The sequence below is a fragment of the Punica granatum genome, chromosome 1 (assembly GCF_007655135.1).
Source record: "Punica granatum isolate Tunisia-2019 chromosome 1, ASM765513v2, whole genome shotgun sequence".
Lineage (NCBI taxonomy): Eukaryota > Viridiplantae > Streptophyta > Magnoliopsida > Myrtales > Lythraceae > Punica > Punica granatum.
In genome coordinates this window covers 2,456,669-2,509,179 of record NC_045127.1, presented here as the reverse complement: position 1 = coordinate 2,509,179, position 52,511 = coordinate 2,456,669, and the positions used below count along the sequence as shown (strand labels likewise).

General features: G+C 39.1%; 7 protein-coding genes across 15 annotated transcripts; 6 read left to right on the top strand and 1 right to left on the bottom strand.

The window, feature by feature from the left end:
• Positions 1 to 2,329: 2,329 nt before the first annotated feature.
• On the top strand, positions 2,330 to 7,243 carry LOC116198490 (protein FAR-RED ELONGATED HYPOCOTYL 3). 5 transcript variants are annotated; one of them, XM_031528676.1, is made up of 9 exons: positions 2,330 to 2,499; positions 3,361 to 5,589; positions 5,676 to 5,732; positions 5,953 to 6,021; positions 6,100 to 6,168; positions 6,251 to 6,319; positions 6,423 to 6,473; positions 6,557 to 6,636; positions 6,724 to 7,030. In XM_031528676.1, the coding sequence occupies exons 2-8, from the start codon at positions 3,385 to 3,387 to the stop codon at positions 6,614 to 6,616; spliced, it is 2,580 nt and encodes an 859-aa protein (XP_031384536.1). In that variant the 5' UTR covers positions 2,330 to 2,499; positions 3,361 to 3,384; the 3' UTR covers positions 6,617 to 6,636; positions 6,724 to 7,030. The 5 variants fall into 5 exon arrangements, with proteins under 5 accessions (XP_031384536.1, XP_031384528.1, XP_031384544.1 ...); XM_031528684.1 differs by lacking the exon at positions 2,330 to 2,499 and adding an exon at positions 2,513 to 3,287; XM_031528668.1 differs by lacking the exon at positions 2,330 to 2,499 and having other exon boundaries at positions 2,512 to 5,589; positions 6,106 to 6,168.
• Positions 7,244 to 7,853: 610 nt separating this feature from the next.
• On the top strand, positions 7,854 to 9,394 carry LOC116198522 (H/ACA ribonucleoprotein complex subunit 3-like protein). 2 transcript variants are annotated; one of them, XM_031528691.1, is made up of 4 exons: positions 7,854 to 8,013; positions 8,297 to 8,371; positions 8,802 to 8,844; positions 9,078 to 9,394. In XM_031528691.1, exons 2-4 carry the CDS (start codon positions 8,318 to 8,320, stop codon positions 9,173 to 9,175), a joined length of 195 nt encoding a protein of 64 aa, XP_031384551.1. In that variant the 5' UTR covers positions 7,854 to 8,013; positions 8,297 to 8,317; the 3' UTR covers positions 9,176 to 9,394. The 2 variants fall into 2 exon arrangements, with proteins under 2 accessions (XP_031384551.1, XP_031384556.1); XM_031528696.1 differs by having other exon boundaries at positions 7,865 to 8,013; positions 8,294 to 8,371.
• Positions 9,395 to 10,054: 660 nt separating this feature from the next.
• Positions 10,055 to 14,039, top strand: LOC116192940 (protein FAR-RED IMPAIRED RESPONSE 1). Of its 2 annotated transcripts, none has more exons than XM_031521650.1 (8): positions 10,055 to 10,241; positions 10,364 to 12,557; positions 12,637 to 12,687; positions 12,779 to 12,847; positions 12,956 to 13,024; positions 13,109 to 13,177; positions 13,261 to 13,308; positions 13,410 to 14,039. In XM_031521650.1, exons 2-8 carry the CDS (start codon positions 10,446 to 10,448, stop codon positions 13,428 to 13,430), a joined length of 2,439 nt encoding a protein of 812 aa, XP_031377510.1. In that variant the 5' UTR covers positions 10,055 to 10,241; positions 10,364 to 10,445; the 3' UTR covers positions 13,431 to 14,039. The 2 variants fall into 2 exon arrangements, with proteins under 2 accessions (XP_031377510.1, XP_031377508.1); XM_031521648.1 differs by having other exon boundaries at positions 10,059 to 10,241; positions 12,631 to 12,687.
• A 252-nt stretch (positions 14,040 to 14,291) lies between these two features.
• Positions 14,292 to 25,775, top strand: LOC116192939 (protein FAR1-RELATED SEQUENCE 2-like). 3 transcript variants are annotated; one of them, XM_031521646.1, is made up of 9 exons: positions 14,292 to 17,063; positions 17,160 to 17,201; positions 17,333 to 17,437; positions 17,548 to 17,613; positions 17,702 to 17,764; positions 17,848 to 17,912; positions 18,212 to 18,286; positions 19,095 to 19,125; positions 25,653 to 25,775. In XM_031521646.1, the coding sequence occupies exons 1-9, from the start codon at positions 14,940 to 14,942 to the stop codon at positions 25,758 to 25,760; spliced, it is 2,679 nt and encodes an 892-aa protein (XP_031377506.1). In that variant the 5' UTR covers positions 14,292 to 14,939; the 3' UTR covers positions 25,761 to 25,775. The 3 variants fall into 3 exon arrangements, with proteins under 3 accessions (XP_031377506.1, XP_031377507.1, XP_031377505.1); XM_031521647.1 differs by lacking the exon at positions 25,653 to 25,775 and adding an exon at positions 18,887 to 18,959 and having other exon boundaries at positions 19,095 to 19,235; XM_031521645.1 differs by lacking the exon at positions 25,653 to 25,775 and having other exon boundaries at positions 14,295 to 17,063; positions 19,095 to 20,135.
• A 4,214-nt stretch (positions 25,776 to 29,989) lies between these two features.
• On the bottom strand, positions 29,990 to 34,747 carry LOC116192538 (cytochrome P450 97B2, chloroplastic). Its single transcript, XM_031521111.1, has 14 exons — positions 34,253 to 34,747; positions 33,747 to 33,927; positions 33,375 to 33,482; positions 33,038 to 33,122; positions 32,614 to 32,852; positions 32,291 to 32,464; positions 31,892 to 31,939; positions 31,757 to 31,816; positions 31,601 to 31,687; positions 31,370 to 31,458; positions 30,977 to 31,068; positions 30,717 to 30,778; positions 30,489 to 30,638; positions 29,990 to 30,340 (listed from the first exon to the last, which is right to left on the bottom strand). The coding sequence occupies exons 1-14, from the start codon at positions 34,423 to 34,425 to the stop codon at positions 30,113 to 30,115; spliced, it is 1,776 nt and encodes a 591-aa protein (XP_031376971.1). The 5' UTR covers positions 34,426 to 34,747; the 3' UTR covers positions 29,990 to 30,112.
• Positions 34,748 to 40,529: 5,782 nt separating this feature from the next.
• On the top strand, positions 40,530 to 41,770 carry LOC116193083 (VQ motif-containing protein 22-like). The gene has a single exon (XM_031521835.1). The coding sequence runs from the start codon at positions 40,556 to 40,558 to the stop codon at positions 41,168 to 41,170; it is 615 nt and encodes a 204-aa protein (XP_031377695.1). The 5' UTR covers positions 40,530 to 40,555; the 3' UTR covers positions 41,171 to 41,770.
• A 4,000-nt stretch (positions 41,771 to 45,770) lies between these two features.
• On the top strand, positions 45,771 to 50,156 carry LOC116192543 (N-acetyl-D-glucosamine kinase). Its single transcript, XM_031521116.1, has 7 exons — positions 45,771 to 46,214; positions 46,999 to 47,146; positions 47,654 to 47,845; positions 48,375 to 48,503; positions 48,974 to 49,143; positions 49,270 to 49,400; positions 49,718 to 50,156. Exons 1-7 carry the CDS (start codon positions 45,998 to 46,000, stop codon positions 49,787 to 49,789), a joined length of 1,059 nt encoding a protein of 352 aa, XP_031376976.1. The 5' UTR covers positions 45,771 to 45,997; the 3' UTR covers positions 49,790 to 50,156.
• Positions 50,157 to 52,511: the final 2,355 nt, after the last annotated feature.

The following is a 52,511-nucleotide window of genomic DNA, read 5'->3' as shown; positions in this document are numbered from 1 at the left end:
CTCGAGTTTGAATCCCCCGAAAACATATGCTAGGTGGGCTCTTTGGCTTGGGCTTGAGGTCATCTCCAGTTTCTGTGAACTATATTAAACCCCTGGTGATACTACGCTGACAAGATTAGTGCTTGCGCTGGTTATTCAATTCATCTGATATGTTCACGATTAAACACGAGAGATCGAATATTACGTAGAGAAAGACAGTAATGTTATCATTACTGCTGCCCATTATTTTATTCAGGAAAAAAAAACTAATCCCATAAATGAAAGAATAGGGTCCAAGTTAAAACTATATAAACTACATGCCTTGAGGTGGCCTAGTTTAAAACTATAGGAGCGCAAAAGCAAAAGCAAAGGCAAAATTAGGCGGGTAAATAGTAAAGTAAATGAGTAAATAGGCAATTTCGTCCATTACTTTCGCAAATTGCATCAATTTTGTTCATGACTTATTTTTTGCATCAATTTCGTCTCGACTTTGCACTTTTGCATCAATTTCATCCATGACTTTGCACGATTAAATCAATTTAGTCCATAACTTTTCTGTTACATCAAAGTGGTCCTCGACTTTGCACGGTTACATCAATTTAGTCCCTGACTTTTCGCAGTTACATCAGTTAGTGATACAGTTGCATCAATTTGGTCCTTCTGTGGGGTGGTTGCATCGATCAGGTCCCAATGCGACATCAGTTTGGTCCCCTGTCACATCAATTTGGTCTCCGCCATTAAGTATTAATGTTGACGGTGTTAAATGGTGCAAATTGTTACATCAATTTGGTCCTCGTGCTATATCAAATTAGTTCCTGACTTTTTTTTTTTAACCCATTTGTCTCTATTTACTCTTCTTCTTCCTTCGCTCATTCTCATTCTTCTTCGGCACAAATCTTACCTGTTGCAGCCCGGCCATTCCCGAGGCTGAGGGCGACTGCCTTCAATCTAATTGATTCTGGGGCGATGGGCGACGCGGTAACCCTCGACTTTGGAAGCTGAAGTGTAGCTCATTAGGTTCTAGAGAAAGAAAGCTTGAAAGCTCGTTAATGGCATATCATCGTAGCTAAGTTATTTGACCAAAATTGTTGTATAATTTCATTGTTTAGATCAGTAGGATGCTATAAGATCTTATAGAACCAAATTTGGTTGAGTCGTTTGAAAAATATCGCATTCTAAAGTCGGCTGCGGACATGATGAACATAGGATTCGAGCTTTTTTTTTTTTCGACCCGTTTTCTCCATATTTTTCACTTTCGTTTGATTCTAAACTGTAGCTTGTTGTTTGAGGTTTCCACAGATACCTAGAATACAGAAATCCGAGTCCTGTAAATATACAAACGCTCTCCCGAAGTTGGCCCGATAGTCTGTCTAGTGCTGTTCGTGCTTGTGACACCCAACAACTTCGGGAGACTCGATTGACACGCTCTGATCTTTGTCGATGTCTTCCGTTGCGATTTCGACCTTCAATCCATCCAATTCCGATTGCTCCGTCCTCTAATTCTTTGATTTCTAGTAAAAATCCATGAATTCCCGTTCTGGGTCCTCTCAACATCCCCCCGAACACCCCTGAGAAGTCCATCTACTGGGAGGCCTCCTTCTATGGCATCCTTGTCGGGGATGAGGGCGGCCTTGGTGGGGGTTAACGGTGGTCGAAGGAGAGGGCGAGGTCGGGGCAGATATCGTCGAGTCTAAGGAGAGGACGGGTATGGGGACGAGGAACAGTGGAGAAAGAGGAAGAAGACGATGAATAGTGAACATGGAGGAAAGAGAGGGACTGAATTGATGTAACGAACATCATTTAATTTTGGAGTTACATCAATTTGCCCAGTCGTTACATCAATTCAGTTCCTGAACAAATTAACGGAGCAGTAATGTCGTTTGTCCCTTAATCACTGGGATTATATTGATGTAACCGATGATCGATCTAATGTAACGCTAAGACTCAGGGATTAGTGTTGCGAAAGTCATGGACTAAATTGATGTAATTGTACAAAGTCAAGGACTAAATTGATGTAACCGTACAAAGTCGATAACGAAATTGATGCAAAAAATAAATCAGGGACGAAATTGATGCAAAAGTGTAAATTCGGGAACGAAACTAATGTAAAAAATAAGTCGGAGATAAAATTAATACAATTTGCGAAAGTAGGGGACGAAATTGTCTATTTACTTTAAAGTAAATATAATCTTTGCACGCCGATACCGTCCCCCAGGCCCAGGTGGCAGCACGCGCCGTGGTCGGGAAGGAAGGCGGACGACAGAAGGGATCGGGTGACGGCACGCGCGCCGCGTGCGAAATCATTAGGGAGAGGGGGCGAGTGGGGAAGAAGGCGGAGGCTGGCAAGATCAAAATAGGAAGCCCTAAGCTCTGGGACGTCGGGTTGTGCTGTTGTCCACTCGCCCCAGCTTCGTCGCGTGAGACCCCGCCCAGTCTCCTCAGCTCCACGCTCCTCCTCTGAGATTGAAGGAAACCCTCACCTCTCCCTCCTCCTCCCCCTTCTCCCCTTCAATTCATATAGTAAGACTGCTTCTTCTTCACTCACTCTCTCTCTCTCTCCCCCCTCTCTCCCTCTCTCTCTCTCTCCCTCTCTCTCTCTATCAGATGTCTGCAATTACTGTTCGTCCGTTCATTGATTAATCGTTCTGCCATTTGCATCGGCGATGGGGATCGTGCTTGAAATCTCCTTGTTGCGTTGCTTGCTCGGGGTTCGAGCCGGGGGAGCTCGTTCAGCTCCCCCAATTTGGCTCGGGCAGCTTAAACATCCGGTCGAAAATGCGACAGTGTTTGGTTTTGATTTGGACTGAATCGGAAAATCGATATCTAGTCAGAGTGTTTGGTCGATCGGGCTTGTATTATGAATCTGCAAGCTCATTGAGCTTCCTCATTTGACTCCTGAAGCTTGAATTCGCGCGATTGTGTCGTATTGGGTGTCTTCGATCTGTGGATGATGGGCGTGTGACTGCTGATAATTTGGTCCGGCAATGATTAAGAGCTAAGAGCTGATAATCGTCTGCTGAATTCTTAAACTTTGGTTCTCTTAATCTTTCTGGAAAATGATTGTTTCAGATTTACTTACAGAAGGAATGCCTGCGATAATCTATGTCATATAATCCTGGGATAGTTAACCTAACCATGAGGTTATGGAGGGAAACATTAGTTCATTGCTAATTCATGATTCTATGTATGAACACACATCGACATACGAACCCACAAAATTTTGTTGTGTAATCGACTTTCTCGCATATGAGGGATGAAAAGATGTCTACTTGTATGATCACGATAAAGAAGGACCCTTGATCATCAGTGTAAGTTGGCGGACGGTTACTTGTTCTGTTGATCGAGTGATCTTATTTTCCAATGGTCTCTGTTACCTTTCAGGTACCCTTTCGGTTCTTTTTCTCCATGGACATAGATCTGAGGTTGCCTTCAGGTGAACACGACAAGGAAGAAGGGCCACAATGTACTGATAACTTGTCGGATGCCGAGGAAAAACTGCAAAATGGAGATCTTGGAAGTGCAAGCATGGTCGACATCGGAGATGTAGCCCACGGTGTGGGTGCTGGAGTCATGAATTCCTCTGGTGTGGATGCAATGGAGGTTAAAGAATACGTGAATCTTGAACCTCTTTCTGGCATGGAATTTGAATCTCATGGAGAAGCATACTCTTTTTATCAAGAGTATGCTCGGTCCATGGGATTCACCACGGCAATCCAAAATAGTCGCCGTTCAAAAACAACTAGGGAATTTATTGATGCAAAGTTTGCCTGTTCTAGATATGGGACGAAACGAGAGTATGAAAAGGCCTTCAATAACAGGCCGAGGGCAAGGCAAAGTAAGCAAGATCCCGATAATGGGGCTGGAAGACGAGCTTGTGCAAAGACGGATTGCAAAGCAAGCATGCATGTGAAGAGACGACCTGATGGTAAATGGGTTATACATAGTTTTGTGAAGGAGCATAACCATGATCTTTTACCAGCTCAAGCTATCAGTGAACAAACAAGAAAGATGTATGCTGATATGGCTAGAAAGTTTGCAGAATATACAAATGTGATAGGCTTGAAGACTGAAACCAGGAATCTGTTTGATAAGAGTTGGAATATGACATTAGAATCTGGAGAAACTAGGATTTTGCTTGACTTTTTCTCTCAGATGCAATGTTCAAATCCCAATTTCTTTTATGCTGTGGACTTGGGTGAAGACCAGCGCCTTAAGAATCTGCTGTGGATTGATGCCAAAAGTAGGCATGACTATGGGAGTTTTTGTGATGTTGTCTCTTTTGACACAACCTACGTGAGAAACAAACACAAGATGCCTCTTGCCTTGTTTATTGGAGTGAATCAGCACTATCAGTTCATGCTCTTGGGATGTGCTGTAATTTCGGATGAGACTGCTGCTACATATGCTTGGATTATGCAGGCTTGGTTGAGAGCAGTGGGCGGGCAACCTCCCAAAGTTATCATTACCGAACAAGATAAGACTATCAAATCAGTTATCTCGGAAGTTTTTCCTTTCTCACGTCATTGCTTTTGCTTGTGGCATATATTGGGGAGGGTTTCTGACAGCCTCTGTCACGTAATAAAAAGGCATGAATATTTTATGGCGAAATTCGAAAAGTGCGTCAACAGGTCGTGGACGGAAGAAGAGTTCGAGAAAAGGTGGTGGAAACTTGTAGATAGATGTGACCTCAAAGATGATGAATGGGTACGGTCATTGTACGAAGATCGTAAACTGTGGGTCCCAACTTTCATCAAGGATGTGTGTCTAGCTGGGATGTGTACAGTTCAGCGCGCTGAAAGTGTGAACTCATTCTTTGATAAGTACGTGCACAAGAAGACCTCCGCACAGGAGTTTGTGAAACAGTATGAAGTATTTCTACAGGACAGGTATGAGGAGGAAAGCAAAGCAGAATCCGATACATGGAATAAACAATCCATGTTAAAATCTCCATCTCCTTTTGAGAAGTGTGTCTCCGGAGTGTACACGCATGCAGTGTTCAAGAAATTTCAAGTAGAGGTCCTCGGTGCAGTTGCTTGTCATCCCAAGGAGGACAGGCAGGATGAGAGCGGCGTCACTTTTCGGGTTCACGATGTAGAGAAAAATCAAGAATTTACTGTTACTTGGAATGAGATGAAATCTGAAGTTTCTTGCATGTGCCGATTGTTTGAGTACAAAGGTTATCTTTGTAGGCATGCACTGGTAGTTCTTCAAATGTGCGGCCTCTCCTCAATCCCGTCGCCTTATATTCTGAAGAGGTGGACAAAAGATGCAAAGAGCAGACACTCGGTGGTGGAGGAACCGGAGCAGCTGCAGTCCAGGGTTCAACGGTATAACGATCTCTGCCAGCGGGCAATGAAGTTGAGTGAAGAGGCATCGATGTCTCAGGACAGTTACAACCTGGCAGCCCGCTCACTTGAAGAAACTTTTGGGAATTGTATGAGTATGAATAACTCTAAGGGTCTTGCAGAAGCTGGCACTTCGGGCACTCATGGTCTGCTGTGTGTGGAAGATGATTCTCAGAGCAGGAGCATGGGCATGAGCATGAGCATGAGCATGAGCATGAGCATGCCCAAGTCAAGTAAAAGAAAGAATCCAACCAAGAAAAGAAAGGTACTAACTATTGGATTCGCTGCTAACCTCGTGTAGTTTGGATTGTTCATATGTGCGTAACAAGTAAAATTCTTTTTTCCTTGCAGATGAACTCTGAACAGGACATGATCAGTATTGGGCCGCAAGAGAGCTTGCAACAAATGGTTTGTCTTGTTTACCTTTGTCGATGTACAGAAAATGGTTTATCCATTCAAATAAACTAAGATTAACAAAATTGATATAGAGGATGGTTCATCTTATACTAGAAACTCTTCCACCATCTGAAAAACTATTGCATCATTAGGTTTATTGTATGGCACTGGCCCTAATATATGTGCAGGGAATAATGGCAGTTTTTCCTTCTTCATAATTCTTCTTACCTAGGAAAAGTTAACATCGAGAACAGTGACTCTTGATGGCTATTATGGAACACCGCAGAGTGTTCAGGGAATGGTATGTCACTCGTCACATGTACTGTATATAAATGCTATGAGATTGGTATAGCAATAAGGACATGTTGATTTTTTGCAGGTGCAGCTAAACTTAATGGCACCCACACGGGATAATTACTATGGAAATCAACAGGCCATTCAGGGACTGGTACGTTTTCAGACAACAGTTTCATATGGTTGTGCAATAATGCAAGGGACTGAGTTTCACTCTCTATTCATTCATCTTTTAGGGGCAACTGAACTCAATAGCACCGGGCCATGATGGTTACTACACTCCCCAGCCAAGTATTCATGGGCTGGTATGACACTTGATAGGATCAATTGTTTCCTTTTTTCTTTTTCTAGTTCCTCGAGTTAAGTCCGAAACCTTGGAATGTGATTGATCCAGTTTCTTGCTTGCAGGGGCAGATGGATTTCTTCAGATCTGCAAACAGCTATGCATTTGGCATTCGGGTCAGTTTTCAGCCTCTTTATTTCAGTGGGTCTTTGTATCCGTTATTACTCATTGGAACTTAACATCGCATTGTTCTTTGTAGCAGGATGATCCCAATGTAAGAGCAGCTCAGCTGCACGAGGAAGCATCTAGACATGCGTAATTACCCGTTCAGCAATAAAGGTAGCTTGCTCGTGCAGTTTCCTTCTGTTATTTTTCTTCAGGAGACTTTGGACTTGAGTAAAAGTATGCATTGAACTGCACCTGTAGATGAGAAGTACGTATCTTGGAGCCATGTTGCCTTGAGGTTGGGGGATCACACAGGAATTTATCGGCGGATTTCACTGGTAGGCTGCTGATTCCCAGTCCAGCAACAGCTGTTATTCACTCATGCAGCTGAGTCGTTCCTGGTAAGAGAACATAGAAGAAAGATTGGAAGTAGATTATGCTGTACAGGCTGAGGCTGTTTGTATTAGTGTTACCTAATAGTTGCAGCCGTTGTAAACTAGAATGAATTGAGATTAGAAACTCTATGTCCATGGGTGAAGTTTATATTCGAGTTCAGTTCATGCAGCCATATCATGCTAGGCGATGTGCAGCCCCATCGAAGTTTGCAAAGATGGGTCGGCTATAAGAAACTGGCCTTCACGACGGAAAAGCGCGAATGGCAAACCTGTTTCTGGCAAAAGGTTATTTCCTGGAATCTGAGAAGTAAATCCCATGAGTTAACAGATGCCTAGGTTTGTATAATCTATGGGCATTACTTATCAACACATAGTAGGTTATAATCTATGGGTCCTCTCCCACTCGCAATACCCATATCTGATCAAATGATTCAAATGATTCACGAATGCGGAGAGTGAAAGTCGAGTCGAATTTCTCCAATCATGGAGTGACCAGTGATCATTCGAAGGCTCGAAGCCCTTGCATTCATCGAGCAATTTGTGTGGACCATTTCCCTTCTGTGAAGAAAAAATTTCTTAATCAATCTTAATTGTTGTCGTGTCTAATGATCATCAGATTATCATCTAATCATACCATACCATGAGTTTTGTTTTGTTCTGTAATCGTTCCATTTCTCTAAATATATAAGTATAATTGAGATTTATTGAAATAACTTGTTTATTGAATTGTAATTTATTTATTTATTACCGTTAATGAAGGATCCAAATGCTGTCATAGACCGTGGGAGGGAATTTTGAGTCTTTGGGACTAATTGCAATTCACAATTATAATGTTCTTTTTAAGAGCTTAAACTTTTAATTTTTTTTATGGGAAAAACAATAAAGAAATTAAGAGAAAGCCCATATCAATTAATTCATGGGCCTGGCTCAGTTCTTTCTCCTCATCATCCTTCTAACATTCGAAGGCCCATGGCCCATTTTCGTATGCCTCTCAAGCCCTCAAATTCTTGTCATCTTCTTCGTTCGTTGCAAAGCGTTAAACCCTAATAAAACCTTTCCCTCCGCAGTCGCTCTTCGCGCCGGCCCTTTGATTATCTGCATCTTCCACGGCAGGTTCTCCCGCTTCCACTTTTATTGCCCCGCTGAAGCGAAACAGGTGACGGTTTTGATTTTGCGGTATCCGGCCCTGTTAATCATTGGATGGGTCCATTGATTTGATGTTTCTTCCCTGATTGTGATGCCATGCAGAAAGAAATTTTCAATCTTTCAAGTTCGAAATATGGGTGAAACCGCTACTGTGTATTAATTGTTATAGAGTGCATAGATGGATATGGAATTATCTGGCTTGTTTACTGTCTCGCTGTGTTTTGAATCATTTGATTATTATGATGATTTGCCAATTTGTTGAATCGTACTGCTTACTGTTCGTTTTTCAGCAGGTTTTGTATTGAGCTGCAGCCATGTATCTTCAGTTCTACATAAACGAGAACGGTGATAAAGTCTACACCACTAAGGTAATAGCTCCTCAGTACCTTTGCGTAGTGTTGTTGTGCATGAAATTCGCCTGAAAGTGGGAAGATATATCGATTTCAATCTTGCTTGACACTGCCAAATGAGAAAAAAGAACACAAAAAAAGTAAAAGGAAATCTTGAGGGCTTCTGTTGTCACATATAGATTCGAAGTCTGTCAGCTCAACTGGTCTTCATATGGTTTTGCTTGATATGTTGTACTCGCATCAATGGTTCAACTTGCATTTGAATCGTCCGGGAGATTATGGTAGGATAGGACAGTAGAGACTCGTTTGGTTTTTTCAAATGGGCGAATGAATTGCAATTTTTTTCCTGAAGAATCCTGTAAACTTGCAAATATCAATTTTTGGGTTCTTTGTTCCTGTATCTGTAGAACTTCTCAATGATTCTTTGGTTGTTTTTCTGGGTTGGCAGAAAGAATCGCCGAACGGGCTTGCAACGCAATCTGCACACCCAGGTACTTGCATCGGACGATGCTTCTATTGTTTCTCATGTTTGCTTAGAATCTATATGGTTTTGTCGCTGGCTGGTACTTTGAGAATCCAGTTCCTCTTCACATATTTCTTCTGGTTGATAGATTCCGAATCTGCTTTTATTTATTTCTCACTCTCTGGTGACTATTGTCTATTATCACCATGCTGGACATAGGCTGCCGCGACTTGTTGATAATCAGTAGTTTTTATACTGCAGCACGCTTCTCCCCAGATGACAAATACTCGAGGCAGAGAGTTCTTCTGAAGAAACGATTTGGGTTGCTTCCAACTCAACAGTCACCTCTGAAGTACTAAAAACGGATGTCACCCTTAGCTTTTATGTTGTGTCCCATGGTTGATGAGTTGAAACTGTGCTGCTGAATCAGTAGTTGTATAAGTTGCTCTACTATGGTTACGATATTTCCCAGTGTTAAGCATTGGCCAATGGCATATTAGTGGATGTAATGGTCTCGACTATGTTATCGAAGAATCTCTCTCTGTTGAATGAGACATAGCCTTGGCTTTTTTAATGTTGGGATTGGGTGTCTTGGCTGAACCCAACGTTATCAGTTTTGATTCCAGGGGCACTTTCCACGAACAACATGGGCTAAATTGAAATTAACCGACTCCCATGCAGAGAATAATGCTGCAGGGGATCAGTGTTGAATACACACAATATCTTGATTATGGGTAAGGAACAAAAGAGTAATCCGCGATTGGGAGAATGGGATTTGGTTTGAATTTGGATAGGGAGAATGTTAATTTGGTTTGAATTTGAATTAGTTGAGATTAATTAGGTTTTCATATACTAAATGGTGCCCACTGAGAGGAAAATAAAATATCAATACTTATGGAGCACCTCAAAAGAAAATGTTGTATGTTTGAGAATTTTTTTTTTATAAGGAATGTTGATGGACTAATATAAGAATATAAAATAAAACGAAATAAATGGTATGTAATTTTCAGTAATGAGAGTCAAAATTAAGACCTCTTGATTTTGAATTGATGACTTGTATGTGAGGATTATATTAGACGAAGAATTAACCCAAAATAATTAAACGAAAATTCTTAAAAATTCGCATAAGCCCCCCAACTTTGTGAGCTGTCAGTTGTCACCCCTAAACCGTAAATTAAAAATGGTACTCCATCGATCGTTGATTCCACCGTCAGAAATTGAATGACTAAAGTGAAATGACCATATTAACCTTCCTGCCATTTCCACGGGGTCTCTCTCTCTCTCTCTGTGCGCTCCATTCGGTCTCTGAAGCTCGCCGTGTCCCTTCCCTTCTCGTCCGTTCTCCCTCGGGCTCGTCGCACCTCACTCTCCGGAAGCTCAGGCGGGACAGCCCGTCTACTCAACTTTTCTACTTTTCATGGCGAGGTTTGATTTCCTTTTCCTTCCGCCCGATGAATTTTGGGCATCAAAATTGGGGCTTTTCGAAGATATTCAGCGCTATTTGTAGTTCTGAGCTCAGAATAATTTGATGTTTTTGCATGAAGCAGAACATTGTGAAGTCATGCTGCAGTGAAGCTTCATGTTGTCAGTTTACCATCTGATGGGCAATGAATCGTTGTGACTGATGCTATGATGGAAGGTGGAGATACCCTGCAAATTGGACCGAGTGACAGTCTTATCGATCCCGCAAATGAAGCTCATAACCGAGGTGGGCCCGCTAGTTCTCCCAAAACTCCCAGTGTGGTGTTCGAAGAGGGTGTCGAGATCGAGCCCCGGAATGGAATCGAATTCGAGTCTCATGAGGCGGCTTACTCGTTCTATCAGGAATATGCCAAGTCTATGGGATTCACCACGTCGATAAAGAACAGTCGGCGCTCGAAGAAATCAAAGGAATTCATTGATGCCAAGTTTGCTTGTTCTCGTTATGGGGTCACCCCTGAATCAGAAAGTGGGAGCAGTAGGCGTCCCAGTGTGAAGAAGACTGATTGTAAAGCGAGCATGCATGTGAAAAGGAGGCAGGATGGAAAGTGGATTATACACGAATTCATTAAGGACCATAATCATGAACTCTTGCCTGCCCTAGCATACCATTTCCGAATCCATCGGAATGTGAAATTAGCTGAGAAGAATAACATTGATATTCTGCATGCAGTCAGTGAACGGACGAGAAAGATGTATGTGGAGATGTCTAGACAATCGGGCGGATACCAACATGTTGGGATGGTTCAAGATGGCCTAAATTATCAGTTCGAGAAAGGTAGGCACTTGAATTTGGATGAGGGAGATGCACAGGTGATTCTTGAATACTTTAAACGTATCAAGAAGGAGAATCCGAGCTTTTTCTATGCAATAGACTTGAATGAAGAGCAGCGACTCAGGAACTTGTTCTGGGTCGACGGTAAGAGCCGGAGTGATTATATGAGCTTCAGTGATGTGGTATCTCTTGATACTTCTTATATCAAGGGCAACGAGAAGTTGCCTCTTGTGCTATTTGTTGGGGTTAACCATCACTCTCAGTCTATGTTGCTGGGGTGTGCATTGGTGGCAGATGAGAGTAGAGCAACTTTTGTTTGGTTATTGAAGACATGGCTTATGGCAATGGGTGGAAAATCGCCCAAAGTTATACTCACCGATCAAGAAAGAGCTCTCAAGGCAGCTGTGGAAGAAGCCCTTCCCAGTGCTCATCATTGTTACCCTCTTTGGGATATATTGGAAAAGGTCCCTGAGAATCTCGCTGAGGTAATCAAAAGCCACGAGAATTTCTTGCCCAAATTCAACAAGTGCATTTTTAAGTCATGGACAGATGAAAAGTTTGATATGAGGTGGTGGAGAATGGTCACAGTGTTTGAACTTCACAATAATGGTTGGATTCAGATGTTATATGAAGACAGGAAAAAATGGGTACCCACCTTTCTCGGAGATACTTTTCTAGCAGGAATGTCCATGCCTCAGCGTTCTGATAGCATCAATTCTTTCTTTGACAAGTATGTTCACAAGAAAATTACAGTAAAGGAGTTCGTGAAACAGTTTGGGTTGATTCTTCAGAACCGATATGAGGAGGAAGCTGTAGCAGATTTCGATACTTTGCACAAGCAACCTGCCTTGAAATCACCCTCCCCATGGGAGAAACAAATGTCGACTGTTTACACTCATGCGATTTTCAAGAAATTCCAAGTAGAAGTTTTGGGTGTTGTGGGTTGTCACCCTAAACGGGAAAGGCAAGATGGGCCAATCATAACATTTAGGGTTGACGACTGTGAGAAGGATGAGAACTTCATGGTCACCTGGAATGAAGTGATCTCACAGGTCTCTTGCTCCTGTCATTTGTTCGAGTTCAAAGGCTTCCTTTGTCGACATGCAATGATTGTTCTCCAAATTTGTGGTTTGTCAAGCATCCCGCCTCACTACATTTTAAAAAGGTGGACGAAAGACGCGAAGACTGGCCAACCTGCAGAGGGCGAAGAGACAAAAAGGATAAAGACTGGGGTCCAGAGGTACAATGATCTGTGCAGGCGTGCTATTCAACTGAGCGAGGAGGGTTCTTTATCTGAAGAGACTTATCGAATCGCTTTTCGTGCCCTTGTTGAGGCTCTGAAGAACTGTGTAAATGTGAATAATTCTAGCAGTGCCGGCGCAGAATCTAGTAATGGCATTATTGGCCTTCGTGAGATTGAATTGGAGAACCAGGGAAATTTGGCAAGTAGAACGAGTAAAAAGAGAACTACCAACAGAAAAAGGAAGGTTAGTTCTACATGATAGCTGAAACATGCTTGGTCTCTTATTTTTCTTAAGTAAATGCCTATGGGTTTTTCAGGTGCAGGAGGAGTCCGATGTTCTTATGGTTGAGGGACAGGATGGCTTGCATCAAATGGTATGTGAATCATCTCTACCAATATCCTGCAAAAGTAGTTTACGTGTGTAACTGTTAGTTTAATTTGGTATCATTCTTCTCCTACTTATAGGACAACTTAAGCACAGAAGGAATCACTTTCAGTGGATATTACGGTGCCCAACAAAATGTGCAAGGACTGGTAAGAGTAGAAGATGTTCTTCCTACGTTTGCTGTAGTTGCACTCTAGTTCTTGAACCATGTAATGTAATGATAGATTTCTTTCCTTTTTCTTCTGGGGGCCTTGCAGGTACAATTGAACTTAATGGAGCCACCACAAGATGCCTATTATGTTAGTCAGCCGAGCTTGCAGGGGCTGGTAAGTCATATTGTCAAGGGAACTGAAAAGCCTCATATTAGTCACTATAGAATGAATCGTCTCATTTGGTCGATAAATCTACAGGGCCAATTGAATTCTATTGCACCTGGGCATGATGGATTTTTCGGGACCCAGCAGGGCATTCACGGGCTGGTAAGATATTTGTAGAGTTGAGATTATATGGATTGTCGAATGTAAAACATGACTTCTGATTCCGGTCCATTTCATTGTTATAGGGTCAGATCGATTTCCGAACCCCGGGAAGCTTCAGTCACAGCTTGCAGGTAAGCTACGTACTGTACATATAACCTGATATATTCCTCTGTTTTATGATTTTTCAAATATGGGCGCTTTACCTGTATGATTTCTTGTATCGATTTTGCAGGATCAAACGAGGCATGGTTGATGTGGAGTGGATTTCGAACAGACTTTTTAACTTATGGACTCTGGTAGTCGGACATTCAGAGTTTTGCTTTTGGCGCAGAATCTCTGATCGATTTAACAACCCTAAAGTAACTGGAATTCTTCCCACCTCACTATATTTGACCTCAAGACAGTGCTGCAGATGATGATCCCTCAAGTAATAGTTCCAATTTTGAGCGTAACGAACCATTGAGGAGCAGAATGACAGGACGCAAGGAACTTGTTGAGGGTCTTAAACAACATGGTGAAGACTGCACGCGGCATGAGGGGCTGATTCGATTCGTTCATCGCCATCTTAGTTGGTAGACGTAGTAAACAGGACGATTGATCCCGGGCAAAGCTGACCTTTCCGTACAAGCTTTGAATGAGGAAGGCTACGTGATATCGGGTTATATATAACCAAAGGCGTGTATTCCCTTGTAAGAGATTTTGTATAAAGTGGTGCAGGTAGTGGTTACATTGGATCTGGATCTCATGTATGGTCCGGAAATTTGGAGCATTTTGATTGTGTTGTTGGGCCTCTTAAGCATTTTATGGATCACATTATTACTATGGAGCTATCAAAAGCACCGATGCTGTTCGCTTTGTACAATTTTTGCAACTAGTTTGTTCTTGTTTCAGCCTGGTGGATGCTGAATCCCCGTAAGTTGGTACGATATTTCGGTTTGGACAGTTAACACGGACCATCCCGTTTACGTTCTATAGCAATTGAAAATGTGTTTTAGCATTACGGATTAGTAGTGTACTTTCGTGGCAAAACTAATGATTAACTAACAAGTACGAGGGTAAAAGAAAATTTAAATATATCCATATAAGAAAAAAGAAAATTTTAAATAAAAAAAAAGGGAAAAGAAAAAAGTTGTACTTGTCCTCCACAATGTTCTTCCCTCGAGCTCGGTTGCAAATTCGCAATATTCAGGAGCAGGTGGAAGAAGAAGATTCCATTTTGGGAGCTGAGAGCACCTGTGGGTTTCTCTTGCGGAGCTGTTTGCTGCTCTATGCAGAAGAACAAAGAATGATTCGAGCTCTCACTCGAAGTTTGATGGAAGCAGCATCGCAATAGCAGGGGACTGTTCATCGAAGCATTCCGCTTCTTCCTCCGCTTCATCGGCTCACCCGGTTGCAGGAACAAGATAATATCAGATCATCTGATTGCTGCTTCACTGCAGTCAAGGGGCGGAAATTGGAGTAGAATTTGGCTCTTACTTGTCTCAATTTCTCTCTCTGATTCAGTTCACTCCGACTGTTTCGGCTGCTTCAGTACAGAGTTTGCCTGTGTCTATGTTTCAAGAATGAATCTTTGAGCAAGATGTTATCTGGGCATCATTGATTAGATCGCTATCGCTCTCCTAAGGATTACGGGTTAGAATGAGCTTGCGGCCTGGATCGGTCTATGTTCATGGAGACTGATCTCGACAGTCCTTCGCGTCAGTAAGAGAGGTTGAACTCTGATTCAAATACAAATCTTGATGATCTGGAAGGAGCAGATAGCATGCATACCGGGCATTATGTTGATGTAAATCCCCTTGGCGGGGAAGAGAAGCTCGAGGAGGAAGACGAAGATGTTGGTGTTAGTTCAAACGTAGATGTGGATAATCTTGAAATTACGGACAGCGTACATATGGCTGAAGAAGATGGAAACTCCTGTCCGGTGGGAGAACATGGTCCAGAAGCTCCTGTGCAACAACCAGGAGAGTTCACGATGGCGTCCGAGAATCGGGTGGAAGCTGATATTCTTGGGGTAAATTTTCATCACGATGGACCAGTGTGCGAACCACGGAGCGGTTTGGAGTTTGAGACCAAGGAAGCTGCATACTCTTTTTACAGGCAGTATGCTCGGTCTGTAGGATTCGGCATCACCATAAAAGCAAGCCGTCGCTCGAAGAAATCTGGTAAATTCATCGATGTGAAAATTGCTTGTTCTAGGTTTGGAATCAAGCGTGAGTGTGATACTGCACTCAATCCACGGTCTTGTCCCAAGACTGATTGCAAGGCAGGCATGCACATGAAGAGGAGAGAGGATGGGATTTGGGTAATTCATAGCTTTGTGAAAGAGCATAACCATGAAATCTGCCCGGATGACTTTTATCAGTCTATCAGGGGAGCAAACAAGCTTGGTGCTATGGCCCGTCCAAAGAAGGGTCTGCAGTTAGCTCTGAGCGAGGAAGATGTACAAGTGATGCTTGAGAATTTTGTATGCATGCAGGATGAGAATCCAAACTTCTTCTATGCAATAGATTTAGACCATGGGAAACGCTTGAGGAACGTTTTATGGGTCGACCCCAAAGGTAGTCATGATTATAGCAGTTTCTGTGATGTGGTCTTCTTCGACACGTTTTATGTTAGTAACAGATATCACCTTCCTTTTGTTCCCATTGTCGGAGTAAACAATCATTTCCAGTACATACTGCTAGGATGTGCATTGATTGGGAATCAGACTGCCTCAACTTACAGTTGGGTCATGCAAACATGGCTTAGAGCAGTGGGTGGCACGTCTCCCCGAGTAATCCTTACAGACCAAGACAAATCTCTGGAAGAAGCTGTTGCAGAAGTCTTCCCAGAATCCCGCCATTGTTTTTGCTTGTGGCATGTTTTGAGGATGATTCCTGGAAATCTGGGGGTCGTTGATAAACATGAAAATTTTAGAAAAGAATTTGACAAATGCGTTCATCAATCTTTTACAGTAGCACAGTTTGAAAACCAATGGGAGAAATTAGTTTCAAGATTTGAGTTGGGTGAGGATGATTGGGTTCGCTCATTGTATGAAGATCGTACAAAGTGGGTCCCAGCTTATATGCAGGGCATCTTTTTAGCTGGAATTTCTACAGCTGCGCGGTCCAAAGGCATACTTACATCCTTTGATAAATACATATGTAGAGAAACCAAAATCAAGGAGTTCATGGAGAAGTGCAGAACATATTTGCAAGAAAGGTATGAAATGGAGGCTGAAGCCAATGCAGAAGCAAGGGGGAAGCAACCTCCATTGAAGTCTGTATCACCCTTTGAGAAGCAAATGTCTAAAACATATACAAGCACAATATTTAAGCAGTTCCAAGATGAAGTTTTGGGAGTTGAGTCTTGTCATCTGCAAAGAGATGGTGAAAATGAGGCAAACGGAAGATTTCAAGTTCGAGAGTCTGGGGAAGACCGAAGTTTCATTTTACATTGGAATGAGAAGCACTTGGATATTTGTTGTTCGTGTCGATCATTTGAGTATAGAGGTTTTCTTTGTCGGCACGCAATGATTGTTCTTCATACATTAGGTATTTCAAGCATTCCGCCCCAATATATTCTGAAGCGTTGGACAAAGGATGCTAAGAGCAGGCAAACCTTTCATGATAAATCTAGTGGTCATTCCAGCAGATTGCAAAGATTTAACGATCTGTGTAGACGAGCCATCAAGTTGGGTCAGGAAGCTTCTTTCTCCCAAGAAGCTTATGATGTGGCATATCAGTCCTTGCAGGAAGCATTGAGGCACTGTGTGGGGGTGAACGATTCTGTTAGGACTGTTTCTGAGCCCAGCTCTACGGCTATTCCAGGTTCTTTTTATACTGAAGAGAATCAAGGAAGTATGCCGGGCCAGTCTAAGAAGAAGAGAAAATATAAAAAGAGAAAGGTATGTCCGCACTTGATATTTGGACTCATAGATTTGTGGATCCATGCCCCGTTATGCTCTTTATTGTTTTGACTGAATACTGTGTTCGTGCTGTAGCTGCATGGTGAGGTAGAACAAGAGCCAGGAAGCTGGCAGCAGGTACTTAGATTGTATTGATTGGATTCATTTATGTGCTGTTCGAAGAGTTGAATATATTCATCGCTTGGTTTTGCAGTTAAACGTGTGATACGTGATGGCTGATAATCCTTTAATTCTATTGTTAAATGTAGGAACCATCAAGCATGAATTCGAGAGTAGAAGAAATCAGTAGCTGTGATGCTTCTTCTGTAAAGGATGTCCCAGTGACTACTTCGAATGCTATTTCAGAGAGGATTGTATGAATATGTTTTAGAAATTTATCATCACTAAGATAGAAATATGGTGTTCTTTTCTTTCATATGGATCGTTTTTTGTATATCTTATATCTCCTTTTTCGATTTTGTAGAATGAAGGTTCTAGTCTACAGCCGCAAGGTGGTCCCCTTGGAGATCCGCCAGATGCAGAAGATGCGGTAATGTTCTTTGATGTTGGAATTGATGGTCAAGTATCTTTTAGATGACGGCATTGTCCTTACTGGTTGATTTTATTGCTTGATGAAGGAACCTCTGAACACACTTCCTCCAATTCGGGGCCCCTACTACATTAACTTCTCGGCAGGCGTGGTAAGTTGATACTCATGTTATAACCTGAGTTATTACAGTACTATAATATGATATAATCTTTAACTGTGTTGACTTCTTATCAGGTACATGTAAATCCAATGTTGACTCAGGTTGGTCACTTCGACATTCCGACAGCTTTCAAGAAATTGTAAGCATCACTGGAACTTTTGCAACCTGTTTTAGTTTGAGAAAAGTGATCAAAGTTTTCCATCTTTCTTTCTCTTCTTGTAAGATGAAGAAGGCAATAACAAAATGAGTTGCGTTGTGGTTCACATTTTGTAATAATAGTTTTATCATCCTATGTCTATCGGGACGGCTGAACGCATTCTTCTTTTTGGTTTCTTTGTTTTCTGGGAAGAGAGAAGATGTAGTTTTTCCAGTTAATCTTGCTGTTGCTGATTTCACTGCCGATGATGGATTAACCTCCGAAGCATATATTGGTTGCAGGTACAGCCTGTCAGATCTTTGGAGCTCGACCGAATGTCCTCCAAGAAAGCGAAACAAAACCCCCCGAGATAAGAGGTAAACTTCATTAGCAAGCAAAATTCTCAAGGAATCAATGGGGTTATATTTAATAAGGATAGAATGGTTATTCATCAAAAAAAGGATAGAATGGTCAATTTGCTTCATCTATCGATAATGTATTTGTGAAATTTTTTTTTTACGCTTTAAAAAATTATAAAAAAATGAAAAGAAAATAGTAGCTATTCTTCTAGTCACTATAGTTGACTGTTATTCACCAAATATGATTTAAGCTTACTCATGTAATTTCAAGAATGCGTTTTTTTAGTATCTTTTTATTTATATCTCTAGATATTATAAGATACACTATTTAATCTAAGAGCGAGCTCTTTCGAAGTAATGTAAATTAATAAATATTTAACAAGTAATGTAGATATCGGTTTCAAGGTGAAATCTTATATATATATATATATATATATATATATATAAATTCTGTTAGAAAATTATTTTATATAAATGACAACGCAGAATTTCATAAATATGAAAAGTATAAAATGAAATTGTTGAAATAATCAAGGGAATAATTAGTCAGTTAAATGACTTACTAAGCAAAACTCTGGACTGATCACTGGGTTCCTGGGCATGGTACGCTTTTGGAAGATGCAATGGAACCAATTCCAGCGTCATGGCTCAATTTGAAAGCTGCTTCTTTCACTGATCAAGCGGTTGCTTGGTAATGGGATTCTTTTTCTCATTTTCTTCCCCAAAGCACCTTATTGGACATAGCTGGAGTCGCTCTACGGCATTGAGAGTTGGGCAGAGATCAACCTTTTTGGAGGTTTAGTCCTAATGGTGTTTTTTCGGTCAGGTCTGCTTATGCTATGCTGACACGGGAAAACATTCGGGAAGAGGAGGTGAAGTGGAAGCTTATCTGGAAATGGAGAGGTCCGCAACGAATAAGGAGCTTTTTGTGGCTTGTGGGCCATGAGCGGCTCCTCATGAATGTTCATCAACGGTCAAGGGGGATTACATCAAATGATCTGTGTGCAGCATGTAACTCTGCTGCAGAGTCAAACTTTGTATGTTTTGACGGATTGTATGGTGGCGCAGCAGTTATGGAGAAGTTTGGTACCTGTGTCTGAGCAGAATAGGTTCTTCGCGGCCAATATGGAGCAGTGGCTAGTTAACAACTTGTCTGTTTGGCGGACAGGTCCGGTTGAATTGCCATGGGCTCTGGTTTTTGGGGTGGGATGTTGGCTTATTTGGTCATGGCGCAATGAGTCGTCATTGGATCCCGAGTTCTCTCGACCTCTTGAGGGAGCGGGGGTTATTTTTTGTGTGACCAGAAGCTTTCATCAAGGTATGTCAGGTTTAGATGGCATTCGGATGAAAAAGCTGAGAACTTGGAAAGATATTCGATGGCAGCCACCAGAGCACGGGTGGATAAAGTTGAATATGGATGGAACCTCGAGAGGGGATCCGGGGTTTGGCGGGAGCCAGGGGAATTGGGCCATGCTGCTTCAATATCTGCTGAACTATGGGCAATATTTACTGGTCTTGACATGGCTTGGGTGCAGGGGTATCGTCGAGTTATTCTTGAGGTGAATTTTTAAGTTGTTCTGCAGTTTCTTACCTCAAGGCAGATGGTAGGCTGGAACGGTAGGCGGATCAGGGATATTCGGATGCTACTTGCATGATTTTGGAACATCACCACTGCACGCACTTATTGGGTGGGCAACTCATGTGCGGATTGGTTATCGAACTTTGCTTTCTCCTGTCCTTTAGGTGCTCATTACTTGTCTAGTTGTCTGTCTGGGCCGGGTTTATTACTGTGTGCTGATTGGGTTTGTACCGTTTAATTTTATTCATATTTAGGGCTTTGGCCCGTAATTCACCCCAAAAAAAAAAAGCTTGATAAGCAAGTTTCTTTTACAAAAACCTAAATAACATTATGATGTTATGATAACAAACCGGTGTATTGCAAAAAATAATTTTCAGAAAAAAATATTATTGAAACTCGCTAATTTGACCAAACTAATGTCATTTGAAAGATTACAATTTATCACAAATCAATATTTCTATGAATTTATGATTCATAATAAAAAGAATAACACTACCACTTGAAATTAATGTAACGATAATTTTTTTCACGACAAAAGAAATATAAAATTGTGAAGTAAATGTATGAACTGTATATCGTGATAAATGTTTGTAATGTATTATTAAATGAATGCATAGTGCATATTGAATAAGATTATTATTGAATTGATTATACTTAATATAATATTATTGTGAAATTTATTGTTTGAATTTCAAATTAATTGTTTATTTTCATTAAGAAGAAAAGTTGTTGAAATGTGAATAATTATTTTAAAAAATAGTAGGTATGATATAATGAAACCATGCAACATGGGGAATAGAAAACTAGTAAATATGCCGATAAAAGGTAAATTTCATTAACAAACTACAAGGATGACTTGAGAAGATCACTGTCGAGTGATGAGATGATATCTATCATTTGTTAGTGATATGCTCTAGAGTCAGTTTATGTATTTGGATAATTCATTTTATGACGATGAAGTTTATTTTATTATTCATATATTGTCTATGTTTATTATAATAAAGTTCTTAAGATATTTTGAATACTTCATTCTTAAAGAGTTAATAATATGAGTCACTGGGTAATTTGGTAATAATATTTTTAAATTATTCACGATCGTATGAGACTTAACTGGGCATTATCTCTTCGAATAGATCGTCATTTATGTCTGTATTCATAATTAATATATAGATATTAAAGAAGATTAAGTAGTGAATCTCATACTATCTGACAACCGTTGTCAGGACAAACATGTGGATGCTCATGTTATAAGTGGTCGAACGTGAAGCTTAGATAATATTCACATGGTAATTTACTAATGTCAATGTATATTATCTATACGATATTAGTGCATATAGTCCTTAGAGCTGAAATGGAACGCTGTCTCATGTGTGGATAATTAGAATTTGCTACTGCTAATGTATTTGTACTTAACATGAGTATTCGGCAAATGGTGGTTCTAGTTCATTATACTTAGAGATAGGTGTCCGATCATAACGAGATTCACTAACCTGAGTAAACAGGGAAAATGTCCTATATATATGAGTTTTATTTTGGATCGAGGAATTCTCAGTCGGGATAGATAGACTTAAATAGAAAAGATTTTCTGTTTAAGTACCACAAATCCAAAAATGAAACCAGATGATTCATATGGTCGGCTAAAGGGTTTGATATTTATCGTGGCCTTGGCTAGATCGGGATCTTATAGTGAAGGGACTCAGTGTATGGCGTATACGGTCATAGGTTCATTAGAATGTTCTAATTATACATTCGTCACTATTTGGATTATCATATTATGTTGCTAGGCATCACTCATGAACTTTGGGAGCTGAGGGCATTTTAGAAATTGTGTTTTTGGTTATGGAAAGAGTTTTCGATAATGTCAAACGAATTGATATTATAATCCCATTGTCACTTGGTGATGAACCTAGTTAGTTATACACATTGAACGTGTTTAAGCCGAGAAAAGAATTAATTTTAATTGAGGAAGTTAATTAGGAATTAATTATTGGATGAGACTTGCAATGTGATTGTAAGGGTGCTAGCACATCCTGAAGCGAATCAATGTTAAGGTAAATCCAATTGAAGAAAAACGAGAGTTTTCTTATTTGGAAAGTTTTTATAAATGGATTTTCTATAAGTGGAAACTTGTGTCAAGAACAAAAGTTATATTTCTCTCTTACTTGGAGGGCAAGTCATTAGATGACTTAAAGTGCAAGGATTAATTTGTGATTTATTAATTAATATAGATTAATTAATAATTACAATTACGATAAATCAAAGAATCTATATAAAGATATAGTGTCTTACGATTAAGTCTAAGGGTTTGCCGTTTGTTCTCAAGAGTGAAAATGAGAGAGAGAGAGAGAGAGAGAGAGAGAGAGAGAGAGAGAGAGAAGGAGGCTCAGCCACACATTTGCCTTCATTGATCGGAGGCCATCCTGGCCATGGTTTGGTGAACCGGTGGTCCAAGACATCCTTGACATGGTCTTCTCATTCCGTAGTGATTTCATTCGAGTTTGGTGACCTAAATCATAGTGGACGGATCGAGAAGAAGTTGTCCTTGGTAGTGACACTTTCGTGCAGACAAGCTAGAGACCGAACAATTGGACGGTTCCATTGATCAATCGAAACAAACCAAATCCGACAAGAGTGAGTACAAAAGTAGTGACGTTACTAGTGAATTCATTATATCTCGTTGTTTATTCGTTAGAAGGTGATATTTCATGTTGAGATGCAATCTTGAGTTTTGATTAAAATTGAGCGATAAAAATTTAATTTTTACCAATATTGGGGTCTACGGGAGCTTCCTTCGCCTTCGTCTTCGTCTTCGGTTCTGTATTGCAAAGAAAAGCAAAGTGTTGGCAAGGAAAAAAAGAATGAAATACGAATGGATTGCATTTGAAAGTAATAGAGGAAATAAATGATAATTTCAAATAATAAAATCCCCTGTATAAATGTTGTATTTAATTGTATTTATTTCTTTCCTGAAACACATCATGTACATACTCTATATATTTCAATACAATTTACCTCTAACTGTAAGTTGAGGTTTCAACCATAATTCTACAATCTTAGAGAAAGTAATACTAGTAGACACTCTAAAGAGAGCCTACACTGGCCTCCCGAAAGTTGGCTTAAGAGAGTGGTCCGGTCAACGGTTCGAGTTCGCTTATCTCCAACTCGTGAACTTAGCCAAGCCCTGGATCACTGTCTCGGACTAGCTCACATGCTTTCCTTTTCCTTGTCCTTCCAGCTTAAGCGGAATTCGTCGGCAGGGGTTTGGAGGTTGCAGTCGTGTTCGATTGCTTGCTGGACTTCGGAGACCTTTTGGCCGTCCCCTAGAGCGGCATACTATATTTCATTTTTCAGCCCTTAACTATAAATAATAGATAAAAAGAAAAAAGGAAGGTCATTTCATTTTAAAGTTTCCGCTGCGCACGTGCTCCGTTTTCTAACGTCATCTCCGTCTAGCTATGCTTCGAGCCAGCTGTGGACGGGATTCATGATCTTACCCAAGGAGAAAAATCATGCAATAACATGCATATATGTCATATATACAATCTTGAAATATGAATCGACTACAATAGGACAAGATGAATGTGTTTCCAATCTCTACACCGATACACTTCTCACATAAACAAATCTCAATCATACAATACATACAACCTTTTAAAAAGAATTTAATTAATTAATTGGGCTCGAGCCATGGTAGCTGCCTACGTACCTCGTTACGAGGATCAGAGCCCACGTAGTTCCATCGTTTTACATGTAATAATTACATTAAATTTCGATCAATGTCCCGTTACAGTGGATACCACGTCTGGAAGGGCGCCATGTGATGCAGTGCGGGAGCTGGTACGACCCAAAAGGGGAGGCCCTGATGATGGCAACACGGGCAATAATGCTGATGAAACCCCTCCGCAAATCGATCAAGAGCCAGTTGAGTCTCGAGTTCCCGCGGATGCTCCTCTTGGATCTTCATGTCGACATCTTGATGTGCTCCTCGCTTCGCCAGGAAGTCCGCACAGTGGTTTGCCTCTCGGAACACGTGCTGAAGTCGAACTTCGCAAATACCCTCTAGTCGCATAAGAAGTTTCCTGATCTCCTGGAGTAGGACCTTGAACTCTCGATCTTCGGCAATCTTCGAACTGTAACCGGGATGATCCTTCCGTCCATCAATCATCTCGACTGCTCTCAGACAGTCTGACTCGATGATGACGCCTTCGACTTTGGTTCCCTCTGTGTAGTTGAGGAGAAGGCCGAGTCCATGCTTGATCGCGTACAGCTCCGCCTTGAAAGCCGTCTTGAAGCCGATGTAGGCCGAGAATCCAACCACCCAGTTGCCTCCTTCGTCTCGGATGAGTCCTCCGGCTCCGCCTTTTCCTGGATTCCCAAACGAACTCCCGTCCACGTTCAATTTGCACCAGCCCGGCTGTGGACATCTCCAGGGTGCATGCTCCCTCCTGCTGGCGTGCAGCAGGTGTTTCCCGCAAGGCTGGCCAATCTGATGCGGCAGGCCAACCTGATGCGAAATAAAGAGTAGGTCCGCCATACTTCGAACGTACTTGTAGCTTCGTACGTACTTTGGACTTCAATTGAACACCGAATTCGCACTCTGAATGTTGTAGAAAGATATGAAAGGCATATGGGAAAGGGTCGTATGTGTATATATTCTGCTATTGCTAGATTTTCTCAAATAATCTCTGTATAAATCGTTCACCCAAATCTTCTGGGTTATAATCCTCCTTTTCTTGGGATTTCTTTTCAGAAAAATAACTCAGATTATGAAAAATATTCAAATATGAAGTACTTAATGAATATCAGATGAGCTCTTTATATATGTTTAGTATCTAGATGAAGTTAGATCGTCTAATTAGCTTTGGATTTGGAATCAATGGTGAGCTGATATTATTATAAATAATGGGCAGATTAATTTTGGTTTTTCATTCAGTTGATCGCACTTTTATAAGAATATACGCGGTAGTTATAAGCATATATGTAATATAACGTGAAGAATCCTTTTGATATTCTAATATATATATATATATGTATATATAAATCCTTACTAAGGATTCTGCCACCGATTTATGCAATTTATCAGGAGAAGTGCGGACCTCTGAAATGCTTATTATGCATACGGTGAAAGGCACGACCTTTACTTTCTTTTCTTTTCTTTTTTTTTTCAAAGTATAACTCGACCTTTTGAGAGTAGTATAGAAGAGCACGATCTTAGCACTTTTTTTCTAAATATATCACGTATAGAAAGGCACGGCTTTCAGGTTTAGTTGCACATCTAGTATGATGTCAATTATACCATCATGTTGCTATTCCTCTAGTCACTCTAGTTGACTGTTATTCACCAAATATGATTTAAGCTTACTCATGTAATTTCAAGAATACATTTTTTTAGTATCTTTTTATTTATATCTCTAGATATTATAAGATACACTGTTTAATCTAAGAGCGAGCTCTTTCGAAGTAATGTAAATTAATAAATATTTAACAAGTAATTTAGATATCGGTTTGAAGGTGAAATCTTATATATGTATGATATAATTCTGTTAGAAAATTATTTTATATAAATAACAATGCAGAATTTCATAAATATAAAAAATATAAAATGAAATTGTTGAAATAATCAAGGGAATAATTAGTCAGTTAAATGACTTACTAAGCAAAACTCTGGACTGATCACTGGGTTCCTGGGCATGGAACGGAAGATGCAATGGAACCAATTCCAGGGTCATGGCTCAATTTGAAAGCTGCTTCTTTCACTGATCAAGCGAGTGTTTTTTCGGTCAGGTCTGCTTGACACGGGAAAACATTCGGGAAGAGGAGGTGAAGTGGAAGCTTATCTGGAAATGGAGAGGTCCGCAACGAATAAGGAGCTTCTTGTGGCTTGTAGGCCATGAGCGGCTCGGCTCCTCATGAATATTCATCAGAGATCAAGGGGAATTGCGTCGAGTGATCTGTGTGCAGCATGTAACTCTGCTGAAGAGTCAAACTTAGTATGTTTTGAGGGATTGTATGATGGCGCAGCAATTATGGAGAAGTTTGGTACCAGTGTCTGCGAAGAATACGTTCTGGTTTTTGGGGTGGGATGTTGGCTTATTTGGTCATGGCGCAATGAATCGTCATTTGATCCTGAGTTCTCTCGACCTCTTGAGGGAGTGGGGGTTATTTTTCGTGTGGTCTGTCAGGTTTTGATGGCATTCGGATGAAAAAGCTGAGAACTTGGAAAATGGCGGCCACCAGAGCTCAGGTAGATAAAGTTGAATATGGATGGAACCTCGAGAGGGGATCCATCCATATCTGCTTCTTCAATATCTGCTGAACTATGGGCAGTATTTACAGGTTTTGACATGGCTTGGGCGCAAGGGTATCGTCGAGTTACTCTTGAGGTGAATTTTGGAGTTGTTCTGCATTTTCTTAGCTCAAGGCAGATGGTAGGCTGGAACAGTAGGCTGATCGGGATATTCGGATGCTACTTGCTCTAGTTTGGACGATCACCACTCACCACACTTATCGGGAGGGCAACTCATATGCGGATTGATTATCGAACTTTGCTTTCTCCTTTCCTTTAGGTACTCGCTCGTCTAGTTGTCCGTCTGGGCTGGGTTTATTACCGTATGCGGATTGGGTTTGTACTGTTTAATTTGATTCGTATTTAGGGCTTCGGCCCGTAGTTCACCCAAAAAACAAAAAACTTGATAAGCAAGTTTCTTTTTCAAAGACCTAAATAAATTATATAATGTTATGATAACAAATCGGTGCATTGCAAAAAATAATTTTCAGAAAAAATATTATTGCAAGTCGTTAATTTGCCAAAACTAATGTCATTTGAAAGATTAAAATTTATCACAAATCAATATTGCTATGAATTTATGATTCATAATAAAAAGAACAACGCTAGTACTTGAAATTAATGTAACGGTAATTGTTTTCACAATAAAAGAAAAATAAAATTGTAAAGTAAATGTATGAATTGTATATCATGATAAATGTTTGTAATGTATTATTAAATAATTGCATAATGCATATTGAATAAGATTATTAGTCGCAAGATTATTATTGAATTGCTCGTACTTAATATAATTTTATAGTGAAATTTATTGTTTGAATTTCAAATTAATTGTTTATTTTCATTAAGGAGAAAAGTTGTTAAAATGTGAATAGTTATTATAAAAAAATAGTAGGTATGATATAACGAAATCATGCAACGTGGGGAATAGAAAACTAGTATATGTGCCGATAAAAGGTAAATTTCATTAATGAACTACAAGGGTGACCAAATAAGATCAACGTCGAGTGATGAGCTGATATCTATCATCTCCGTCTGGCTATGCTTCGAGCCAACTGTGGACGGGATTCATGATCTTACCCAAGGAGAAAAATCATGCGATAACATGCATATATTTCATATATGCAATCTTGAAATATGAATCGACTACAATAGTACAAGATGAATGTGTTTCCAATCTCTACACCGATACACTTCTCACATAAACAAATCTCAATCATACAATACATACAACGTGGGGAATAGTTATTATAAAAAAATAGTAGGTATGATATAATGAAATCATGCAACGTGGGGAATAGAAAACTAGTATATGTGCCGATAAAAGGTAAATTTCATTAATGAACTACAAGGGTGACCTAATAAGATCAACTTCGAGTGATGAGCTGATATCTATCATCTCCGTCTGGCTATGCTTCGAGCCAACTGTGGACCGGATTCATGATCTCTTACCCAAGGAGAAAAATCATGCGATAACATGCATATATTTCATATATACAATCTTGAAATATGAATCGACTACAATAGTACAAGATGAATGTGCTTCCAATCTCTACACCGATACACTTCTCACATAAACAAATCTCAATCATACAATACATACAACCTTTTAAAAAGAATTTAATTAATTAATTGGGCTCGAGCCATGGTAGCTGCCTACGTACCTCGTTACGAGGATCAGAGCCCACGTAGTTCCATCGTTTTACATGTAATAATTACATTAAATTTCGATCAATGTCCCGTTACAGTGGATACCACGTCTGGAAGGGCGCCATGTGATGCAGTGCGGGAGCTGGTACGACCCAAAAGGGGAGGCCCTGATGATGGCAACACGGGCAATAATGCTGATGAAACCCCTCCGCAAATCGATCAAGAGCCAGTTGAGCCTCGAGTTCCCGCGGATGCTCCTCTTGGATCTTCATGTCAACATCTTGATGTGCTCCTCGCTTCGCCAGGAAGTCCGCACAGTGGTTTGCCTCTCGGAACACGTGTTGAAGTCGAACTTCGCAAATACCCTCTAGTCGCATAAGAAGTTTCCTGATCTCCTGGAGTAGGACCTTGAACTCTCGATCTTCGGCAATCTTCGAAGTGTAACCGGGATGATCCTTCCGTTCATTAATCATCTCGACTGCTCTCAGACAGTCTGACTCGATGATGACGCCTTCTACTTTGGTTCCCTCTGCGTAGTTGAGGAGAAGGCCGAGTCCATGCTTGATTGCGTACAACTCCGCCTTGAAAGCCGTCTTGAAGCCGATGTAGGCCGAGAATCCAACCACCCAGTCGCCTCCTTCGTCTCGGATGAGTCCTCCAGCTCCGCCTTTTCCTGGATTCCCAAACGAACTCCCATCCACGTTCAATTTGCACCAGCCCGGCTGTGGGCATCTCCAGTGTGCATGCTCCCTCCTGCCGGCGTGCGGCAGGTGTTTCCCGCAAGGCTGGCCAATCTGATGCGGCAGGCCAACCTGATGCGAAATAAAGAGTAGATCCGCCATACTTCGAACGAATTCGCTCTCTGAATGTTGTAGAAAGATATGAAAGGCATATGGAAAAGGGACGTATGTGTATATATTCTGCTATTGCTAGATTTTCTCAAATAATCTCTGTATAAATCGTTCACCCAAATTTTCTGGGTTATAATCCTCCTTTTCTTGGGATTTCTTTTCAGAAAAATAACTCAGATTATGAAAAATATTCAAATATAAAGTAATTTATGAATATCAGATGAGCTCTTTATATATGTTTCGTATCTAGATGAAGTTAGATCGTCTGATTAGCTTTGGATTTGGAATCAATGGTGGGCTGATATTATTATAAATAATGGGCAGATTAATTTTGGTTTTTCATTCAGTTGATCGCACTTTTATAAGAATATACGCGGTAGTTATAATCATATATGTAATATAACATGAAGAATCCTTTTGATATTCTAATATATATATATATATCCTTACTAAGGATTCTGCCACCGATTTATGCAATTTATCATGATTCATGAGAAGTGCGGATCTCTGAAATGCTTATCATGCATGCGGTGAAAGGACTAATCAACTCACTAATTTGCCTTTTTTCGTATATATTAGGGTTAATTATTCAAAAAAGTACGACCTTTGCATTTTTTTTCTAAATATAACACGATCTTTGAAAAATAGCATAGAAAGAAACGGCATTTACATTTTTTTCAAAATATAGCTCGACCTTTTGAGAGTAGCACAGAAACGCACGACATTTGCACTTTTATTTTCTAAATATAGCATGCATAGAAAGGCATTTAGTTGCACATCTTGCACGACGTCAATTATTTCGTCAGAATATAACAGTAACGGCTAATATGGAGCTAACGATGCTACGTGGTATAACATGATCGGAAGAGTAGACCCAACATGTTTATATTTAATTAAAATTAAAAAAATTTAAAAGAAAAGAAAGGGGAATTCAACTTAATAATAGGAATGGGGGAAGGGGCCGATAGTGGTGGCTACTATATCTTAATTGGGATTGTTGACCTTAATTGGGATTGTTGACCTCAGCACGACTCTAATTATGTGGTGAGTGACTGTAATTGGGACATCTGCTACTGGAATCGAAAGGGTCCCGAAATTATGAACTTTTTTCATTTCAGCAGTGAGGGCCCCAATCGCGCTCCACAATCTACAATCCACTTCTTTTTTTTCTTTTCTTTTTTTTTTTTACTAAAAAAGTCTTCTTCTCTATTTTAAAAATTTTTAGAATTATTTTTAATTAAATAAAAATATATGAAACCCATTCGTCCAATCATGTTGGACCACCATATGCCATTAACTGTTACCACTATACCTAAAGGTCGTAATTTTCTGTGTTGTTTTTTTAGGATTGTACTATATTTAGGAAAAAAAAAACAAAAATCGTACATTTATGTGTTATTTTCTGTAAGTCGTGCACTCGTGCTATATTTAAAAAAAAATATAAATGTCATGCTTTTCTGGGTAATTAACCTGTATATTATTCACTGATTCACATCGGATCTCATCCTCAATCTACACCACATCCCGCTCTTGGTATGAATAGTTGCTCCTGTGACGAGTTCCACAGACTCGGGAGGCCCTCTGAGTTCCACATCGAATTTCTGCAGGAGCATTGCCAACGCTATCGTGGACTCCATGAGAGCAAACTGGTCTCCGACACATTTCCTAGGCCCGCCGCCGAAGGGCAAAAATGCGAAATCCGATACTATCTGAGAAAAATGAAGAGCAGACCCAAAAATTTAGAATTAAAGAGAGAGAAGGAGGGGGGAGGGGGGGAATAGGACTGTAAGTTTTAGGTTTCCCTTTTTTCCAGTATTATGAAGACCAGATAGCAGATTTATCAGGTAGTTAATTAACCTCATTCGGATAGAGTGCTCCCGGACTTCTAGATGGATCAAATCCCGCCCATCCTTCAATGCCTTCGCTCTTCTTTTGCCTCAAGAATCTCTCTGGTTCAAAATCGTTTGGATTATCCCAAAAATATGGAGATCTATGAAGGTTATACACCTGAAATAAATGAAAAGGGGTATGATGCAAAATTATGTTTATTAAGCCAAAGCAAAATCAGATTGGGCTTCTACTCACAGAAACAAAGATGTCAGTTCCAGGAGGAATCGCATAGCCGTCTTTGCCACCCCCGTGGCCTCCTGTAAATATCATTAATGCAACCAAGATTATCTCAATCGAATGGATTATTTGCTCCAAGCAATTTCAAATTGCAGTGCAGCAGTCTTCTATTGGATATACCTAAGATCATGGAAATTTAAGAGAGCATGCCTTTTCTGATTCTCCAAACTGACAATGGTTTTAGCAAGAGTATTGATGATGTCAATGGTCAGGAATACCTGGCAATAGATCGGATTCGAGGGATCGTCTGATGAGCAAAGGGGGCTGAGGATACAGACGCAGTGCCTCTACTATGATAAGTCTTATGTACCTGAAAAGCATACAATTCAACTGACTCTGTAACGAAGTCTGAAATGGTGCTTGCTCAATTGAGTAAATTCCATTTGATAATTATTGGAAAATTGGAAATGTTCCCGATGTTTGTTGGAGCTTATCTACTGGGGATGCTCATTTTTTTTTTTTTAATAATTTTATTTTTCTCAGCCGGACAAAAAACTTGAGAACAATGTGAATGCCCTCTTTTTTTATTTATGTATACGTATATATTCATTGAACAATGAGCATACACTAATACATTAAAACTAGATGGATCGATAAAAAGATGAGCTTACTCCAATTTTTTGAGAGATTCATAAGTTAGCATCTTCTGGCCGAGCACTGCATCAATCTCTGCCTGCGCTTTTCGCATTTTAGAGGGGCTCTGCATTAAGAATTCAAAAAGGTAATTTTAAACGAAACAAGCAATATGCCCTGAAAAAGGTAAACAGCAAAATCACGAAACTTCAGCAAATCAGATATTAGGAACAATCTTTATTATGGAATTCATGGGCTATCAATGATACCTGTGCTAGAAAGAACACAGCCCATGTAAGAACAGCAGCTGTTGTTTCATGTCCAGCAATGAGCATCGTCATGAGGTCATCCCTTAGCTGTTTAATAAGATAGTTCAGGAAACACAAAAAGCAAGCAGCGGATACCCATGAATAACCGACACGTACCTGACGATCATCTACATCACTACCCCGCATGTCAACCAGAAACCTCAAGAGGCTCGCATCCTGAAAACAATGTGAAACTTTGATTTTACAATTAGCATTTCTGATCTCAAATGGAGGATATTTAGGTATACTTACCTGAAGGTTTAAATAGTCCCTCTGCTGCAGCTTCTCGACATCTGCTTCCTAGAATAATATACAATATGTTCAGTCTTCGAAACTTCTGCTCATATATGTTTAGCGTTTAGAGCAGGTTTCAATTCACTCAGGCAATTGCATCGATTGCCCACAGTCGTCAGTCATTCCTGAAACTTTATCTAGTAACCATTCATTTAAATTTCTCAGCATTCAGACACATAGAATTCTGCATTTTCTTACAAGAACTAATTCAAAACTGAGACACACGATATCTGTGTAACGTTGGATTCTAACACCAAATCTCTATTGGAAGAACTTATGCCAATAAAAAGCAGCTGCATTTAAGATATATGTCCTTTTCCAATTAGAAAATTTGATCTAAATATCTTATGTTCCAACCTGTCGTGTTTCTTTTGCATTTCTGATGAGCCCATCAAGACAGTCATTGATGACCTTGAGGTCTTTATGGAACTTCCGTTGCCTCGGAACTATCCACCTCGCTAATGGAACTTTCCAGTAGGGGATGTAGAAGGTAGACCGATGCTCTGCTTCAAAAAGAGTGCCATAGACGGCCTAAAAGTATTTATGAGAGAAGATTCGGCAATTAGAGACTAAAAATATGGTCTAATTAAACCCAAAATTTGTCCAGTTGGAGTACGAAGAAAAGTGAAACATGAGTAATACTAAGAACAGATATTCAGATGAATATTCTTTCCGGAAACCTTGATAACTGGAGATTCTTTTGTAACAGAACCAAAGTCATAGTTGAATACACCAAGCCCAATGATATCAAGAGCCAAACTCGAAAACTCTGCTTCAAGATCTAGCTCAATTTCATCCTCTCCACATGCATTAGTGCCTTTGAGCAGATTTTCAAATTTCAGGATAGTCCGCTCTGAACATCTTGTGAACACTTTAGCCATCGCCTCCAAGTATAATGCATGAAATCCTGGAGCAATAACTGCAGTTTGTTTTGGACAAACAAATAAGACAAGGAACCTTCAGATATACAACCAACATCAATGACACTGTTTTAAGAATATAATATTACCACAAAAAAAAAATATAGACTGCTGCATATATTTGAATTTGCCACATACATAACTATCATCAGATGACAAGAAAGCATGACAGTGGCTTGCTTACCTCTTCTCCTTTGTTTCCAAGTTTCAAGGTCAGCAGGTATAAGTCCTTTTCCCATGATTGGTTCTAGGATGTCGGCAAGAACTCCCTTCAATGAGCATAAAACATAAAGTCATAGAAGATTCTGATGGAACAAAAATGTATGCTAAACTTCAAGAGCTAACAGATCTCTCTACATTGTGACCAGCCCTGAGTTTCCACTAGATAAAACTCTCAATCCAAGCAAAAAAATCTTGAAATTTTGAAGTAAGGTAATAGTTACTAATACTCCAATCCAATTTATTCCTTAGAAATGTGCAAATTCAGTTTAAACGAAACAGGGAGAGATATTCTATCATACCTTGTCATAAGAAAATGCACTTTCACGAAGAATATGTCTGGCTACAATGGGATCGGATACAACAACAAAGGCTTTTGGTCCAAAAGCAAGTTTATAAACAGATCCATGCTGCAACACAGTATAATAAGCACAGCCAAACACTTTAGAAATCTTACAAGTCGGTAATGTTGCAACCAAAGAAAAGACAGACATATTAACATAGAGGACTGGAAACATTGCGAGAACACAGACTGCAAAGCCAGTTTTCACATTTTTAGGCAAGCCTTCTATAGTCATTGGCTCCTCATCCATCTAACGTAGACGATGACAAACATCAAGAGTAGATAGAAATTATAACAAAAATAATCATAAGTACCTGAAGTTTGTAAGTACCTCTAAGAACCAATCATATAAAGCGAAAAAGAGGGGGCGACCAAACAGATCAGACACTGCACCTTCAGCCACAGGCATTGATCCCAGGCTTCCCCCGCTCAACAAATTGGTCAGGAGATTGCTGGCATTATCGAGAAGGTTCCTCTTCGTTTTCGGTTCATTGGTGCTCGTCGATTGGCATCTTCATCAAAGATGAATTTTCACGAATCAATATACAATTACAGGAGCAAGTAAAAATCCTCTTAATTAACCTTAGAAAAGTAAACTGCAATTGATGATTCTCACGAAAGCAAGCAAATCTTGAAGATTAAAACGAAGTTCACTTGTAACCCGGTAGAACTCGGCTCAGCAACCCATTCCATTCAATCCAGTTTCAAACACTCAATTGTCAGTTTTACTTTCTCACTAAGAGTTCACCATTATTAGCTAGGTTCAACATGAACGATCGTAACAGTAAGCTGATTAAACCCAGGAGCTAGGAAATGAAGGCAGAGAGCTTGCATTACCGGATAAGAGAAGACCCTCTTAGCCTGGGAGCGGGAGAGTGAAACAAATGGCTTCTGGAGATACCCAGATGCGCAAAATGACTCCTTTGAGGACTGCCATTGAAGAAAGCTGAAGAAGCAGCGGAGGGGAGAAGCTGAAGCATGAAAGGAGATGCCGATGCTGCAGTAGCCATTTTGGGGCAGCGCTTAGTGGTCGCCAATTCACTCGCCAACACCACCACCACCACCACCGCCCATATTAACGAGAGCACTGCCTTTTTATTTTATTTATTTATTATTTTCCAGATATAAAGAATCTACTTTTTATATGTAAAAAATCAAGCACTAGCCTGAGTGGATTGAGGATCGTGTCAATATCTCCCTGAAATGCTATGAAGAGGATGACGAAGACGACGAAGAAGAAGATAATGCTGTGCGTGAGCTGAGCCCCACAACTTTCCAGTCAGTAAGTGGCTTCACCCCGATTTACTATACGGCTCTTTCCGACAAGGCCACATGACCGGCAGTAACCGTTTGTTCCACCGCCAGGCAAGAAATCAGCGCAGATGAATTTGTTGCTCTCATCTTCATGTGTATATACATGCGGATATATATTAGTGAATTTACATGTGCGGTTAAAATACATAATACTTTAATGATTAAATATATAAAAAAAATTATTTTAAAAAAAGAAATATATAAATTATAAATAAATTAATAATTTTTCATTTTGATTGATTTGCGACTATTTTTAATTAGAAATATATTATTGATTTAATTTATAAATAAATAAAATAAAAATAATTAATAATATCAATGATGGTTGATAATAAAAAAACAAAAAATTGAGCTTTTTATTATTTCTAGTACGAATTTTTTTATTGAGAAATTACAAATTATAAGTTTCTTATCACGTTTAGCATGTCATTACTTTCTTGTCATTTTTTTAACATGGCACTAATACTGTAAACATGGCACGTGAAAATCTACCAAATAAACCCATAGGTATTTCAATATTAAATTAAAAATAAAAATTGTTAAAGGAAACTAATAATATTCACAAAAAATATTTCATTTAATTTTACAATAATATAAAAAACTAATATTAAATTCAATGAGAACATATATACATATATATTGTATTGTCTAAAACAATAACTCTTGTCCCGTCCTTTCGCTGGGGAGAGTAGGGTGGTTTTCTATACTTGCAGGGATCCACCATTCTCTCTCATTTTTTTTGTTTATTTCATTTAGTTTTTCTTTTTCTTTTTCTTTTTATTTCTCAATTTTTGTCTAATTATATAAACTTTTTTTAATGTGCACTACTTCATATCCGAAAATCCAACAAATTTGATTAAATCTAGATTGGGGCGAAATCAGTTCACTAAATGAATTCGATTAAACCTCGATTGGAACGGAGTTAGTCCACTAAATGATAAATCTCACCCGATTGTGAATTTCTCCTAATCACGAGACTCACATCTAAGATTTTGCTTAACTGAAACGAGTGTCGAATTACCAAACATCAAACCATATTAGTAAAAAGTCTATTCAATTCGCCATTAATTTAAGTAGTTTCTTGTTATCTATGGCATTAGAAATGTCCTTATCATTTTCAACAAAAAACATAATTATATTAGCTTATTGAATGAGACTAATTTGCGCTTGTGCATGACTATGACCACTAGATGGTTTTATTGAAATTCGAAATCGAACTTCAAGTAAATTTCGTCCATTTAAAATTGGTGGGCTACTTAAGTCACATTATATAGTGATGATGATTTTCCAATGACATATATTGAAAATTCAAATTAAGATTAATTGGAAATTTTTTTGTTTTTATACTATATGAAAATTAAAAATTAATACACTTTTTTGGAAAAATCTAAATCATCTAATATTAATAGGGAGTTAATAATTTTTACACATAAGTAGTTTATCATTAACTTCGATTATACTATACAAACTACTCTGATGAACCAAAAAATGGAAGAGAAATTTTTCCACTTGCCGCATCGCGCGGGTAAATTCCTAGTTAATAATAGTATTTACATATGTCTGTTATAAAAAAATATATACAAAAATAACATACTAATGACAAATCACTATATCTAAATATATGTTCAGTTTTTGTATAATTTTACAAAATTATCCCCATTATTTTTTACTCTACTGAAGAAAAGTAAAACTGAAGGCAAAAATATAATTATAAAACTGCTTCAATTTTAAACTTATACATCTTATCTCGCGCCTCCATCAATTCACACATGGTCATCTTCCACTATACTTTTTACTAATTTCTCCTCAATCCCCGCTCTATCTCTATCTCAACCTATGTTATTTTTTCTTTTCTTTCACTAAAAAATTATTTTTCTCAATTTTCATCACAATTTTTTTTTTATTTTTTTAATAATAGAACTATGTAGAATTATGGAGGCAACATTTTAAACTGTGTCTTTTTCACACTTCATGTAGCGCTGGTGTAAAATCTAGTATATGAATAATAAAACTTTGATAAGTACAATTATAATATTGGAAACGATTTTTAAAAAAATGAAATTAATGCAATTTAAAAATATTTTATTTCAATAAAAATTTGCCAGTTGATATTTTTTTGACTTGATCTTTTCTTTCAATAGAATATCCTAAAGAAAAAATAGGGATATGAATTTAAATTTTTAATAAAAGTTTACAAAATAATTATAATAGAAATATTATTTTCACGAATAGTCTTGTAATGACACCAATAACTCGAAAAATTTGAAAATTTTGACCCAAATCAATCTAAAATTTTCAAAAATTATCTCTCCATTTTTACACACGTATTCTTGAGGAGTAAGAACGTAAAAGTACCTAGAGCTTGTGAAGGAGGACATTAATAGTATGAGGACTTTAAAGCTTGTGCAACATTGTTAGCAGGTGTTGATTTTCAGACACTACAGTAGCAATGGATAAAACAGTGGCTGATGTCTGTGGACAAATGAAAAAGAAGAGAATAAGAATAGGGAAAAAAGAAAAAACCTGAATAAGATAAAATCAAATCAAATAAAAACAGAAATTAATGATATGGTATCTCTTTAATTTAAAGCTCTTATTCTCTTTCTTTCTTTTCTATTCTCCTAAATGCGTACTTTTGTATCCATAAAATCTCATAAAATCTTTGATTGAGACTTTGAAACAAATTACCAATGGCATAATATCTTAAATAATTTTTAAAATAAATTAATATAAAGTTTGAAAAATTCCTCAAAAAATAAAAAGTTTTTAATTACAGGATACATGTTAATAGCTCATTAAAAAATATTCATCTATAAATAATTTTAAAATATTCTTAATATAAATTTTGGAAATCCATCCATACAAATGTAAATAGAAAACAACAAAGAGGAACTGTGAGCGTTGAATGGAGAAGTTATATCATATATGATACGTTCGTCAAAGTGAATAATTATGAAAAGAAAATGCAAGGTAGTTTTATAGTGAAAAAGTATAAAATATTGCCTTAAAATCGAAAGGTCATGAGAAAGAATAGATATAAGTTGGTTTTTGAAACTTGAAAAAAATAAACGGATTATGGTCGAAGAAAGAGAATACGAGAAATGTTTTTCCGACGATTAGCAAAGTCAAAGAGAAGATGGAAAATACAAATGTAAATAAGAAAGGGGAGAGATGAATCGTGAGCGTTGAATGGAGAAGTTACTTCTGGTGTGATTGATTTTAGAGTTAAGTAGAATTGAATTTTGATTTTAATTGGTTTGTAATGATTGTATTGTTGAATTATACAAAAAAAAGTGAAAAAGTAATGAATAGTTGAGAGAATTTAGTATTAAAAATTAAATTGAATTGTTAAAAAATTAAAGAAAAGGAAAAAAATTAATAATTGTATTGTTGATTTTTGTTGTATAGTGAGTAGAATTAAAGTTAAAGTCAAAATTTTAAAGATATAACTCACAAACCAAACAGAGTGTTCATGTTTGATGCGTTTGTCAGAGTGAATAACTATGAGAAAAAACATGCTAGGTAGTTTTTATAGGAAAGAAGTATAAAATTGTATCTTGAAGTCGAAAGGTCACAAGAAAGAATACATAGAAGTTAGTTTTTCTACTAAAACGAATGAAAGGATGTCATGCTATTGAAAATATGTGACGTTTAGCAACATTTATATTATTTGAGTAAAATGTAAAATAGTAATATTATTAATTTATCAAGGGCAAAAAGGACAAAAAGTTGGAGAAATACTTTGGAATGGTCATACTTTTGAAGATATGTACAAAATTTAATTCGGCTGAGGTTCTACATAATAGAACATGTGAAACAGCAAATGTTGAGAATGAGTCATGAATTTAGAGTTAAAAGTATGTGAGAAAAAATCATACTAATAAAGCACATCAAAAGTGTAGAAGTAAAATATATGAAAAAAGTAGAAATTTACAAAGGATATGTGCATTTTTTTGAAAATTGAGAAAATATGAAATTTTAAAAATAATCATGTGATTCATAATAATAAGACAAAGTATGTAGGAACCTGTTATGACAATAGATATTGAAAACGAGCATGTACTGCAACGAAATATTGAAACTATAAATCATTATGAAATAATAATGGAATAAACACACCTGTGATGAAGCACTAACTCGGTTAAAAGAGATGTGAAGCAATAAACGTCAAAAATAAGCGATGAACAAAAAGAGTTAGTTTATATATGAAGTGAAAATGTGCGATAAAAAGTCATGAACCGAAAAAGTACGAGGAAAAGTCACGTAACTATTAATTTGGCCCCTGAATAATGTATTTGCCAACAGTTTAGTCCTAGAATGATTTTTGCCACTAAAATAGTTCCTGAATTTTGCTTCCATCTATCAAAATAGTCTGACCGTAAGATTTCCGCCGCACCTGGTAACGATCAGACCATTTTTATAGATGGAAGCAAAACTCAATGACTATTTTGGTGGTAAAAGTTTTTTAGGGACTAAATGTGTTGACAAATACATCTTATAGGAACCAACTTGATAGTAAACCCCATTTCAAAATAGTAAACTCTAGTATAAAAGAATATAATTGATTCAATTATACTGACTTATTATATCTACAATTATCGAAATTTCATGTATAATTATACAGAATGTACAATGATAGATCATCATAAGGCAAATATTTAGCGATAATTGATAAATTACATATAAGATATCATGTTTTTTTTAATTAACAGTAGTAAGCTCTATTGTAATAGAAAATTATATGTTGAAATTATGGCATTATAAATTCTTTAAAATCTATAATATATAAGATGCTAATGTGTTGACACTAAAGTTCTTAAAATTTTGATGATAAGCAACATGAGAGAAGATGGTTTCAATTTTGATAAGGCGACAGTGGAAATGTTATATAAGGTTCTAGAATTTTATTATTATTATTATTATTATTATTATATCTGTTATTTATTATTACCTATATTGGAAAAGGGGTTAGTGATGTAACTTTTACTTTCCCTTTTGGCTCATGTTAAGTTAATTCTATTAATTAAGAGCCCCTTGACAATGTGTAAGATGATAATTTCAAACAAGTAAAAGTTCTCCACTTTTTTACTTCTATCTTACTCTCCACTCTCTTAATTAACCGCAACTCTTCACTCTTTTTTTTCCTCTCTCTCTCTCTCACCCTCTATCATACTTCTCCTTTTTTTTGGCATAACAAGACCAAAAAAAATTTACATCACACTTAAAAGGAGGTATAGTATTTAATTTTGATTGATTATTAATCACGCGCTTTAGCGCGGATCACACCTCTAGTATATATTATATGTATATACCAATTATATATACCTTAAGAGTAATGTATTAGAACAAGCACAGATGAGCGTTTTCGATCGGTCCCTGTAGACTATCATGTTTGCGCTCAGATGAAGCTCAATGTGTTGGTTTAAAATTTCGGATTAATCTCAATAATATGGAGTAACTCAAAACATTACCTCTAATTAATTTGAAAGAAGGCTTTATGCACTGAGAGCACCCGATAATTTCTCGTGACGGAACTTTTCCAATCCCCAGTCTTGCCGCCACCGCATTCACAGCGGGCGCTGCTTCCGCGAAGCAGGGCAATCCCCCTAAACGTTCCCAAAGGCAATCATGCCTCTCCCACTATAAAAGTCCACGTGACCAATCGCGTGCCATTAATTTCTTTTAGAATATTCTTCTCGGAGATGAACGGCCCTGATCTTCCCGAGAAAGTCCAACTTTGACCAGCTTCGCCCCTCCATATATACCACAACGAAGCCCCTCATTTTCCTTCCCCCTTCCATAACCCAAAAGGAAAGAGCCCAAACCATGAGCATGACCCAAACCATGTCTCACCCTAATGACTGGGCTCAGTTCTACCGCCAGATCAACTTCTCCGGCCAGCCGTCCCAGCCCGTCGAGATCCCCGCGCCGCATCCGCCATCAGTCCCCGACCACCATGTCGGAACGCTGGATACCTCGTCGTCCCTATCCGCTGCAGTAGGCGCATCCGGCAGCAGTCCCGTGCACGGCAGCAGCTCGAGTGCTGGCGCCCTCAACGCCGGTGGACGGGTCGCGAAGCCCAAGCGGAGACGGTCCAGGGCCTCCCGGCGCACCCCAACTACCCTGCTGAGCACCGACACCACGAACTTCCGGGCCATGGTGCAACAGTTCACGGGAGGCCCCGGGGCTCACTTCCTCGCGACAGTCGGGACAACCAGGCCCGGCGCACTGAACATCAACTTCGGGCTCGAGCCGGGCAGAGCCCACATCAATCCTCCGGGACTATTCCACGGGCAGCACCCGCTCCAGCACCATGGCGCCGATCACCGTCCGGCATTCAGTCACGTCATGCAAGACCAAGCGTACATGAACATGCTTTCTCTGGACCACCGTGGAGCAACTTCCCCCGAGTTCCCTCCAAGGCCGCCTTTCATGCAATAATCAATAAGCCGGATAGAATGAGACCGATGGAGCGCATTACAGTCACGTACGGGGACTGAAGATAGTTGGCTGATTTTGGATCGAGTCGGGGTGATGACGTGAGGTATCACGTCGGTCAAATATTGAGACGTGCTTCTAGATGACGGTCGGCGATGGGAATCAGATAGGGCCGCCATCGTTTCCTTAAGAAAGTGAAAAACGTGAGCAATAGCAAGTAAATTATCCTGACGGGGACATAAAGGCAGGATTGTTAGGTATTGACTTTTGTCTTTTACTGCACGAACATTGACTTATGTGTGTGAATAAGTACAATATTATATTGCATTGCATTGGGGTTGGGGTTGGGGGATACAAAGATTATTCCTAGGTACAGCTCAAATAGTAGAAGACCCAATTGATCTACGGGGCAGTAATTTTTAATTTAGGGGTTGATTAATTAAGCACTGGAGTTGGATTAATTAACTGTCGTTGCAAAGTCCGCGGTGGTCATGTACCTTTTGGATCCTCAAGTTGAATGAAATGTTCCTCGTCTTTTCTGTATCTTAACTGATTACATATGTACGTTTCAATTTCATAATGTTATGTATTATTTGGTCATCAGTTCCATTACGGGTTCAATGAATTCATCGATATATATATATATATATATATATGTCTGTGTGTGTGTGTACGTTTCAATTCTATCATGTTTTGTATTATTTGGTTAGTTTTATTATGGATCGATGAATTCATCTATTGGATTTTTCCTTCCTTGACCTTCTAAATCGTAATGCATATTGGGAGAATCTCATGTTATTTCATACTTGCTAGTTGGAGAAGCGCCTGACGCAAATTACAATATAAGAACTTGTGTGGACTAATGATTCAATATCATTATAACCAAGTACTGCTTCACTTGTAAATTCGATCGCAGCGCCAAATCTTTAATTTACGGTATATACGAGGACGCCGAACATGCTAAACACTGAACATGCGAAAACCTGAGAATGCAACATTTGGAATGCACGACTTCATGCACATATATGAGCAGCTCAACCTCACGCTCGTAAGTATCTATCTAGGTGCGTAATCGATGCTCAATTCACATACACAAATCGACCTGTCGTCCACTAGGTGTTCTCTCTCAAATTATTCATTAGCTCGTTCGGTGGGATTGAATTGGGTCACCAAACCCCAATTTAACTTGTTTCGAATAAATTTCAGGTTTGAATTGAATGAATTCGGTTCATACTCTGCCATCACATGACCATTGTTTAAGACTAATCATTAGAAACTTCATTTGATTCATATTTCTCAGCATGATAATTAATCCACCGTTGATCTTGCATTGAGCCGAGGTAATGTTCTAAGCATCTATACGAACCAATCGTATAAGAATAGATGTCCAAACAGATCATACGCATCGATTGATCCCCAGTTTCTCCAACTCCATAAATTGGATCAAAATATTAATCGATCCTACATATTTTTTCCGTTTCATTCCCGTCTATCAAACGCCGAGCTTATGTAAAACGTTCGAGTTCCCATGTTACTCCCAGGGATGGTAAAGGTATCTTTGCATCCTAAAATGGTGTCTGGGCATGGGCTTGGGATAACGATTGGGACTAAAAAGATATGATGTGAGGGGACAGGAAAGGAAAGGGATTGGGAAGAGGGGGTGAATCTGAGCCTCACTGTGGGCCCACACAAACACATAGACACGTCAGAATCGAAGCCGACACAGTGCTGCTTCCATGGAAAAGTAAAAATTGCACCTTAATCTCAGCTTATTTTTTTATTTTTTTTCCTCGAATGCTAATTTTTGAATTTGAAGACTGGTGTGTGTGGTGTGCATTTTGATTATATATATTCACCAAGATTTGCAAATTTCTCTTACATCATCCCCTCCAATAGATGATCGGGACCAACATAATTAGCCTCCTCATTTTTCAACATCGCGGGCAGCAATTGTTGACACGCATTAATTCCAGACACACGTGGACGAGGAAAAAAAAAACAAGAAGCAATCGGTCATCGAGATTAGGCTAAGCTTTATCATAAACAGAGATCCGTCGTGACATCCACACCCCACAGTGTACATTGAAAAATCATCTGGAGCGTCGATGATCGTCATGCCATACGCACGCTTGTGTTTTGTGATAGAGCCGGTTTGAGTCAGCCCCGGTCGACGGATGGAAGACTAACCTAGTCCTCCAGTCCTGCACCCACCTCGGACTGGTCCTAGCCTCGGTGGTGTCAGGTGGCCTTGCTGCTAGCTAAAATTTCATTTGCCATTTCTCCACACATCAGCAGCTAGGGATCATCCAGGGCTGTCTAAGAGCTAGCTGATGCAGACACGGAGAGGTTGACAGAGAACTTGTCTTGATACCCAGAGACATGCTTTATTGCCAGGATGGACAGACCTGCACGTATCAAAGAGCTCGAGGAGGAGAAGCGCAAGGACGCCCGGCGATGCTCATTTGCACAAGCTAGGATCCTGAGAGCATCACGCACGAAGCGGTCATGAAAACGTTGAAAGTGCCATGGGCCGGAGTCGTTTTAACACAACCCTGTCCGAGTCCAGTATTATCGTATGTAATCCTTCATCGGCATTTCTTATCGTGGGCCGGCTCAAGTACCTGATGATGCTTTCTGATGAACAGGATTTCGATAAATTAATAACGGCATGTTACATACGCAGTGGTCGGATATTATTCAACAATTCAACGATAGCATGGAGAAAAATTTATACGGATAATCATGACAAAGAAAGTCGGCCTCGGGTCCACAAGAAGGTCCAAGTTATGACCAGTTGAAAACTTGGGACGTCATAAACCTAACCTCTGTTGGACCAGAAAGGGTAAGAGTCGAAAGGGAAACAACAAGACCGGATTTAAGAGGATGAGGACGAAGGAAAGGGACAAGGTTATTATTCAACTTATGTTGGTTGATCAGACATGTGAGCAAATGCTGTTTGTCTTGCAGATAATCTTGTTTTCACAAGCATAGTGAAACTCCTATGGATCAGCATGCGTGAATAGCTCGGCCCGACAGTGGTGGCGATTGGGCGAAGTACTCGTACGATGGAAAGGATGCTTATTTAATTCGATACATCAGCTGTATAGGACAGGTTCAGTTTTTCTCTTGGACTATTAAAAACATCTTCCAGTCGAAGGCAATTCACATGAAACAGATGATTCCGATCAACCGGAAATCTCGAGCTTTATTGCTACTTAGAAAGGGCTAGCTGCTAGCACACCTCCCTTGGGCTTTATCGTTCCAGGCCTCGGCCCATTTAACCGCGGAGTAAAAAGAGTCTGTTTCTCTGCACAATGCAGATTGCAATACTGCTGTTTTTCTTGCAATGCAGGATGCAGATTGCAATCACTTCTCAAGCTATTCCTAGTCAAGTCTATTTTCATTGGATTCGCTCTTTGAGATATACTTGCTTTCCTTGTCAAGATGGCTTTCAGCTTCTGAAGGTTGACACTTGGGAAGGCCTCCAGCAAAGCAATTCTCCAGAACAATTATTAATTAATTAATTAAGAAACAATTAAATTAATCAAAGGGGAAAAGAAAAGAGAATGGAAATTTGTTTGCTTCGGTCTAAAATTGAGGGGCAGCCGAAACAAGGGAGCCAGAGAAGAAGCAAACAAGAGGAAGAAGAGGCTTCTGCCGTCAGACCGGACAGTGTGGGGACGGGAAACATTGACACCCACATCTCCTTCTGTAAAATTTTTGTCTTCTGTTCTGTTCATCCTCGTCCATGGCCCCAATTCCTGTCGGTCTCTGACCAAGTGACCCCATCAAAATAACTCGCAAAACTTTAGGAAAGCAAGCTCTAACCGACGATAATGTATTTTGTGTAACGAATATAACACACAGCACTACATAAATACACAAAAAAAAAAGTTTATATTTGTCAATGTTTTATTTTCCTTTTTGTGGTATTACTAAAAATTAAGAAGAAATGGAAACCTTATTGACATATGACATTGTCGCGTGATATATTCGCACATGCAAGGCTTTTTGCTTAACCTCATATCAAGAATGATCCACCCAATCACTTTCCTCGGATAGAAATATATCATAGGCAGTCCAGCCTTTCCTATGGTTGGTACTGCAATGAATTGATCAGTGTGTCACAGGACCACAAATAATTGTCAATGGTTCCATTGAACTAAATGGTAAACTCTCAATGGTTATGTACAACACATACAGAACCGAGTTCATGATACCCAAGTTCGATTGCCAAAGAACGATTCATACCCTCTATCTATTCACTGCTTTTGCACATTGAACCGACTTCTTGACTATTATTCGTGTACATTTTATGGACGCTTAGTTAGGCGCTTCTTAAATCATTGTTTCCGGTGAGACATGTGCTGTTGATATTGATTACCGTTTAAGTAGCGGTTTAGTGTTAGCCACGAGATACCTCCAAGACCATCTTGACATCATGCTTATACGCGCGACGTAGTTTGTTAACTGAATCATATTACTATTAGGGTGGATTAGCTGATTTATTTATTTACTGCGGGGAGTGAAGAATCTTTAGCCATTAGCGTTTGGAGGATCCGGCCGTCCGAATCTCAACTTCCTAATTTCTATATTGCCCCATCATCGAATCGAATACTGCTCTTTCCCTCTTCTTTTCGCTCTTTATTGTCTTGGAGCGCCATCGTTGTCTCTTTCCACCGTGCCCTCCTCCTCCGCTAATCTCTCTCGATACATAAAGGGGGGTGGGCGGATACAATCAATCGGACAGCAACTGGGTCTTCTCGAGCCAATAGGATAACACCCAAATCCTCCTGAAGATAATTTGATTGGGTTGGGAGGTTGAAGAAGATGAAGAGGTACAGGAATGGTGAGATATGGGAATTCGAGCAGGAAATGCCGGGAATGGGGAATGATAGTACGGAGGTGATACTGGGGTTGGACGGTGGGACTACCTCCACCGTCTGCGTCTGCATTCCTCTCCTCCCCTTCTCCGATCCTCTCCCCGACCCTCTTCCCGTTCTTGCCCGGGCCGTCGCTGGCTGCTCCAATCACAACAGCGTCGGAGGTCAGCTCTCCAAGGCCTTCCATTCCATTTCTTGTTTTAATCGAACGTTTTCTCGATTTCAGCAGCTGGGTTTTCTCGCTTCTCCATTTCTTGGTCCGCTGATCTGACAATCTGAAACCTTGCTTCATTTCTTGTGCGAATTTGGTAGCTGGAAACTGAGTTAATATTCTTGAGTCAATTTAAGCGTTGTCTTGGTTGTGTTGGAAACTGAGGTGAAGCAGTTCAGTGGATTGATGGTACGGATAGGCATTTCAGCGCGTCTGGATAAGTTTCTGCTCATGCCCATCATCCCCTCGCCCCTTTTACTTCTAGTGGTTGATTGTGACTGTCGAAAAAGGGAAATGCAGTGCCTTTACTGGGCCTTTCCTAAGAGAACAGTTGGAACCGAGAAGATGCAGTGTGGAAGTGTCTTTATATTGCGGATAGGGCACATGCGGACTAGGATGACAAGAAGTTAATGTGTCAAGCTCCTCATCACTGGTTTGGATGTGGGTAGGAGGAACATTAAATAGGTGAAGCAGGACATGAGAATTGGGGGAACGGAGAGAGAGAGAGAGAGAGAAAGAGAGAGAGAGGGTGTAGTTTTTAGACCTCCATCTTTGTCCTATGGTAGCATTACTCTTGCAGTGTAAATTACTCGGTTCCCTGAATGTTCCACAGCACCTTGCTGGAGTTTCTGCACATTTTTTGACAGGAACGTACTTTTACAGATGTATATCGTATTGAATTACCTGATGCGAGTAAATTTCGTGATCCTTGTTATTTTATATTTTCCATCTAAAAGAGACTGCTGCAAGGGAGACACTGGAGCAAGTTATGGCAGAGGCTCTTGCGAAATCGGGCTGCAGTCGTTCAGCGGTCAGAGCTGTTTGTCTTGCAGTCTCTGGTGTTAATCATCTTACTGATCAGCAGAGAATAGTAAACTGGCTCAGGTCTACCCTCTATTAGTATTCATTTCAGATTTATGAATTCATGGAATGCTATTTTTTTTGGTGAGGGGAAGGAAGGAGAACATATGTTAGGTTTTCTCCAGGATTTTTCATAGCATATATGTTGGGTACTTTTTATGATTCTTGAACTGTACAAACACTTTACTTGAATGGTTTGACATCAAATATAATCCCATAAGCCCAGTTCCAATAAAGATGATTATATTACATATAAGAATCTGAATTAGCTTATCCTTCTTGAATTACTTGACAGTTATTCACTATTACTCTTGCAAAATCTATATCCTAGAAAGTTTACATCAATCTATTATGTGCATCTTAGTCAGAGTTCTCTGTTCTCTGAGTGTCATAATGCCACATATGATCATCCATTGTATTACCAGTTTCAGATCATTAATTCTCACCTCTATCTGCTTTTCTCATATCTCTCTCTCCCCTCTTTTTTCCTTTTGGTCTATAGACACTTTAAAATGATGTTTGATTTTGCAGGGATATATTTCCCAATCGCGTAAGGCTGTCTGTCCAAAATGACGCTGTGGCAGCTTTGGCAAGTGGAACATTGGGGAAGCTTCATGGTTGTGTTCTCATTGCTGGCACAGGGACTATTGCTTACGGATTTACAGAAGATAGAAGAGAAGCTCGAGCTGCTGGTGCAGGGCCTACTTTAGGTGATTGGGGAAGGTATATGAAACTGAGACATTGCCTCAGTTTTAACTCTTGATAAGAATCGACAATGCACTAAAGTCCTCCGCTTAACAACCCTGGAGAAAGAGAAACAAGAACTGCAAACATGAAATTCATAAAAAGTAAAAGAGATAGCATGGGAAATGATTTTTTTTTTTTGGTGAAATATTAAGTTGGAATAATATGGTCATGAGATATTTCCAAGCATGATCTTTTTTAGATGTAAAATAAATATAATTTTAATATTATGACACTGGAAAGAATTGGTGCTAACAATAAGTAGTGAAAGTATTTCATGATCTGCAATGAAGAAATTCCCTAATCTTTTACATTTTTAAATTTGCATTGGGTTGACTGTTGATTAAAGTACTCATCTGCCACTAGGTATATGATAGTGCTTAATACTGTTAGAGTGACCTATTTATGGTCCTCAATTCAGCACTTTTTAATCCAAAAAGAACAATAATTTTTCACCCCTCTATATGAGATGAGGTTTTGAGTGTAGATACTTTCTTTTTAATTGCAGTGGATATGGAATTGCTGCGCAGGCATTAACTGCAGTTATAAGGGCTTATGATGGTCGTGGTCCTCAAACAAATCTTACGGGCAGTATCTTACAGAAACTCGGACTTTCTTCTGCTGATGAACTTATCGGGTATACTATATGCTTTGAGTTGTTGCTATTTTTCCTGCTTGCCGACGCTACCTCTAGATCTTAATTTTCATTCTTGTCAATGTACACCTTTTAAAAGATTACTCAAGGCTGTAAGATGATCTTGGCCAGTTGATATGTACCCGAACATGGGTTCTAGTTTTAGGGCATGGTTGGTTATATTACCAAATATTCAAATTTTATACGTAAGCAAAGGTTAAAAATTGCTTTTGCTTTTTGTTTTTTTGGATAGGTAAGGTTAAAATTGCTTGATATGTATTGTAGGTGCACCACTGTGCAACCTTAGCTTAATATATGGTTTAGTTTGATAATTTAGTATGAAAACAACTCTTTCAGATTCTTTTCTTTTTTCCCCCCAATTGAGACTCAGTTCATCAAAGTCTTCATCAAAATCTTGGATTTTGTTTGTGCTGATAGCGAGTAATGACGGCCTTACTTTCAATGGGGTCTAGGTGGACTTATGCAGATCCTTCGTGGGCCCGTATAGCAGCCCTTGTTCCTGTTGTTGTATCATGTGCCGAAGCAGGTGATGAGGTGGCAAACAAAATCTTGTTCGACTCTGTGGAAGAGCTGGCTTTAAGCGTGAAAGCTGTTGTTCAGAGACTCGGTTTATGTGGTGAAGGTGAGATATTATGGTACAAATTGCACGTGCGAAGCTAGTATTGGACCGTTTTAATTATATATACTGATACTGATGGGTATTCTTTTTATCCAATATTTGATGTCTTTCTCGAATGAATTCTTGCAGATGGAAAAGATTCTTTTCCTCTTGTAATGGTGGGTGGGGTTCTCGAAGCAAATAAGAGATGGGACATAGGCAAAGAAGTCATACATTGCATCTCCAAGGACTACCCTGGTGCATTCCCAATTAGGCCAAAGGTAAGCTCGTCAGACTCTTCAGTTCTCCATGGAAGTGTTTAAAGCTGGACTGAGCATTGAACCAGCCAAGGGATGGGCTAACCATCGTTCGTAGGTTCAAGCATGGTTCAGCGGATCCATCTGGGCTATGAATATTAAACACAAACACGTGGAAATATGAACATTATAAACTTAGGGTGGAAAAATGCATTCGCTATAAATTGCCGGTTTTCAACGAAACAGGCAGGTTAATTTAGTTCATTGGCATATCCCATCTTTCCTAAGAGCTGTGGTTTCTGATGTTTAAAACTGTGATTTTTACATGTTTGATGACACAGGTGGAACCTGCTGTGGGAGCAGCATTGTTGGCTTGGAATACGTTAATGGAGGAATGCCGTAAGGACCCATAGAAAACGATTTATTGTGTCTTACAACAATTTATTTTAGAGTCATGAAGTTGTACAGAAGGCAAAAAGCAAGAATGCCGATCCATCAGAAGAATGAGAAGGGTCAAAAGAAAGAGCAAAGGAGGCAACGGATGTGAAAACATGAGATTTCCGGGGAAACAATCCTTTTTCTTTTCCCCCTCATTACGGTAGTGTGCTTTCTAGATTTGATATGGTGAATAGCTTTATCTGAAGAAGTATCCACAGTTAGATTTGTAGAAGTACTAAGCTGCAAGTGTGACAGTGTCTGTATTCTGCAGAAATCGCTCATTCTCTTTTTCGGTTAACAGAATCGATTATGTTCCGGAACGGAACATTTTGCCCAAGAAAATGTCATATTTGTGTCAAAATACGAAGAGATGGTATTTCTCGATTCCATGTCGTCGCATTAACCGTCACTTTCTGAAGTTTGTTCCGTTGGGATTTGTGATGTACCATCTTCCTCGGGCAATCTTAGATGCGATGGACTAAAATGCAATAACCATAAAATTTGAGGGACCAGAATGATACCATCTTTGGTAATTCAGAATTTTTTACATGATAAATTAAGGGAAAAGTTAATAATTTTAAAAAAAATTCATTGTGATTTGAAATTGTGATAAATTGCAGATTGTTTTCTTTTTTGTTAGAATAAATTACACTGGTGGTCCAAAAAGTTTTAATAATATATCGGGTTAATTCAAAAAGTTTTTTTTGCTACTTGATGGTACAAAAAGTTTCAAAGTTGTAACATGATAGTACAAATTGTCATCTTAACATTGATGCCGTCAAGCTGACGCTAATGGTGCAAAATCGATTTTTGTGGGAACGTTATACGATGGTGCAAAATGTTTTGAAGTTGTAACTTGATGGTGTAAAATGTTTTACGTAAGTTAAATGATGGTCTAAAATTTACAGTATTATAAAGGATAGCGTGACGGCGTCAATGACGAGATGACGGTTTGTACTATCATGTTATAACTTTTAAACATTTTATACCATCAAGTAGCAAAAATTTTTTTTAAACCAACCTGATACATTATTAAAATTTTTTAAACCATCAATGTAATTAATCCTTTTTGTTAAGGACAATTAATGAGGGAGGAGGGACGGCAATTTCCGCCAGCCCAATTATGATGGCACCTAGACTGCTATTTAAAAGGTGTCGCCACTTAAGGAAAGAATCTCACTGAAAATGAACTGCAAGTTTAATATATAATCGATTATGTTCCTCATCACGCGGACTCGTAATGAATGATGTTCGATGATGTTCTCTTATGGGCATTGTACCACTCCGATTCCATGGCATTAGTTGACCTCCTTTGAGGTAAGCATCATATCAATGATTCCTTTTCAAGGATTGAAATTGAGAAGCCCATCTCGAGCTGGATACGCGAACTTTAACCGCTCTGATATGACACAGTGAATGAGGAGAGATTGTTCGTTGATCTTACCTCTATCAAATTGCAGTAAATTAAATAATAAATGCTAATCATTCGATTAATTGTGATAAATTTTTTTAATTGAAGTAATCTTATTGATTCTTCCGCACCACATCATGATCATTTAAAATTTTCTCGTGAATGAGATTGGTTTCTGAAGAACAGTTTCTCCTCGATCTCGACATGGAAAGTTCGTATGTATGCGAAGCCGGTCTTCGTCAACCCCTTCGTGGTTTGATTTGTTTGGTTTCTTCTTCTTGTTCGCATTTCTTTGGTTTTGTCTTTGGGGAAAATACAAATCATAGTTTAAGGTGAAAATGGTACTATTATTATAACTAATTAAAAAAAAGCTACATATTAATCTTTGAATGATTATGATTTTGTCTGCAATAGCAGACAATTTTTTTTCCTGTGTCTCTGATGCAAAATTATTTAAGTCCATCTGATTGACTTCCATAATGCCAAAAAGAAAAATTGCATCCCCACGTCCATTGTAATGTCTGATATATTGAATGTTCCGCAAAAAATTCCCTAAAATTAAGGAAAAATTGCATCCCCACGTTCATTTTTGGGTCAAATATAAGGTTAACTTCCTTAATTGTCTGACTTTTCATTAATTAAATTAGGTCGGCCCCTTAAACCCCATCATAAAATAAAAAATAAAAAGAGCAAAACACGATATCCAATTTATGCCAGGATGGCTGATGATCCACGGTCAAAGTCAACGGAATAGGCCCTGCGCATTCCCTATCAGCCTGTTTGGCTGGGCGGATGAGAATTAAAAATCCGACCTTGGCATTACAAAAGAAATATCTTTGTAATTTTATCATCATCACCGTCATAAGTTTTGATGCATTTATTTATTTATTTATTTATTCTTTTTCACGGTGTGATTGGTTGGATATATTCGGATTTATGATCGATTCTGCTCGGGCTGCATTTGCAGGCCGCAATAATCCGGCTGATGCATTTTCATATGCTGCACTGTGATTGGTTGGATATATTCGGATTAATGTCCGGGGCCTGCTCGGGCTGCACTCGCAGGCCTCGCTGCCCCGGCTCGAAAGCAAGTGGTTTGGTATCAGATCAATGGGAGCGGGGTCCACCTCCACCTACTAACCAACTGCCTCATTGATGAAGAAAAAAAGCCCTCCTTTGTATGTGCGCTGACCCATTTCAGTGCATTCAAGCATTCAGATATTTTCCTTTTTGGAAATTTAATGTTGAAGGATATCGAGTTTCATCAGTCCCTCCGGGTTGGCCTG

What these genes read in the sequence shown, in the direction of transcription:
- LOC116192939 (XM_031521645.1), top strand. Translation starts at nt 14,940, where the DNA reads ATGCATACCGGGCATTATGTTGATGTAAATCCCCTTGGCGGGGAAGAG. An exon ending in AGCCAGGAAGCTGGCAGCAG is followed by an intron (nt 17,202 to 17,332) that starts GTACTTAGATTG and finishes TGTTAAATGTAG; the next exon opens with GAACCATCAAGCATGAATTC. An exon ending in CCGACAGCTTTCAAGAAATT is followed by an intron (nt 17,913 to 18,211) that starts GTAAGCATCACT and finishes TATTGGTTGCAG; the next exon opens with GTACAGCCTGTCAGATCTTT.
- LOC116198490 (XM_031528653.1), top strand. Translation starts at nt 3,340, where the DNA reads ATGGTCTCTGTTACCTTTCAGGTACCCTTTCGGTTCTTTTTCTCCATG. An exon ending in ATCCAACCAAGAAAAGAAAG is followed by an intron (nt 5,590 to 5,675) that starts GTACTAACTATT and finishes TTTTCCTTGCAG; the next exon opens with ATGAACTCTGAACAGGACAT. An exon ending in CGCAGAGTGTTCAGGGAATG is followed by an intron (nt 6,022 to 6,099) that starts GTATGTCACTCG and finishes GATTTTTTGCAG; the next exon opens with GTGCAGCTAAACTTAATGGC.
- LOC116198522 (XM_031528691.1), top strand. Translation starts at nt 8,318, where the DNA reads ATGTATCTTCAGTTCTACATAAACGAGAACGGTGATAAAGTCTACACC. An exon ending in ATAAAGTCTACACCACTAAG is followed by an intron (nt 8,372 to 8,801) that starts GTAATAGCTCCT and finishes CTGGGTTGGCAG; the next exon opens with AAAGAATCGCCGAACGGGCT. An exon ending in AACGCAATCTGCACACCCAG is followed by an intron (nt 8,845 to 9,077) that starts GTACTTGCATCG and finishes TTTATACTGCAG; the next exon opens with CACGCTTCTCCCCAGATGAC.
- LOC116192940 (XM_031521648.1), top strand. Translation starts at nt 10,446, where the DNA reads ATGATGGAAGGTGGAGATACCCTGCAAATTGGACCGAGTGACAGTCTT. An exon ending in CTACCAACAGAAAAAGGAAG is followed by an intron (nt 12,558 to 12,630) that starts GTTAGTTCTACA and finishes TGGGTTTTTCAG; the next exon opens with GTGCAGGAGGAGTCCGATGT. An exon ending in AACAAAATGTGCAAGGACTG is followed by an intron (nt 12,848 to 12,955) that starts GTAAGAGTAGAA and finishes GGGGCCTTGCAG; the next exon opens with GTACAATTGAACTTAATGGA.
- LOC116192538 (XM_031521111.1), bottom strand. Translation starts at nt 34,425, where the DNA reads ATGGCTACTGCAGCATCGGCATCTCCTTTCATGCTTCAGCTTCTCCCC. An exon ending in AAGAATCTCCAGTTATCAAG is followed by an intron (nt 32,465 to 32,613) that starts GTTTCCGGAAAG and finishes AAATACTTTTAG; the next exon opens with GCCGTCTATGGCACTCTTTT. An exon ending in CGAATCCGATCTATTGCCAG is followed by an intron (nt 30,779 to 30,976) that starts GTATTCCTGACC and finishes TGATATTTACAG; the next exon opens with GAGGCCACGGGGGTGGCAAA.
- LOC116193083 (XM_031521835.1), top strand. Translation starts at nt 40,556, where the DNA reads ATGAGCATGACCCAAACCATGTCTCACCCTAATGACTGGGCTCAGTTC.
- LOC116192543 (XM_031521116.1), top strand. Translation starts at nt 45,998, where the DNA reads ATGAAGAGGTACAGGAATGGTGAGATATGGGAATTCGAGCAGGAAATG. An exon ending in CAATCACAACAGCGTCGGAG is followed by an intron (nt 46,215 to 46,998) that starts GTCAGCTCTCCA and finishes TCCATCTAAAAG; the next exon opens with AGACTGCTGCAAGGGAGACA. An exon ending in ACTTTAGGTGATTGGGGAAG is followed by an intron (nt 47,846 to 48,374) that starts GTATATGAAACT and finishes TTTTAATTGCAG; the next exon opens with TGGATATGGAATTGCTGCGC.